Here is a 72089-nt window from a genome sequence, read left to right as displayed (position 1 = left end):
CTAGCTTAAAAGCCTTGTTGAATAAGGATTCTTACGCAGTGCGAGCTTGTGACGACAATACGACTGCATATAGTATGACTACGACATATCAGTACGCGAACGTTACTCTGATTCGATGGCAAGAGACTGCAAGAAACTCCATGCCATCAATTAACGCCTTTGTATCATCATTATATCGGGAGAAAGTATTACTAAGGTTACATAACATCTTTGAAGGCCAAGCTTACTAATAAGTAAGGAAACGCTACAAAAGAGCAAAAGAGTAATGTTTATAACGAACGAGGTCGCCTTTTAAAATGATTTAGCTGAACAACAGAATGACTGTTGGAAGTGCGTGAACGCATCCCATGAATTCGGCCGGCTGCCTCGAGCAGTGTGCACAGCCTTGAAGCGAAAGAGTTGCCTCGAGGCCTTGACCCTCCAAAGGGATATCCCTGAGATTCATCCTGTTTGGCACGAACGAATGTTGCAAAGTCAGTAGCACGATGTGTCTCACTCTGAATTCGTCACCACTCTCTCTGCCTTTTGCCTTGCTCTGAAAAGGACAACGCATAAATGCGCAGCAATACATAAGCTTCAAAGATGAACTTCCTGAAGAGGTTCATTCATGTAGTTGGGAAGCTTCTGAAACGAACGCCAACGTTGTTTGTGTGACGTTGGATGGAAGAAGCATGCAGAGGCACAATGAGTTGAAAGATGTAACAATGTGGGACTAGGTACAGGGGGGCAAAATGCTATGCCGTTCTCATCTTTTCAATACTTTATTATGCAGTAATCACTTCTTAACGCTGAAAACCCTCTGTCCCCTCCAGCGCTACGCTTCCTGTAATCTGAAGTATGTAAGATCCGAAGCAAAACTTAACACAAACCGCTACCCTGTTTCGATTGTTTACTATGTTGTGTCAACGGTGCTGACTGTTGCCCTTTGCATGATAGTTCCTAGCGTTCGTTTCATTACTCGGCGAGTGTTTTATTTTTATCGTCTATGCAGTCGTGATTCTGCGGAAGGTTTACCTTATTGAAAAGTAAGCCAGAATGAATACTACGAAATGCAGGTAATAAGATTTGAAGTAGGTTTTTTAATAACAAGCTGTTTATGGCTGAGAGCTATGTAGTTATTGGTACGAAGTACGTGCAATAGGATAGAATAATTAAGCTGATATATAGTTAGAGATATGAAAATGCTTTCCCAACAAATACAGTCGTCGCTATAAGACGCGCCTGTTTTCATCGGCGAAGCTTTATCGGCAAAAACTATATCGAACTATGTTGGCTTGTTCCGATCGCCTCTAGTTCCACAGCCGGAAGCTAAGCGGTGGCGCAGCTTGTACTGGTCAGATAACAATCATGGCGTATTGGCAAATATATCATTAGGCCTTATTTTTACTAAAGCACTTAGCTTTCAAGTTTTTAATCCATTAAAAATCAGCTGTTAAATTATTTTACGAAGATTCGTAATATTCTAGGTTATCCATATTCTAGATTCGATATTTACTTTTGTTCTCCTGTTTCCCTGACAGTCGAAGAATTCCGCTATCCAAATTGCTTCAAGCCTCCCTTGAAGTTACCCAATTACTAGGCCAAGGCAGGAAGTCTTGTATTGGAAATAATTTTTAGTATACCCATCGAAAGGCCCTGCAGACAGGCACCTGTTGGCATTTTATAGGCTCTTTGAAGCACACCCTTCGCCCCAGCCTATTCAAAAAAAAAAACATCATTGGCATTAAGCTGGTCACGTTTCCGAGTTGACTTTTCAATGGACACGCAATTTCATTTCCAGTACCTGTCTTTTTTACCCTGGCTGCTTCATGGCTGGCCAAGAATTCAGCCAAAGGACCATTTCTATAATTTCCGTTGCTAAATAGTCGAACTAATGCCGATGGATTTTTACCTTGCAATATGATAGATCTGTCTGAAAAATACTTGCTTTGCCTTTTTGTTTTAACAACACTAATAAGATGAGTATATTTCGCTCACTGTATGAGATCCATCTATAGTTGTCATAGAAAGAGTGGGAGACAAGGAAAAACAAAAGTAGGCTCACACTTACCTATACACAAAAAACACATATTTATCACTGATTGTCACGGCAGTGGCATAAATTATGTGAAATGTTTCGTTCTTAATGTGGTATGTGTGTATTTTGTTATTCTCGTCATCGGACGTAGTCTGTGCTCGGATCTGTAGTTAACCTCTGTTGAGATTTATCACCACGAGAGTATATACAGCAGCACCTGAATTTAATTATATAAATTAATTTAACTTTAACTCAGAAAGCTCAGCTCCTAATAACAGATCGCATAGGCGGTATCCGTTGCTTTTTGTAGGACCAATCTACATGCAATAGTTTTTGCTTAAAGATAACCGGAAGCTCTAAGGTGCCTCAAGTTAAAAATCAGCCAGTAAAAATTGATGCAACAAGAAAACTTATACTCCAAATGGAAAAAAAACCGGATAAATACACGTGTTTATAGTTGTTACATAAAAAGGTGGGGCAGAATAGGCCTAACAAAGACGTTTGGGTACAGATTGACCCTACTTGACACTAAGAGGCCACTGAGAGAGTTTATTACGTCATTACTTGTAGTCTGCTGCGTCTCTAAACTTCAGATCGACTTTCATGTATATATATATATATATATATATAATATATATATATAATATATATATATGTATATATATATATGTTTGTATATAAACTCTAGCTATGTGCAAAATATTTAAGAACGTTTGCGATGTAATGCAATCATATTCGGTTGGTGGAAACCTTGCCTATCTCTACTGAATTTTCAGCCTATGACGAAAGCATATATCAATAAACATTTAGAAATACACAGAGTAACGCTATTTCTGATTTAAATCCAATAAGAAGTGAAGGAATCAGCGATTTTTTTTTGTTTTAGAGGGAACGTGTATATACTTAGTTGAACCCTTTTAGCAACGCATTTACCGTGTACTGCTATCAGGCAGCTAACAGCAGTAGGAGTGGTGAAATCTCGTAGATAGGCCAATTATAACAAAGAAATCTATCGCGTTAGGAACCCTTATCTATGTCAATGCGGTTGGGAATAATACGTGCAAGAGGGCCGTTGCTTAGTAATTCTCACCTATCTATATATATTAGAATGATCCACTGTTAGTTGGCCAACTCGACGTTGCCTAAGAAGCTACCGCTAGTCTACTTGTTCAAAACAGAGAGCTAATTTCTACTGATTTTTCAGGTAAAAAGTCTATAATGAGTAACGCTATTGCCTTTATCCTTCTATTGTGCCCACTTTGATACAGTGAAATAAAAGACTGGGTTGCACCGTACCACTTTCGCAGTCCGTTGCCGATTGAAAACTCTGTACAACTGCCAGCGTAACTAACGAGGACAATTTAGCAACCGTCTCATGAAAATAGAGTCGGCCTTTTTTGATTGAAGCGGCATCGATGTGTGTTTCGTGAGCCCATCGGCACTCTACCACTGTGTGCTCGACCGCGCCCAATCACATGGTCCTAACAAGACCTTAAAAAGTCGAATACTGCACTGGGAACGGTTTTTTTTTTTTTTTTAGTAGGCTATAACGTGAACGATTGTTTACGAGAAGATTTACTTCTCGTACAAAAAAAAAAAATTTATATCCATTTTGAGCGTTAGCGAGTAGCGTACTACTTAAGGTTTCGAAACACAAATTTTATCTTGGTGTCTACAATGTTTGTTTCGACTCTTCATGCCTTCGTAGTAATCTTCGACTCGACGTATAATGCCTAGGTATAAGCAAACCATCATTACATGAAAATGTATATTTTTTGATTACATACAATTCTAATCTCGGCTGACCAGAAATCTTCACAATGAATGTGTCACGAAATGAGGATGATTAATTCACTAATAATAAACCTGTGGACGGAATATAAGATCATTCCTTCCAAAAACATTTCAAAGATTGCCAGCACACTTACCCAATACAGTTCTGTGGTCGATTTGTTCAGGACGTACTTTGAAAAACTGCTTACAGAGGAACTTCCATAAAGCCAATAAAATACATGTTTCTTTTTATCTTCACACCCTAGTTGCACCAACCTAGATGGTTCAACTCCTTTTAAACCTACCCATAACATTCTCACAGGTGCAGTGAATTTCTTTCCTTTCAAATCAAATCAATGTAAAGAATGAATGCACCAGTGCATCTTATCAACACGATTGGAAAGAAATGCTTCTGCTCTGCTAAGAAACGAAATACAGTATACAGGACATAGCCTGTCTATACGATAGCGAAATTTCAGCAGGCTCTTTTCGGAAGGGCGACATTTTCCATTTCATTCGTACTGTACAAGCTTTCAGGTACAATGGCGCCTTGCTAGAATGGTATACGGCATCGAGGATCGCAACTACACTAACAGAAAGGTCTAGCCTCCTTAGAAAACTCGTCCATCGTCCTTCGAGGCGCTGCCTCTACAAATGTACTCGAGAACGCAGGCACGCATGATAACGACTTCCGGAAGCGAAGCTTCCGGTAACAGTGCGGAGGCGCTAGCGACACGCACAGAAGAGCTGACTGCAATCGTTACTTGCGCCTTGAGAACAGTCGTTCGTGTTCCGTACGCATTGTTACAATGCTCAGATGCATTGAAGTTTCAACTGGTTCTGTATAGGCTTCTGCAAGGGTTCCACCGTGCCGCCTTGACAGTTCCTATTGCCTTAATTTTTAGATTATGGAAGAAGTGAGACGTAAAAAGTTAAAGTATATAGATGCTTGAAGAACTGAACACTTTGGGTGGTCAGAGAATTGCGTTTCTCTATAAGAGTCTCGTCGACCTTTAGCGTCCGTTTTCAATACCTAAGGTAAAATTACGAAAGGTAGAGGTAAAGATGACCGTACATATCGAACCAATGTTAAGTGTCAGAGCGGTTAGAAAGTGTCGGAGAGACCAACAGGATGGGACGCAGCACGGCGTATCATCTCTGTGAACAACGGCGTGCATGTTCCAGTTTTTTTGTAATCATGACAACCGTATGATTGTTTCTCTGCCCTTCCTTTGCCAACCAGACATACAACGCGGTGATTCACTGTACTGCAAATATAAAAGCATACTTTTAAAAAACCAACCCGTGTTCGTCATGCGTCTGCTGCGGCAACATGGACATGCACGAGCATCTTGGTGGAGTCGCAGTTATTATGATACTAGTAAGCCGCTGACTTCGTTTTTTCTCCCTCTCAATCGTTTGTAGATTGCAGCTACGTGCCTCGTACTTGGCCAGCATTAGCATAAGTCTCTAACCACCTTCATCTGCAGAGATTGCCCTAGCAGCAAAGGCCTCATAACAGCCTTATCGTATTCAAGCTACGCACGAGGGTAACGGCAGTATGGAGCATGGTCTGTTGGCTATAACCTCTTGTTGAAACTGCGAGTCGCACCGGCGCGATTTTTCGAAGGGGCCTACAAAAGGGTTGCCGAATGTAGGAGCAGAAAACGGCAGCAAAGAAGAAACATGTCTAAGGGACGTGCTACTACGTAGAAACCTATGCCTAGGTAGAGATATGAACGGCGTGTTTTCAGCGTTTCAGCACTATGAAGACTACTACGAGCCCATCGTTGTAATTCGCATGCGATAGCGGGAAAAACAGGACAATAACCTCATGTCCTGTTGAGACATTGTTGTAGGCATTCTCAAGAATTTTAAGCGACAATGGATGATGTGACTGCGCTAGCGTCGACGAAAGCGATACTTGTATTTTAAGCTCGCCAGTGTAAATGAACGGGAATAATCGAGTGAACGGCGAGCTATGTACAGCAAGCTGGTAGTTGTCTGTGCCGGGGTTGCGCTTGTAGCTTATAGAAATAGTGACTCGACAATATGGCGTGGACTTGTGTTCTTAGTAAACACAGAATGTATATAAGGTATAGCATTAAAGGAGAGTGTACGTAAACTTCTATCTGCGCGTTGTTTCGAGCAGCATCAAAGACAATACTGACGAAAATAGAATGAAAATTATCTCTCAATGAGATACTACCGCCTTTCGATGTATGTTGGTAGAACGCGACGACGTACATATTATGCACTTGGCCTACCACGCTTCCGAATACAAGCCTCAGATCATCTATGAATAGGAAGTTGTTAATGATTTGTTCGTTCAGATGCAACGAACTTGCTTTCGACACCCGAAGTAAATAGATAATATAAAAAGTGACGATGTGGAGGATCTGCTCTCGATCGATAACCACAATACTGGACGGAAGTCGTCATGTTTTTGAAACAAAAACTCCTTATGACGAAAAACAGTAGATCGTCTTCAGAATCTTTTTGGACGAAGGTCATGTTTCCAATATCTTTGCATTGGCAAAACTCTTTCGATAGTCTACGTGCTATTACTAGTTTCCACGTGTCTTGTCAAAAATAAAGGGGAGGTCAAAAAAGTTTAAAAGTCACTTTGAGCTAGACTTCCTATATTAAAATGACAGCCAATTTAGAGGGGAGAATATCAGCTATCTGGCCTGTTCAGATAAGCTATAATGATTGATCTTTTCGATTTTGACGCCCTCTCATATCTTTTGGATTTGTTAGTTGTTTTGATCCCTGCATGGTTGAGAATTTCAGTCTGATACCAGCGCGAAACTAATTTCCGTTGGAATTTCCTGTATGTAGCGTATTTGAGCGACATCTTAGAAGTTTACAACGACCACTAGGGTCAACGCACAGTTACTGTGAAAGCGTTACTTTCGGATCAAAGAAGGAGTATTTCGAACATAACTAACGGATGATATCGGACCTAAACTGGAGCTTTAATCGGAATAAAGGGCAATTATATCGAACAATCATGACAGTTATCAATGACACTTCTAGCACATGTAAAACTTCATTCATCAAATATCTACTTTCGTTTTGATAGCATTTCAAAAACATGACATATATGTACATATGCTTAAGGCCGAATCATGTTCCAGCAAAGTTAATACTGCAAACAATGCTTATCCTTTACCTCAATGATGATGAAATTGATGATGATGATCAAAATTGGTTTCGACAAGGAAACTTGAATGAAGCAATTTTTGCGTCTGCGCAAAAGTTGCAGGGCTTATGAAAAGACTTATCGTCTATCAACGCTGTTTTTCGAAACCTCTGTCTATCACAAGATACACAATGCGTATACCGCAGAACATCGTCCATTACGCCTTGCTATGAAGCATTGTGTTTATAACATCATTTTCAACCGATTATTAGTGTAGCATACTGCTGGACGCTCAAGGCTGCATAGAAACGCACGAAAAGCACCGGCGTTTCACATGAATATTTGATATCATCTGCAACATAACACAAAATGTTATCATCTGCACCCTGCATCCTTAACAACCAGAGCATTTTACAGGTACTGAAAAAATGCAACTTGTTCAGACTATTTACGCGTCCAGATCTCGGGTGGCCGAGAAACCAAAGGTCTACACGCTACCTTCGCAGAGATGCAATAGTAACGTGTTTTTCTACGTAATTTAAAGATGCGTAGGACGATCTAGGTTCAAAACTAGGCTCAGGCAAACACGTCTCGGCCCGTGCTGGGAAGTACCAGTCGTACGAAGCAATGCTAAGATGGTAGCACCGGATGTAAAACTCCAAAGTAAGTAGCTCCAAGTAAATCTACAGCCTCTGTCGTTTGACAGATGTCGCAAAATACCTAGGCATATGACTGCGAAAGAAGGCTGGCTTGTGAAGTAAAGCTGCGTTCAACAATCTTATAGTGATAAGTTTATTTCGCGATTGGATTTTACTTATTAATGTACTGTCTAAGCATATTTTTTCCTTACAATTGCTTGTCTGATCGCTACTAGTGATAACGCTAAGGCACGATAGGAATTAGTTATATTTCAGATGCATCAATTTACGTTAATGATAGCTCAACCTCCAACCTTTCCAATGCGGTGGTCACGCGTTGAGCATGAACGCTTAGCAACTTCGAAAGGACGCGGCGACACTCGAATTACCCGAGTCATCATCTAACGTAAGTTCGGTCCGCTATGCTTGACCGGGATGCCATCGCGAATCCACGTAGCCCCGATACTGCCAATTCGCAAACAGAAAAAGTGTGTGGCGTTCGGGTTCTCAGGCTGTAGAAAAACCATCCGGACATCGTTGTGTCGGAAAGTTCGCTTGAATTCGCTTAAAAGATTGATGCGAAATGCTCTATGTGTTTGAAACTATATACGAACAATCCTAGATCAACAAACAGTAAAAGCTTAGGTGCCAGCTGAAAAATCATTTGGGCAAACCAAATTTCTGGCATACGTCGTGCTATCGCGGTGAAGAACGATTACTACTTACTTCTGTCTGATTGGCTTTCTATCTTAGTGCTTATGGCACACATCAGCACAAGCGATACAACACCGACAACAAAGAAATAGTTTTAATTAAAATTGCAGATCAGAAAGGACTCGATATATAGCCCGCCCAAAAAAAATTGGGTCATATAAATGAAATTGTCGACCATCGCCTCTGTACTGATGCACCTCGAGTTTTATCTATAATTGTGGATAGATTCCTATTCGAAGACGATCAAAGTGAACATACATAATTATCAACTGGCGTCTTATCAGCTCTGTTTGTTAACTTAATAATGTTAAACGTAATTCATTTACTATGTCATTTTTGTCCACTGTGCGTTTATTTTATCTTATCTGAATCAAAGGACGGTTCGCAGTAGATTGTGCAAGCCACAACTGTGATGATGCAATAATAATTAGGGCGAAATAACATTTATCACATATATACACTTATTTGCGTTCCGATACTTCTCTCCTAAAGTGCCCGTGCCTAAATTAAGCTTGCCCTTACTTTGATATAGTGTACCAAACAATACGACTGATGGCTGAGGATAGTGAAGCAAACTGGCTTCCGTCCTCCTCGTCCTGTTGCTGAACTTTTTCAAATTTGGTCGATTATGTCATACATGCGTCATCTACTTGCATCCTCGTCATATATAAAATAGATCTTTGCTTCCCGCCAGATTTTGCTGCTTAGCGGGTCTTAAGCCAGAACAAATCTAAACGTCTGTTATACATATCCATAGGCTTCGGCTACTCGTTTTTACTGGTTCTTATTTTGTATTGTCGTCTGCTAATGATTAAGTGTTATATACCTTTGCAAGCATCGTTGTCATTGCTTTGATAGACAGTAAAATATTTACCGTGAATATGGACTTATAAGTGCATATACTGTTTCTCAAAATTAGAAAATTTCGATCTTTAAAAAAAATAAAAATCATATTGAAGCTGAAGAGTTGTAATAATATTATATTGGGTAAAGAAAACAAATAGGAAAAAATAGCAAGTCAAAAAACGTTTTCATTCATTTTTAGGTTTTTTTATTTTTTCATTTTTAATATTTATTCATTTATTTTAGAAAAGAAATGGAAGATAAGATAATAAAACGCGTGTGAATCTGAGTGAGAGATCCTTTTTATTGCGTTTTTTTACCTAATGCTATCCGCGGTTTATTTTATAAGCCTTTAGTCGTAATAACTATAGCTTGCGGAACCCGCTAATTGCCGCAGTGATCCACCGAGTCTTTTCCCGTAATGTACTAACATACATGGTACATGTATACACTTTCAAGATGTACATACCTTTAAAGGTGGAACACATGAATCCTATAAAATATACCGCAACTTTTATAAGTTCCATATTGTAATAGGCGCTCAAACACGAGGATTTCTTCTGCCGTTACAAACAGTATTTTTCGACAGGACTAAATGTTAAACGCGGTAAACCTTGTGAAACGAAAAAATGTCCTGTTGTCGACTGGTATCGAAAACTGGCGTTAAAAGTTTTACTTTTAAGTTTAAAAGTCTTGAAACAGATTTATAACAAGCGTATCTAAAATTAAACGTCAAAATGTACCTCTTTAATTTTACTACATCTGGTAGTGGTAAAATCAGACGTTGTCGATATTCTTATGCCACGACGACTAAAAGTAACGTTGGTTTCGTTAAGCTGTTCTTATTGACGGTTAGATAGATGTATATTCGATAAAACTAGACGAAATAAAGTTGCAGAACTTATAAATCGTCGAATATAGGCCGACATTTTCTAGAATGTTATGCTACTTGTAATGCTTATTTACTATGAGATTTTTTCTCGCTCTCTTCGTTTGACAATTGATGCTTAGATCAAATCAATAGAACAATTGTATTTCTCTAGACATGAGCACTAATTTCTAGCATTCTATCCTGTATTAGAGATAACCGTCTGTATACTCCAATCTAGTGTGGTCATGGACAGCAGAAATCTTTTACTCACCTGGGATTGGTGAAAACATCTTAAACGGGTCAGGAGGCATGTTCCGTATGAATTGCATATTTCCAAGTTCCGCTTTTCGATTATCATTTGCGACTCGGTTTTTTGACAATTTTTAACAATTTTCTATTCCTAAGTTCTCTACATCTTTAAATTGCGTACGTCCTATTAATACTAGGAGACTGCACTTCTAGCTTGTTGACGAAGAGCAAGGTCTTTGCGGTAGCAGTAAGGAAACTATCCAAGAAGCTAAATGCTCTCTTCAGCTAACGGAAATCATATTTGAGGAGGGGTCGAGGAGAACTGTCTGTTAAATAGAAGCCTCATTAAATGCTAATGTGTCCGAGTTAAATGACGGCTTCAGATCTAAGTCCTTTCTGCCAGTTCAATTAGATATTAAAAACATGCTTGCACTTATCCGGAGAGTGATTTTAGGTCCCGTTTCAGAATCTGTTTTTAATGTGTTCGTCCGAACGCGAAGTGTTAGAGAAAATGTAAAAACACTAATTGAACAACTAATGTAATTAAGTTGCTGCGGAAGGAAGGTATTTTTTTTTCAAAGTATCATCCCCTTCAAAATACGAATCTTATTTTCAAATAAATTGACGAGATGAATCCCCCGGAGCAAATCCCGAAGCATCGAAGCTCTAGAGTTACTTGTGGACGCGATGACTTGAAAGTCCAACTGGAACGCGGCAGCGATTCAGGTCATATTTGTAGTTAAAAACTGATAGAAACTGTCTCCACTAGTCTCGAATGAACCCCATTATCGGCGAATCCAGATTAATTCGATGATACAAAACCAATCTCTTATAGCGATAAAATTTACAAAAACTGCTATTAATCAATGCTCAGATACGCTGGGATCAACTTCGGTTTTTCATAAGAGAGAGTTATGAGCCATATTCAGCTCGTATTTTGTATGAGTTTGCGCACTATCCACTCTCTTGCTTCATGAACCCAGATACAACTTGTCTATGAACACAAGTGGGTCGTTTTATCGTTTGAAACACCCCTCCGGGTCGACAAAGTAGGGGAACAACGCTTCGGGCGTTTCATGCACGAGATTCTTGTCAGAGTAAAAATATATATTTATAATTTAGAATCATAAGCTTAAAGAAAAAATATATACAAACATTTTAGGTTTTACATCCTATAGATATACAAGTGGTACCGTAGTAGTCAACAAGCTATTTAATAAGTATCGGGCTCGAAAATTGTTGCAGGTATCGCTTGTCCCTGTGATCCTGTTTGTGTGGATATTTTTAAGTCGTTCCCATGGAAATATTTCGCGCCAACAGTTCCAATAGTAATAGCCATTTTTACTGTCGACTCCACGCAACATTTACGGAGGACCAAAAAACTGTGTAGCAATTGCGGCGTTTAGCTGCACCTCTCAAATGGAAAATCTTACCCACTGTCGGAGTACGAAAAACTTGTCGTCGAATTCTGCAGCATAATTTCCATTAGAGTAAACATCACTGCCAGTTAGACGTCTACTATCGTAAGTTAGAAGTAAGTGCTGTGAACCGGCTAGGTCTCAGCGAAAAACAAATCAATGCCAGTTCTAATTATCCGCGGTGTCCTACATGGGCTCCATATGGCATGTACGGCATTTTTGTGTAGTTACAATGCTGCGGATCCAAGACAGTCCGCTTTTATGTAGTTTGTTTAGATTTTTTTGTTCGCGGATGCTGTAGTTACTAATAATATGCTAGTAATATTTTTTGCAGCTAGAGCGATACGACGCTGAGCGTTACTTGAAAGGAACTAGTGAACACGTATAATCCAACTTTAGTTAGGGGCAACTGCGAACGACCGGAAGTTGACAGCTGTACAAGAAAATCATCGAATTATGACATCCATGATGGCGGGACCAAGGCTCGCCACGGTAAGAATAAAAAATAAAACGCAGCCATTCGGCCGAAATTATTAGCATGTTAGTAGGTTAATCATCGAACTGAGTGACTGCTGTGAAGGTAATTCGCATTGGAAATGAGAGAAGTGCGACGAGGCAGCAAATTTTACTTAACGTATCCAATAAGCGCAGTCGCTGATTCTGCTCGTTTGTGCGTTTCGCGGGATTCGAATGAACAAATCTAGATATTTATTAGTTTATTGAGCGATTTTTCTATTGACAAAAGTTTTGTATATGTGCATGCTAAGGTCTTCAAAGTTTTTTCGTAGTCGAATCTCGGAGCTCTTGGGACTTTTAAGACGCTGCTATAAAGGAGGACAAAATTCTATCAATGCAAAGCCAAAGAGACACACGTAGCGATGCGTGTTACAGTTGCGCAATACATTCGAAGCAAAGCCTCACCGGCTGCGTCGCCTAGGTACTAGGTGTCATGCCTAAGTACTTATACTGATACTTGTTATCATTCGAACTGGAACGAGCGTTTATTATCGTGGCGATGCGGAAGTAAAGCTGCAGCATAACAAACACATGTCTTACGTTGCTGAATAAAACGTTGAAGGGCGTTTGTCCGCTGTGTTCAAGCGGGCCCACCGTCGGCAGATCCACGTCACTCCGACAGCGTAGAGTCAACCACCATGAAAAATGTATCGGCTCTTGTTTCCGCCAGCGATCCAGAAGCCAGTCGCAGATCGGCATTTTTGCATGCCTCGATCAGCTTTAACTTTGATTTTTAATGAAAAGCAGCTGTTGGCAGTAGCCAAACAAGAATGCCCTTAGTTGATTAGACTTTATAGGGAACAGTGAAGCGGTACGCAGATCTGGAAGAGGACTTTGTATAAAATAGAGGGCTGGCGGCTTCGAGGAACAGGCTGAAACAGTCGAATACGTATTCTTGCACAGACGTTCATGTCGATGTAGACGATTCTCAGTAATGTTGGCGTGGAGTGCACTTGTTCGGCTACGTAGAGAGGACAATTAAAGCATCGGTACCGCCTTGTATAGCAACATAAACCCGGGCAATGAAGAACACGAAATAGGTTGTCATTAATGAAATCATCTTTCAACTTTTCCTTGATGATACAGCGCCTTTTCGTGACAAGCCGCCATACGCTTCGTCATGGTTACGCCAATTTCACTATGTCACTATGTACAGATAAATAGCAAATCGTTCACTTACTAGGCGATTTAAATGTTTGGTTGGAGAGGGTAAAATGATATGAGAGAGAATGTGCGGGCAGTTCTTAAAGCGTAGCTATTGCTTAGATCAAGCATAGGCAATGAACCTTGTAGGTTTCATTGTTTAGAGAAAATCTTTTAGTAATAAATCTATTTAACACAGTTTCTTACTATGAGTCAGGTATGGTTGCAGGTAAGCAAAGCCGGTTTTGGAGTCGGCGTACCAAATGTACGATAATTTATTTCGCTTAGATAGATTATCAATTTAACTAAACTTACTATTATTATCAATTAACAAAATTAACTACAGTCTGTTTTTGTCCATTCGAATTGGCGTAAGCGACAGATTGACCGATGTCCAATTAAGTACAGTACGAAGTGCTGAAAGTGTTTTTTGATTTTAAAATCAGTACAAGTCGACTCTAAACATGTACATTGCCTGTAGTGAACGTGTCATAAAGCGAATTTCAGTGTAGAAGTTCACTGAACTATCTTCGATAGATCAGTGTGTGATATGTGATGACAATTAGAAGAGATTAATCTTTAAATGAGTAATAAAAAAACCTGACCGAATAAATGCTTAGACGGGGCAATGTATTAAGGCATGATAGCAACTACCCTCTCAGAAAAGTTGTATGAAATTGCATTCGTTCGTTGTTCGATCACGTTTTTATTCACACAGGTCATGCGACACGGTCATACGGCTTGAAACAGGGACCGTTGGGGCTATTATAATTAATTAAAAGCCTGAACAATAGTGTTTCGAAGGCAATAACTTTCTGACTCATTGAGCGGCATGCGAGCTAGTAAGAGCTTTCATTCCGCAGCATCGCTCAACTCTAACTATACTACCAGAAAAAGTTCTCTCACTAGTAAAGTGTGTTTACCTTTAGCAGATACAAAGCATCATTTCAGTAACGTAAGCCAAGCATAGGCAATAACCTAAAAGGTATTTGGTGCATCGGACGAAATTCTTACAGGTCATCCGCCAACTCGATGCCAATAGTCGTCTGCAAACGTCGGACGGTTTCAAACCTTTGGTTACCATGTGGAACCCGTCTGCAAAATGTCATTCGGTATAAAAGAGACTGTTTACGCGCAGGCCATTTGTTATAACAGGTCGTGACAGGTAATCAACAACCTGAGAATGGGCTGATTGACGCATTAAATCTTCCCGAGAATGCATCGTCTCTAGCACAACCCTATGGTACTGCGCTTCCATGTAGACGATAAACAATGATGTTTGGAAAATAATACCTACACCACCATGTAACTACAAATATGGTCTCTCACGTATGATACAATTCTCGAAGTCATTAATAGACTATTTCATGGTGATTAGTAATATCAACCCATCGGTAGAATACACGATGGAGTGAAGCCTCGTTAGTCGTCTGCAGTACGCCATTTGAGCAGTTTGCTACGCCAAGAAATTAAATGGTTAGGCCAAGCGTCGCTGCGGGATAAATCTTACTATAGGCAAACCGAGAAAATTGCGATTCTCAACAATGTCAATCTACGAATAGCCCATGTCATTTAGTGCAGCTTCCCGATGTATGGTTAGTAAGATATTACGAATGCAGCCTGAACCTCAGTTGCCCTTAGATGTAGACAAACCTTTCAGCACAGAAATGCTAGGCGATAACAGCGGTGCTTGTATCTTAACTCTGGGATGCGGTACTGGTCTCAAATCCGAACGTAACGACGTATGAGCTAATGCATCTAGAACTATCCTGGACACGTCCGTTGGGAGCTTTCTTTCGAGCTAAGATGCCCAAATGCGCCATTAATGGTTCGCCACACAGATGAAAACGAAGTCCCTCAGCTGTGACTAACACTTATGTACTATGGACAGATAATGGCCATAGCATATACTATCGTAGTTTTTTTAGGCGACGTAAGGTTTCGAATGCGACCAATCAAAAACAGTTCTGCCGTCTACGCCTCGCGTTAGAAGGCGTCTTTAAGAATTAGTGCGAAAGTTTCCTGTAAGTCAGCAATTCTGTTTCGAACTTCACGTTAGCTAGAAGAGCATGGCCAACGATAATCCTTGGTGTGAAATATTAAATGGTCTATCTATTAAACATAATATTAAGGCGTTAGAGATTAGCCAAAAGACAAAATGTCAAAAGCATGATACATGAGCCTATATTTCATATTGCTGTGTAGATAGATACACGGCAGATATGCATGCGAGTAACAACACTTGTCATCTAAGTATTCGCACAAGGAAAAAGCTACAAAGTATATATACAAAACATATGATTGTCTAATTCAATTAGCCAAAACGTAAAAATATTTCTTAGAATAGAGTCGGCAAGTAAAAGATTTTTGCTTACCGACAATGCTCCATGTCATATATATTTGATTGAAACTGAAAAAATTGCCCCAACCTAACTTATCAATAACAGAATACAATATCTCTTTATTGTCCTTAAGCACGTTAGCAGTACTTTCAAGGTAAAAATGTTAGCTAAACCTGTAAATAGAACGTTTTTCTAGTATCTCATTTACTTAAAGCAAAATTATGTATTGTTCCCAGTTTACGTAGCAGGCATAAATAAAATACATCTTACACACAAGATACTGATAGTAATAATTAACATCTTAAACAATGCCGCTTTAATTGGGTCAACTAAGCTCTCGCCGTCGGACCACTTGGGCTTCACGTAGCTGGGTAAATTCGTGGACGGTCATTATTAAATCGCTCGGTTGAATGTGTTTGAATTTATTTCGCCTTTCATTGTAGATATGTATGCAACTATAATTATGTAGTGAACAAAACGTTGTTGTAAGTTTAGCTGTGCTTCCAACTAACACTCACTGCCCTACGTCTGTGAACAGTAAACATAAAATTAATATAATGAAACGTTCCGATATAAGTAAATGTTTACTTATATCTAAAAGAAGAGCTGTAACAATGAAAAGAGGTAAATTACTAGTTCAAAAAATATTCGCTTGAAAAAAAATTTATGCTAATATTTCGTCGAGACGTGTTCAGGCTGGCAGTCGTAACCCAAAGGCCCAATGAGCGTACTCTCCATGCTTTCTATGAGGCGCATTCTATCGATCTGTGAAACAACGTTAATATTATAAAAGGATCAACGATCTATCCTCAGAATCTGAATTTATAAAACAGGTAATACCAAAACGAGAGATACATTGCGAATATGTTATAACAAGGATGAAAATCCAAGCGAAAATGTCGCGCCATTTATAGCAGTGGTTGACCAGCTAATAGAGCGCTAGCTAAAATCAATAAAATTCTGACCCTTAACACAAAACAATGAAATTGTTTAATACGGCAACTGATTGTTACAGAATGAATTGATCGATGTGTATTCATATATGAAAATCGATTTCATACATGCGGCTTTATTAGATAGAATGTTGGATTTACAGACCGATCATACCTATTAGACGTTTGCGTGCGGGGCTTAATAAATAAGGTAGCTAGACAGAAAGGATAAACCCAATCACGACGAAAAAGCTCTACGTTGACTCAAAATATTGCAATAGCTGGAGCATTTCAACAATACTGTGCATCGATCAAATAGCAAACATAGTCGTACCATCGATTATTTCCACGACTATTACAGTTTTTTTTTCAAAAATAATTCGCTGTAAGTAGTAGAAAGTCGGATACCAACATCATTGGTGTCAATACCAATGAAAAGGAAATTTTTATTACTTTTGAACATTTACATATAGATCCTTCTTAGATCTGACAGGATGTCATGAGGCAGGCTGATCTTTGGGTTTCGAATTTTACGTCCGGTGGTATAGCCGTTAAGCATTACTTCAGACGGCTGGCTCCCGGCAGAAATGGCTACGAAATCACGATACAGATTGACCTAGAATAGTACCGAAGTTAGTATTGTAAGTCACGCTAGAGCAATAAGCACGCAAACGTCAGTGTGAGTGTTAAAAATCGTAAAGTCTCTTTGTTATATTCAAAGGAACCCGTAGCCGAAGCTTCTCCACCGTAGTGGATCGTAGAGTCGTTTGGACGTAAAAAAAATTGTATCATCTTTCTTCATCATTAAATCCGTAACTCTTCAATCAGCCATGAACCGCGATCGGCTAGAGCAAAATATTACACGCAATGTTCAACGGCAGAGCATACACGTAGAGGGACATATATTTAATTCAGCTTCGTAGTATACAAGCATCACCGCGACATTATGATGATCATACAACATGATACAATACAGTATAGGCGATTGTTAATTGTTTAGAAAGTATAACAATTACTTGAAACAATATATTTTCTGGTGAGTTTAGCGTTCTTCATTAAGAACCACTTTGAGAGGAACTTCCTAGGAGACGTTGAATTTTCTAGTGTCAATTATCGATAGACAAAGGTAACCGTACGCGCGTAGATAGCGATAAGTTGTTTAAAGACGTTAACTTGTTCGGCAGCTCTCATCGTTGATGCTTTATGGTGCAGCTCTTCAGTATGCGCTAATGATTTGTGGGTTTCAGTCTGTAGCGCATAATAGCGAAGATTCTAAAGTTTTATCCTGACGACAGTACTGAAACCTTTGCTCGTGTATTACAACGTCCCTCTGTATCAGCGAAAACAGAAACTGTATAGGACGTCATGCAATTATGCGCTGGTTTGCTTGATAATTCAGTTTTAGTTGCCTCAGCAGTAGATGTTAAGCGTTTTGCTCGTATGTTTTACATCTAATCACTCTATAGCACTAAGCTGATAGTTGACGGTAAAGTATCGTATCCTGTAGGCCATAGTAGTGCATCTATGAAATCAAGTCACAAACCTTTTCTTTAAGCGGACTTCGTTTACCAACTGCTCGCTGTGAATGTAACGCCGGTCGCTAAAAATTGATTTTATGATTTTGACGCACAACTCAATATGTAATACACTATAATAATTTTCCTCATAATATATATATATATTATATGAGGGAAAAATGAAATATAAAAAGGACAGGCATAGTTAACGTCGCAAAGGATACCGTAAAATATACGATGTAACATATATAGAATATAAATGGGCCAACATTGTTTCTTACATGAAATAAGCAACTGTGATCTTTTTGACGCAGTCGTAATAAAGATACGCCTTCTCATAAATAATATAATACACTACATGTTATGTCGAGCATTGTTCGTTTGACTAACTTTTTGAAAGGAACTGCTTTTTTTAACAACTTTGCTGTATGGTCTAACTAATAATCTACTATATGGGCAGGTGTTCCAAAACACTTTCTTAATAAACGCAGTAAAGACTTTTCCGACGGGTCTAAACAAGACACATTTTACTGAGTTTCTTTGCTGAGTTTGCATTTTCCTAACGCTGCTATAGAACACTGTCTACTATATGCTATGGTAACCATTTGGTGCGCTGAAGGTTGAATCAGCATAGGCTGTATGTTTATTATCATTATGGCAACACACTCAAAGAGGCACACATCGGCCATCCAGAGCATGCCGTCTCGAGAGGAACTTCCTATAAGACCCTAGCTTCCAACGAATAAAAACATTAATTAATAGATCAAGTTGCATTTTCAAGTGAGGAAATAACGACCTTGGTGGTTGAGGTACTATTTATTGCAAGCGCATAAAAACCCCATTGCTATACGAGTTTGTCACATTACTGGAAATCTGCTTAACTGCCCGTATAACATCCATTACGTTAAATGGTATAGCGTAGTACGACTAATAAAAATTGTACTTACGTTAAAAGTTTAAAGCCAACATCTCTTAATCAATAAACAAGTTACAATGGAAACCACTAATCACATGTTTGTAGTAGGCATTGACTGACTCCACATGCACGGAGGCCATCAAATTTGTTTACAAATACTGCAGACGATTTTTCACTCGATCGGCGTTTTTCAGCAAAGCTTATTAGGTTGCTGATGATATCTGCATGTTATGCATGGAACAACAATAAAACTGTTGACAGGCCTACCATCTCCATAGCGCACATTACAAAATATATTTCCGGGACACATTATATTTGCCATACTGTTATAGTTAATAATGAGAAGGTGACCAAATTTCGTCGTTTGGAAATGCAGCAAAACGCGTGTTCTTCTGACAAGTCAATTACCCGATGCCGTCCCGTTAAAATTTAAGATCCTAAAAGGATATTTGCACATATATGGAATACCTAAGGTGAAGTTATGCGGTTATGAACAACGGATAATCATTTTCTATGTATATTTTTACTTTCGTAACGTTTAACAATTAGATTGTTCCGGTATGCTTTATTCTTGTATGAAAAGCAAGACATTAATTTATTATATAAGGCTGGTATGCTGATTAAACTAACGCCGGGGATACACCACGCGTGTATGACGCGTGCTTTTAGTATCTCAGGTAAAACCTATACAACATATTTTTAATGGAACAATTTGTGCTTATAAAAATCAAGCTAAATACTTGACATTTTTTGAGTCGTATATAACACATGTTCTTGAATTTGCGGCGATTTATCACGGTGATTATATCGGCGTAGGAACCTGTGGTCCCGCCAAGGCAAATCCTCTACAGCTTTCCTTTTACTTCCATGGCGGATAATTCGAATTTCATTTTCATGTAATGCTAAAGCCTTGATATCATAAAATATTAGATTGATATAGATAATCAAAGGAAGCCATCGTATAATAGGTCAGTGTTACTTAGACTCTGGCTGGGACGAATTGATCTGGTCCTTACGTGTCATCGAACAATTGCAGCTTTAGATACTGTATCGTTTCTATCGGCTTCACTTCATTGTTACTGGTTAACAGCTGAATCCATGATCCAAATTATTGCACTAAGAAAAATAAGTATAGCTGCTAATTACACGCAAATCTATGCAAAGCTCATTCGTATTGTCAGCAGTTACAGCCTTTTTCACATAACTTCTCTATAACTAATTACAAAAATAACGTTTATTTTTGTGCTGACAATACTATAGTGCCCGTCTTCAATGAGTGGACAAGGACAAAGGAAAAACTTTTATGTTCAAGATGTCAAGACAAACTCGTTGGGCGTATTTAAAGTTCACTTACACAGGGTCACACGTCGTTTGGCGGCTTTGAAAGAATGTGTAGAGCTTCCTTTCAAATCGCTTCAACGCGCAGCCAATGCAGGAAAGTTGTAGTTAAATTAAATCTTTAATCAACATAACAAAACATAACAAAGTCTTAGCCAAACACAATGTCAGCGTCCCTGGAGACTGCGTATAGATGCACAGCTTACCTCACGCCAATTTTGATCAGAGACTTCGCGTTAACGTAAAAGCATTTCATGCGTCGCGAATGCGTTGAGAATTAAGATTGAGTTTTTTTTTTACTGCTGTGCATAGTGTATTAATAAAAAATACGGTTTCTATAGGAGCCTTTTGATATCACCAATTTCTTCTTTTCATATTTCTATATCGGAAAAGCAGTGAGCTAAGTTACCGGAACAGAGACATCAACTTTTCCATTCAAACTTCAAACGATGTCACCAATCAAAGTAAAGCATTAATGTTTCATTCTCTGCATGTATACCAGTAAGAAACAAGTGTTTCCGAGGAGTAGGAAATTGCTTAACGCAATTTGCTCCGCCTTGAAAGGCCCAGTTAGCTATACGCCTAATCAGTGAAGAACAAGAAGCCGCCTCGGCTCCAGCATCATTTGCAAAGCAACCATTAAAATGGGTCTAAATATATTCGTTCATAACCGATCTTTTCAGGAACGGCGTATAAAGCAGTCCTGGTTTTAGTGGGCGAGACTCTTATACCACCAAGCAAATACCTTAGCCGTGCATCTAAAGTAAATATGGTTCTTGTCTGTAAAAGAAAAAAGTTTCCTCAATGGGACCCAGAGTCTAGTTAATTTAGGTTTCACACCCTCATCAAAACCAAATCTTCTGCTCTTTTACATTTTCAAAAGAACTCGGTCAGCGCTCGTAATCCAATTGCTTTGTATTAACGCGATCTATTTTCTGTGATTAGGTGACTTACTTTATTTCGAACAAGTAAAGTCGAGTAAACGCAGTACACTTGACGAGGCATCAGACACTTGCGTAACGTAGGGTCCACAAAGCGTCGCGTTCTCTTAAAGGGTCCCCGCAAAGAGCCACGTCGGGTCAGGTTATCATGTGCTCTGACGCATCGCTGCCAAGACGCACATCAGAAGCGTGCACAGAGTTTTGCCGTCTAACACGAATCGACAACAACGTTTTCGCTGCATTGAATGAATAGCTCACGCGCAATCGACGCCTCATACCGTTCCGTTCAATTTCTTTTGTCATTCAATTGCAGCTAGTGGTAGTCCACACGAACGAAATTGTCGTGCAGCCATACAAACTGTTTTTACGACTGTAAAAATGCTAAAGGCAATTTATCTGTGATTAGAGTAGGTGGAGAAGATAGCGTGGTGCTTTAGATATGTCAATACTACTTATCGACTAGTTTTTTCGAAAGCATAGATAACACCCGTGTTATATTAGTCAATTCACAAATGGAGGCAGCATGATTTCTAGCGCAATACTCCATATAATGTATAGGTACGTTTACTGTGAATGTCAGTTTAAGAAAAGACGACAAGGGTCGATCAGGCAGTCTAGCTTTTGTCTTCCTTCCTGACCGCAGGCGTAAAATTGGAATAGAAGTAATCTATAAAAGCACAAGTTAAATTGCCATGATCATTATAATATAAAATATGCTTCATAGATTTCAAAAAGTCGGACTCGATGAATGCATTCAAGGCATCACAGGAACAGAACGAATACAATGGCTCAAGCTGATTTCTTTGCTTCTTTACTCCCTAATTAAAATTAATATTACCAATGGGCAAAACGATGAAGCCTTCAACCCTTAATATTTCTATCAATTCACCAATGAAAGCGTCTACGCAGTAGAAGTTTATGCTAGAAGAAAAGCAACAAGTCTACAGGCAAACGTACTTGTTTGTCCCAATCGTAGTGACGTACCGCCACACCATCCAAATTCCAGCCTTCAATAGAGGCTAGATCATCTGCTCTAGGCCATACGTTTAAATCCTTGCTGGGTTCACTTTTACATTCCACCATACACTATTATTTATTTGCCTAGCGTTTTGTCCTATGTTCGCGCCATTCTCCAAGCTTCCAACAGTGAAATATTATGTATTGAGTGTACACCAAGTTGGCAAGATCACTCGCCACAAAGTAGACATCGTATGAGCTACCGTGCCCCTAGCTCAATCCGAGCCAAACCAGGTCCCCAAGGCTTGCAGTATTGTAGCGCAGGTTCCAGTCCTCCGATCCGTGGCCTTCCCTGCCTTCGACGAGCATTCAGAAGGAGCCCTTTACCCCGGGTACCAGTCATTGACAGATGCTCGTAGAAGGTACCCCCTGGTAAGCGGTTTTTGGTTGACGCTCAGTTGGCCAGGCCGCATTGTGCGTGTGCGTGGAGTGTTGATCAAGTCGTGCTTATACCAGGTAACGTTAACGTTGTAGTCTGCCTGTATAGATGAGTACGATATAAGGAGGCGGCTGTTTGGCTGTGTTAAGCTGACTTGGCTACCGATTCGAGATTCGAAAATAACGACTAGTGAAGAGTCTACATATGATATACATATGTACAGTGGGGCATTGTTGGTGGGACGGCTAAAATGTCCGGCCGGTACGATCACCGATAGAGGCCGTCCATTTGGAAATAGGATTGTAACCTACCATAGCACTGACTGCGCAGAGAAGTTCAGTGAAGTCTGGACTCGAAATGAGGCTCGGACGGTCCTTCTTTGCTAATGAATATGGTAACTGTGTTTATTTATCTTATTTAGGCATGAGCTTATTGAAAAATTTGTTCTATGCGTGTATAATTGTAATATTGTTGATGTTATTATTCGTTTCCGCTCACATGGAAGAATGGAAGTGTGTTGTTATTTAAATTTTGGTTTGCGGGGTTGATTTACGATTTAAAACGACTTGTCTCGCATGATTTAAATATACCCTTTTTTTTTTCAAGGACTATGTAGACGAGACTTTACTGGTAAGGTGTGCTATTGTAGGGCCATTAGGCATTCAACACTAGATCCCGTATACTTAGGCCTTGGTTCGGAACTGATTCAAATAGGATTTCACACAAAAGATTACAAACACGGCTAATGGATTTTTCAATTTATTCGTTGCACTCCAGTAATTTTCGTACGGAGTTTCTCATCTCGCTAACCGCCACAGTCTCGCAACGGAGAGGCGGCGTGGTCTGCGTGGTGAATGCGTACCTTTTCGACTGTGTACCCGTGGTAGTCATAACAAACAGACCTGCAGTCATAGGGGTTCAAATATTAGCTGTGGCAGAAATTATTATAATATACTAAGAAAATAACAGGTAAAAGAAAAGTAAAGCATTAAAGAAGATAAGGTATTACTGTTAAGGTTAATAACCGCTTGTATGCCATTTCATAGAAAGCCCACATACGTACAGCAAGACTTATTGTGATTAACCTCTTAATAAGAGCAGGTCTTTAGCGCTATACCTAAATAGCAATTTTGGCATAAAATCAATAACTAGTAGTATTAAAAAACTCTTTGTAAAGAGTCTTATATTTCTCTTTCTAGTATACTTAATTGTGAAGCAATGATCTGCGTATTCTCGTTAGCCATCGGACGTCATCACCTCAGGTTTCTAAAAGGCCATTGTCTACCGTCGTTTCCTTCGTATGGTTGACCAACTTCCCTTCCCTTCCCTTCTTCTTTCTAGAACTGTCTTCCCTACCAGAAAACTTGTGCCCAGTAGCAACCTTTAGTGCCAGCGTTCAGTTGCCTCGCACACGAATCGAGCAAAGCCATAGAAATCGACGCTCGTCGCTTGCGCGGTCTTTCGTTCAGCGGCCTGACCCCGTATCAGTACCAATGCAGAGAACTCACTGGAGTGCACTTATGATCATTTTTGGCACCACCGCTATAACGTACGCATATCGGCAAAGGCGCCCCGACTATTCTGTGCGGGTAACTGCGGTCATTACCATGGTCCGTTAGGAACTACGTCATATAGTATGTCAGTTTCCTTCCAGGCCTGTCGATCTAGTCGGTAATTATTAGAGCTATGTTCCTCATCGCGGCTACTGATTTTCCGCACGGTATCGCCTCCCGCTCCACTTGTCAGACAGTCATGGTTAGATTCCAGCTCCTTCGAATTACGAGTAAAGTTCCTCGTCATTAGTCAACCTTGAGGCCTTAAGGTACTATTGCTCCTAAGATTAGAATTGCAGAAAAGCTTTGTCTTGTACGCTTAATACGGATACTATGAAATGCAAAAATACGCTGGCTTTTTCGTGGTAGCGTTCTGCTACGTGACGCCATCAATGCCAGCGCAAAATAAGTTTGAATCCCGAACGGAGTAATAGATTCGGCAACCAATCTGGAAAGTCTGCATTTGTCTCCCTTCAAAGTGAGCGCGTCCTTGTGGGCGAAATTATATATTAACGGGCCTAAAATAAACTTCTAGAAGACCCAATTTAGTCACCGGAAAACTTAACGTTTCAGTTTGTACAGTTTAATCCTGAGAATACCCACACGTCCACACATGAGGATGAGTTCAACACGACTGTATCCTCCTTTCAAAATATCTCAAAAGGATGTCTTACAAAAGGCTATTGACATCTAGTAAAATAATAATAACCAAGGACAAACTTGTATTTTGTCGCATGGAGACTTAGAAAACATAACTGCAATAATACAATTTATGGCTATGAAAATCGAGGGGTATTGTCGGAAAACATTCTGGAGAGATGACATAAAATTATGCTCTTAAGCAAAGGTTCGAACTCGCCTCCTTAGGATGGATTCCGGCTCTTTTTAAGTCGTCAAAAGATAAATCATTCCGTAAGAATTTCTTTGCTTTGGAACCAATACTACGTCCGGTGTTTTCTGGACTTCGGAGAATCTTTCTTCTGAAACCTGTCACAGCCAGTAATAGGGAAAATTCCGTAAAAAGAAGTTTCATAGCCGTTGCCGGAATACCGCCAGGACCCGATGTCTTATGTGACTCGGTTGTCTATCCAGCCACAACCCAGTACCGATATAGCCGGAACATCCTCAAGCAGTCCTGGTACCCGGACAAATATCGATCTATCGAAGGCTTGGTGACTGAACAACAGTCGCTTTATAATTTTATTTGCTTTTTGATCTGAGAGGACAAGCTTACTTTTGATCTAGATTTTTCAATGAACCATCTTGTACGGCCGAGTTCATGGGCCTCCATTGGCTATCTCTAGAAGCAGTTATCTCCTCACTCCTGATCATCTCAAATCTCAGAATCGCGCAACGTCTTTTGAGTTCTACTACTAAAGTGACCAGCTCTTTGTAACAGTCGCCACGTGCTTTTGCTTGCTTTATACTTCGGTATGTCCTAGTATAATTTTGTCGAGCTAGACTAATCTCTTCGTTCTACGAACATTGTGGCCAGACAGATTATTGTCTTCTGGAATGGATGCAGAGGAGTGCAGTATTTACATGACTCCTTGTCAAAAAGGGTTGAAGATCGTATACGGTGCCTAAAAGAGGAGCCATTTCTCTTAATGCATTCTTGAGAATTTAAGGAATTTGACAAAAATGCATTGTCGGTTGTTACCTTATGTTTCAAGTCGCGGAGGTCGCTCAAGTACCCTCGGCCTAACCCGCCTGTGAACTTTCGTTTCATACTCAATAGGCTAATGATCACTGAGGTTTTTTCCGTGTCGAAAACTCGTAATCCTTTTATCCTGTTTTCGAACGAGAAGCAGCGCACTGTTAACTCTACGTAATATTCATGCTCAGTTTAATGAACAATGTCTCTTCTGTCGGGAATTACAAGCTCATGCTCTGTTCCAGGCGTCACCCGAGAAAATTACTGGCAGTGTCCGGCAATCCCGCACTGAAGTATCTGTGCTAAGCGGCAGCAACACAAGGTCCACAGCCGAGCTATTTAGAAGTGTCTACTAAGATGTACCGTTATCTATAAAAAGTCTACGGCAAATCACGTGTAGCGAAGCATACTTAGCCCTGCTCCGATTGCGATTCAGCTAGATAACCTTAAATAAAACCATTATTATTGCTAGCTTTTCGCATTGGCGGGTACGCAAGGTGAAACGTGTCTTTGCGGCTAAGCATCATCGTATGCATCGTCATCAATTTGAGGTTCGTACGACAACCTCTAATTCCGGTTGTTCTATAGAAGCGGCCTCTGCAATCTTTTTGGATAATGTAGTTGTAGGCTTATTCTTTAGACGACAGAACTGGCAGTCGAGTTTCCGGTGTGGTCGGCCATGCAGCAGTTGTAGCACTTCGTTGTGGCAAAACAGGCCTTTGTCACACGACCGAACTTGCCACACCTGTGGCATCCCTTCTTCTCTGCCACTTCGTTTCAGCAGTTTCTAGTTACGTGTCCAATTTTAGGCAATATAAAGCTGAAACCTATTCTGAGGCTAAGTATAAACCTTAAGGTATGAGTAATCAATCTGCTTTCAATACCAGCTTCGCTCCAGCTAAATACGAAAAGCGTATAAGTACTGACAAGTTACCGCATAGGCGCATTTACTTCAAAGCGACTCGCCCTATCAGGCCACAAATTTAAGGTGTCCCTAACATGTTTTCGAACAGTAACTTTGTTATATCTCAGATCAATTTAACATTCAGCTTCTTCTCCTTTGTAATGACTTTCAGGAGTGAAGCCAAGTCTCTAGTGGTTTGTTCCGCCACGGTCAATCACAGGTCTTCGTTTTTTAGTCCGGATCTTTTTCACCGAGACGTTGCCTAATAGGACTATCTTTTGCTGTAACGTTCCCCATTTATAGCCGTGTTTTTCCCCGTGTATTAGAGTTGTTGTTACATTTGCTAGTCGTAACAGCCAGCTCAAGCTTCCTAACAACGCATTATAAGATTTTCTTTAAAATAATTTCTTTCTTCTTTATTTTCATATAGTGAGGTAAGGTATTCTTCTTCTAACCGATTCTCATGGACCTTCTGGTTGCTTATAAAATTTCTTTAATAAAGGTTCGTTTTATTACCTTTTTCTTTGGCAAGTGAATGGCAGTAGTTCCCGAGATAGCTGGGCTGACCCGATTTTGAACATTCTAGCATCAACAAGGTCGTTTACTCCGCATGCGAATAGCCCAAAAGGCCTTTTTTTGCTATACTAGCCCCTAAAAGGGGTATGTTGATGTAAGTGTACCCCGGCCGGACGTGGTTAACCTATCTAATTTATTCGCGGCACTTCCCGTTCTGATATTTTTTGTAGGCACCTAGATAGTAGTCTCTTTTTCATGCTCTTTTCTTTATAGCCCTCATAGGACGCTCTCTTTCGAGTCGTCTAAGCAATTCGATCTTCTGTTCTAGTTGGGTGATCCCTTTCTGAATCTTTCCATCAACTACGTTTAGCTTTTTTGGCAGTTGGATCTTTTTCCATTATGAAATTTCGCATCAGTTCAACCGGGATAGTAGCTTTACCAATGCAGTATAGCAATGTAACATGTGTTGCCGCATTCGTCACTCCGTTCTTGTTTTATAGGGAAGAGACTATAGCCTGCTATAGCAGGAAGCTCGCAAGCCCCGCTCTGTCCGGGTGCTCCAGGTGCATCCGACACTATCGGACGGCTCCTAAATTCCTTCTCCGTCCGTTTTTTTCCCTGGTCTTGGAGGGCGTCACAAACATAGCACTTCTTTGTCACTGGTCGACCGTCCTGTCCAGACTAGAACATTGTCCACGGCTGCGGTTCTGTCTACCATTTGTGCCCAACAACCGCCCAACGTGGCCCGAAACGACGCATTTCCCCTGCAGTAGACACTCTGACTTAGCAGAAGAAAGGCTGTATATTTGTGGTTTTGACAACCTTTAATCAAAAATCATCCATTAAAGCACTTTTGGTCGAGATACGTCGTGATTTAGATATAACAGACTAGCTAATTTGAGGCTCAACGAGTGGCCGGTCCACTAGACTTAGGACCGCGATGAAGCGTCTGACGCAGACTGTAAAGGGAGTCGTCTATTATTTCTCGACAATTTGAGTCTTGGGCAGTCAATAGGGACATTAGGAACAGCGAAGATTTATGGACATTTGCCAGACCCAGTCCAATATTGATTGGATCTGTTAGAAAAGAGGTAAGAGGAATTCAATGCTCTTTTGTTTCTGCGTCAAGCACTGCCACACTTGAAAAAATGTTTGGCGCGGTACTGAAGATATGACAAAAAATTGCACGCATCACCCGGGAGAAGTGGTTGCAATCGAAGCGCGTCAGGTTGCCGTCTAAAATCGAAGCGTTGCTAGAGGACACCAAGATGCCGTGCCGGTATGACTTCGTGAAGTATCCTACTGTAGCATCGCTACCTGACTTCACAGCTATTGCAAACCTTGCGAGCTCCAACTAAATGCACTAATCTATAGCTGTAGCCAAATCGTTGGTAATATCAGTTAGCGTGCATATCAGGTCAAGCTCCCGCGTCGGATGTAGTCTACAAGCCGTTTCCAACTTAAGCATCCCAGCGCTAACAGCATTCAGGTTGGGTGCATTGTGGTGTCCGCCATTAAGTTGGAAGGCCTTCAGGTGGTTCAGGAAAATGCAACGGGTGGACAATCATCTGAACGAGTTCGTTGTTAGATTTGATACTGGAGCAGATAGTTACTTGTCCACGGATTCCTGCATCGAGTCAGAGTAGACACAGCGCTCTCACGGATCGCGTAAGCACAGCCTAGAACCGCAATCATGTCCTGCCATTACAAGAAGACCGGTGGGTATGCAGGCATTCGAAAAACTGTACAACGGGCACTGAAGCGCTTCTATCTCGGCCACTGTGTGTATATGTCAGATCAGGAAGATGATGGCTTGATGGGAAGGTTGAAGTTTGAAGCCTAGGTGTGCAACGGGTGTTCTAACGTCTGCTTTCATTAGAAGGAACCAGTGATTAGAGAGGCGAGTGGGTGCAGGGAACGCTGAAGTACGCCAATGAGTGTAATTCTGTGAGCCATGAAGAAAGATTCTGTTCGAGCACACAGAGTAGACTTTCAAAGGAGAACTGGCCTAGAACGCGGACAGGCCTAGATTGTACAAATATATCATACCATAAAAACCCACAAAAATTCCAGCCTCTCCCTTCGGACACAAAGATTTTTCCTAGATGGCTTCGTCGCTGAAAAAGTTACTTACGACCTAGGCGAAAAAAAGTCCTTTTGTTAAAAGTGATCAAGTTTTGACAAAACAACTCGATCGTAAATTGAACCAACTTCCATCAGTTCAATATAAATTATTAGTAGATAAGTCTAGTAGAGCGCTTTACTTCCAGCCATGCTCCTTCCTTTTGAGACCCAAACCGTGGAATGAGAGCATCCAACGAAAGCTGAGGGTTGGTTCACCGCCAGAATCATATAGAGGAAAACATTTCGTTCAGTGTGTGAAAAGATTAATACCCATCATACAATTCCGATGGTTACTACCATTCACCAAAACTCGCTCAGTGCTCTACCAGACTGGTTAGTAACAACCAAAAAATCCTTGTTCTTTGCAAGTGCAAGCCTTTGAACCGTGTGTGTCATGAAAAAATGTCAATCAACAGCGAACTTACGCATAATTTTTTTTATCTACTTTTATTGATGAAATTAAACGATAGCTTGGAAACCGTTTATAGCCTTTATTCGTAAACCTCGCGAGAACAAATGGCGTGATCTTTGAACTGGAGCATCAATAAAATGTAATTGCTGGAACAGCAGCAATGAACAACATAGCAGTGACTCCAAACTTCCTATTCTTGTGTAAGCAAAAAAGAGCACAAGAATTTCTTACATCAGAAACCTCACGTTCGACAAAACCTTGTCAAAAGGATGTGCCCGATAGAACGAAAGACCGCTTCAGCTTTATACTGTTGTAAATGCAACAGGGTGTACTTTACGCGCCAAACAGCTGACGAGATAGACGCGTAAGCTAAGTCAGCGAAAAAATGGTGTGTAGGTTGCCTATAGCTAGTTGGTAAACGGAATAATTTATAAAATATATGGATAGTTCATCTCTAGAAAGCGACCTGCTGCACCGTATTAGAGCTTCGAAAAACAAAGTAGGTTCTTAAAAGCAAACTGGTGCGCCGGACAACCACGTTCCAAAAAAAAAAAAAAAAAAAATGATGGACATTCCCAAACGGTAATAAACGATCCATGCTGTGACTTGCCGTAGACAGTGTTGTTTGTGAGTATCGTCATCATTGTTCAGCGGCCTTGCAGGGCTCTTATTTCGGAAAGCACTTCCACGGTACGTACAGCAACGAAAATTGATATAAACAGTGTAATAGCCGAAACGGCGAGTGCAATAGCCCAGAGTATCGATGTTTGCTAAGAAGGGCGTTGAAGAATCCTTGCTGCTCTAGATCTTCCAAAAATACACCCCAAAAACGTGTCCCGCTGCAGACCTCGTTAACACCGACAATTAAGGACATTGCCGAGACTGCGTTAAAAACACAGGCCATGCCTAGGAGCAGCCGCTCCAAATCAGTTGCGATCACGCCTACACAGTAGAGGACAAGACCGGAGTCGTGGAATCAATTAGTGGAACTGCGAGGACGGTTCTACATTAGTGCTACTTGCACCGGAAGTGTAAGAATCAGTCGATATCATTGTACTCACAAAGATCTGGACAACTGCCCCATTGGATTTAGCAGGATTTTACCCCTTCGAGTCACGGCCTCTTGAGTGGCGGAGGGTGGCGTAGTGTTAGAGACATTGTTCGGCGTCACGTAGAGTACAACGTCCTTGTATGATTCCAAATGCAGCTTGTAACAGCATATGTGCGGCCTAATGTCAAAGAGCATATAAATAACTTGGTCACTGGTGGCCTGCATTGCATCCCATTGCTTTTTCAGTGCTCATTGACTACTTCGCTGGAATATTCCTGTCTAGTGACACTTTAGGAAATGAGTGCGATACTCAAAGAGCAACACGGATTCAGGAGGGCATTTGATCGAAACGGCATGTAAGATCTTACTTATCAATATTGAATGAAACTTTGCTAACTCTTTGCCATATACTTACGCAATGTTCGTAGACTTCAAAGTTAATTTCGACTCCGCCCCAAAAAATTTAACCTCAAGCGTCTCACGTCGGAATGCGTAGCTCAATAACAATGATTCTCTAGGGTTCTAATCGATAATGGGGTATCGGAACTACAAGCATTCTTTCAGACTACAGGTGCGGCCCAGAGTGATAACTTGAGCTCTCTACCTTTTTAGCCTTGTTTAAAGGTCTTCCGGATAATATAAACGGGCCTATGAATATGCCGAAGAATCTTCTCTGTGCCGCCGATTTAGTCATTTACGGGAACGGTTGCCTTTATACGCGGCAGACTTTAGGCAGGTTATACTCGGCAATCATGGACTTAGAACTGACGACTAGCTTAAACAAAATTGATGCAATGAAAGTCAGGAGATGTGGCAGACTTGCAATCTGTGGCATATTTGGGAGCGATCGCTGACCTATGTTAATTTATTCATTTATCTAGAGTTGTTAAGCTCGTGTAATGACCAACGTTTCTCCTAGTGTACTACAAAATTATGCAGAAAGGCTTTAATAGCCCCGTCTTCAGTACTTAAGACCCTATCAGTTGTTCTTCTGAATCGCATTATGACTTTTTGGCCTCAATGTTGCGTAAGTTGCCGCTTACGGGGTGAGCTTAATCTAAGGTGGTCTAGCTGTGGAGAATCTCGGGCACAGCTCGTGACAGACTCATGTGCCTCTTGACAGTGACGGCGCTGTTCGCCGAGCACCTCCGTCGCCCTTTCAACCTATGAGCAACTCTAACATTCTAAAAAAGCCTTATAAAATAGGATCGAATATTTATAAAAATCGATCTCCATTTTTGTCAAACGGGAGCCATGACGGACGAAAGCTGAGAAGGACTTGACCGGTCTAATAACAGATACACAGGGACGTGTTCTGCTGTACATGGTTTTCCTCATTACTTAGGAAGAGTACAGAAATTTCATAAACCTAATTATCATTGTGTTTGTACAAAGTGTTGGCAACTCTTCGGCCTGTGCTGTCCTTATTTTTCCCCATAGTTTAATCGCCAAGCAGCCTAACTCAGTAACTAACCAAGAGATGGCAGTATCATGATGTATAATCTATTCTCTCTCTCTCTCTCTCTCTCTTGTACACGTATATACGTACATATGTATATACGGCGAAAAATCTCAATTTAAACGAATCGCCCTATAAATAGCTACCTTTGTGCGCGTACCGATTGTTTTGCATTAAGTGACGGACAAAAGCACCCACGAAACCGAGCTATAATAAAATAATATATACAAAGTTGAAAGTGCTATGGGAAATCCTAGTGGGAATCTGAAGCCAGAACTTCTAATTTAGTTTGACAAAAAATATTTTTCTGATACAGTGGGTTTAGCTTTAACGCAACAGACAAGTGATATATTTTAATGATGAAATTGTTGATATGTAATACACGGTACCGTAAGTAGCCTCGAAGCCAAGATGTGTAAAATTCCGAGATGAACTTGTTCGGAAATGGAAAAGAATGCATAAACCATGGAGTCCCAATGCTTATCAGTCAACTAAACGCAAGTACATCTCGATTGTCATTGGCTGCTTGTGATTGGAGATGTCGTTCAATGTACCAAATAATTCTCTAAGAACGTTTTGTTCTACGTTTGGTGCTGTTTTTAAGTATCGCATCAAGCTTCTTTCGTCTATCTTGCCCAATTTCGAACCCAGACCCTCTTCTGTGTAATGCTTTTGCTATGAGTCACTCATTTCAAAGGAAGATACATTCTGGCGGTATAAAATGTAGTGTGCCTGAATCATAGGGGATTATGTTATGACTGCACTATTTTTCAGCGTAATTAGAAAAATGAAAATTAAGCTCGTCCAATTGTCACGCAGCTTATCAAGAGAACAAAGTTAGTTTTTCATCGTTTCGAAACAAGAACCGTTCTTCGGTTTTGTATGTGTATTATGTTTTTTGAAATTTTAACAGTAATATAATACCAATCCCATTATCCGAATTTTAAAGAAATTGTTATCACTAAGATCGTTTTAGCTCCCTGTGTACGGATAAGTAGAAGGTGTTGAAGTTCGCAATTATCTTCTTTTTTTCTGTAAATACATATTTAGATAGCACACTTTGTTTAGAACTAATGCTTGCGAGAAAAAAGCGCAAAAAATTATCTCCGAAAGCTTGAGCTTAGGAATCAGCATAATGGTATATCGATATTGGTCAATACTTGCCTAGTTGTCTAATACTAATAATATTATAAATATGTTATACTAATTACCTTCAAAGTACTATATAAAGTCCAATGGGTGCGACAGGCCGCTAAGTGTGCAGGAAATAAAAGAAAGCATCGCCATTGTATAAATTAGCTATAAACCCATAAAAGAGGACTGGTGCAATTACAAGCATGGTAGAGAAACTGACTGGACCTTTGGCCAGGCTTTGAATAATTTCTGGGAGTACATAGTAGGTCAAAACGTTACAGAACAAGCATTAGTAAGCAAACACTTAGGCATCAATACGAACGCTAGGAAGACAATCTACACATAATCCAGTTAAATAGTAGCAAGAAAGGATTACGGTTACGCTTTGCCCTCTTATTGAGATGAGAGCATTCAAGAACATTCGTGCGCATAGGAAGGTCTGATATGGGTTTGGTTTTGCAGGAAAATTGTCTGACCAACAGAGCAAAGGGTCCTTAACCCGAACGCGAGGTTTTTGTGTGCTATTTGCAATTAGGCCCACCGATTCCACCCCGCATGTCAGACGTGCTAACCATAGGAAAAGGAACCTAAACAGTTTCTACCATAATTAGGTCTATTCAAAATTGGGTTAGTTATAATGTTGCACTAAGGACATTAAGGTACATTCTACTATTTTACCTTCTTTCGATTTCTAGGAGGCTGCGTTCATGCTAGCGGCTAAGATAGGGCGTGAAATGCTTAATAGTGACCTAGCTCATGACTAATTAGATATTATAATGAATTCAATAAAAAATATTGCTTAAGCTTTTCTGTTTATTGTCTTCTCTGTTAGCTATCTATTTCCATAGATGGTTAGCGTAATACTCGGCCTCCTCAAAATGGGGTTTTCGGTAAAATGCCCGAGACTAGCTTTCTAGTGCAGCTCTCCAAATTTAGAACGGCAAGAAGGCCTGTTGCAAACCTGTTGCTTCGATCAGGGCTCCATTCGTCAGTATTACTGAGGTTCCAGTTACCGAGAGCAATTTTGGATACTCGATTTCTAGCGGCGTTTGCAATGTTTTTTTTGAAGAACAAATATTAATTCACTCGGTAGAACCATAACGGTTTGAAGTGCTAACTGCTTTCGGTTAATCGATATCAAAAAAGCCCAAATACCCAGTATGCTTTCGATGCTTGGTTTAGCTTTTCGGAAGACAGTCATAGGCAACTCGCCAGCAGGTACGAACGCCAAACCTGCAATGAGGAACACAGCAAGGCTAACTACCATAATAACGTTTTGCAGACAGAAATTTGGATAAATCTGTTCGTTAAGTAAATAGTCTCTGGTGGCAATGTTGGCCTTAAGTCTTCATAGCTCTTACTTACCCAATCAGGTTCCTTGTTTTTAAGAGACGCCTTGGGATAGTACGCGTCGATTTTAGGGAAAGTATCTCAAAATTGCGAAATCGAAACGTTGCAAAAACAGGTCCAATCGAAAGAATGCGTTTACCATCACATTTAGACGATATTTCAGTGGCTATAAAGAGTCGGTAGTTTTTAGCAGCGAAAAATCCATATGAGCAAAATGTTTTATGAATACGTACTCCACGTACTTACTAAATGTCCTGCTCTGCTAAATCAGCAACTTCCCGATGCAACGAAATACTGACGTTCGTTAACACCATATCCGCATAGTTACATAAGGCTATGTTATCTTCGAGGCACTTCTGATCATGGCCGAGAAGTACTGCGTACACTTCTGGGTGGCCGAAAATATTATGCTAGGGCAAATAGACTCGTGTTTGGTTCGAGGTGAAAGGATGCAACATCGTGTTTATAATAACTGGCACCAAACCAATGAAGTAAGACTATGGTAAAGATAGATGACAGTGACGTTTTTACGTCAAGGTTTAGGAAGGTAACAGAGTATACAGGGTAAGCCAAAATGTTCGGGAGCGCACATTGATTGGAAAGCAGAAAGACAGGCGGGAATCGAAAAGGTTTTCCCTATCGCGATGTACTTCGTGCGATCGAACTGTATCAGAAGAGCGTCAAAATCATTCTTGAGTCAATTGGAAAAGCTGGGGCATTCCACGACATCTGCCTAGATCTGGCTGCCGATTCATTGTGCATGCATTTCAACATTGAACAAGTTGTCGGATGGCTAGGACAACGACATTTTCTCTCGGAAAATAATTTATGCCATTTGCGTTTATTACTTACAGTTTATAGGTAAAATATGTGCATATGTGCACTTCATACCCGTCTGACTCCAGCTACAGATTTGATTTATGACGGTAATACGGTTCGCACTCGACATCGTTTTCTACGGCGAAGTTGCCTACAAAAGTAGTACAAACGAAAGACCAGTAAGTTGAGTCCAATAAATAGAGTAGTGGTGCTGATTTTGTGCGTAAAAGTTAGATCGGAAGTACGCTAACTGCTGCATTGTCTAGAGTAATGTCCATTAGTAAGACTTTTTTGCATAGGCTGCACCCTGTAAATGGGAATTTGCATTGTAACCATTATGACTATGGTCTGAGGGGCATGGAGGGCGTCAACAGGGATGCTAATCACGATTGTGGTCGATGGAATTGCACAGATTGCAACTGAACAGGGAGTCATGGCCAGTATGCTCACAGGCCTCCCGATAACCAGATCGGCTTGGCTTTGAAAAAACCATAGGCCTTGAGATTCTACCAAGATTAACCATGAACAGTTGTCCTGGAGAGACGCCTCTTTTACTGACGAAATCGCGCACTGTTTTAATGATCATGCTAGATCAATGGCGGGTCCTATAGAAGGATTGCCACGACGACCTTGAAACCTGTGCCGAGCCTTCGACGGCTTAGAGCAGTACGAAAAAGTTCAAGTACGGGCTCACTTAGATCATTCAAGACGTTTTTGGTAGAATAGAAAGCTGAATTCACAAATTTTAACATTGCATAGATTTTGCCTAGTCATTGCTGGCTCAATTATCGTAGCATTAAACGTTTTTGATGCTTTTTTTGGCAACGTTATACAATGTCAGCTATAACGGTAGATCCTGTTCGTCCGTTGCAATGCCTAATAACGGTTTGGGACGCAAAAGTCTCAAACAATTCAGTTTATTTTTTTATTCGCTGAGATGTCTTTGGCTACCTCGAAAATGTTATATAAATATATATATATATACACAATACAAGCAATGCCTACGTCATTGTCAATCACGAGATTCCGTCGCCCAGTCAATGTAGTAAAGGGTACCTTGATTAATTTATTGTCTATTTTATTGATGGTTAAATAATTATTAGCCAATGTAAATTAGGTTTCTGACGGTAACAACTAAATATTGGATGTACAGGCGTTTTCTGCATTGTACTCTTGTGTAAATCTCCTTTGTAACTGAACAACCTGGCTTAAAATAGTTATAATTTCGAATTAACCTTCAGGCGGATTGCTCAAAAACGTTAGCAGTCATTGTGACATCGTCATTAATTAATTCTATTCCACTCTTATACAATATATATATATATATTACAATATATAATAAAACTCACTTTCGTTTCATACATAACAGACATTTCTGTTTAAGAATGATATTCGACGAGATTATGTATTGGCCGAAGGCATACGCGCGGTCCTGAACGTACTGCAGCGTTAAGATTGAACTCATGGTTTAGAGATGTAGAATGCATCATCGTACATTTAACGAAGATACGACCAGTCTGTTTTCAGCGTCAGCCTTCCATGAGCTATACCTCGGTTTTGTTACCTAAAGTAGTAAGCATTAGGGTAACGTGTTTTAGAAAGTTCAAAGAGTACATAGCAGAACACTTCACTGTGGATTTTCATTTGATTTTCTGTATCACTTTTCGCCACTAGTACTTTGCGGGATATTTAAAATACAACACACACACATACTTCATTCACACAAATCATATTAATAATAATCATACGTTTTTCCGTTCTTTTTTATGACACCTGAAGCACTCATCAATGACTTAGAAGTGTTTTATATTCTCAGCGACATTTTAGGCGTACGCTAGTCATGCTCACCCAAAGAATATATGTATTTAAGATTTTCACCGGTTTTTTTTCCTGATAGTGTCTAAAGCATATTGAGTTCGAAAAGCGCGTGCAGCAATAATAGTCTGTCGAACATACGAGGTGAGAAGACAGGACTTATTACCTTTGGCAAAAGCAAAAAAGTATCCGTCCATACTTTTTCGAGTTGTTACAGAAAAACAAACATGACTGAAAGATCTATAGAATAACAGATTGTACGCATACTCGTGCCATAAATTATATCATGCTATAGATCTTACTAAAGCTTCAACTTCTTTTTCATCGTCAGTAAAATAATCAGTCACTGTCAGTAAAATAATCAGTAACTGTTCACAGACGCATTTCAAGTTAACTTATCCTCTTACTCTAACTTTCTTATTCCGAACTATCACACAAAACAGCAAATAAACGGTAGAGATTTTGTATTAATAGTCAGGACAACCAATTGGTTGAAAGCTCTAATCTCAAATTTCGATTACCGGTCTTTTTTTCGTTTGGGGAGCGTTGCATAGTGTCACCAAGAAATCGAACCTGGCCCCTCATGGTTGTCGGGCTGTCGCTATAGCTACCCGCTGCTTTATCATCTGGTGTAATTTCGCATTGTCATGCAATTTTTTTGCACGGTATTAATAACTACTCATATCCTTGGTACAGGTAAGGGAAAGCTATATATATATATATATATATATGTATAAGCTTTGTCTAGTAGTTATCAATATATCTGTAAAGTAAGATCTTACTTACTTTTAATTGTAGAACTCGACTCTATTTTGCCTGACGAACCAGGGCTAGATATGGGGAACATTTTTATCGAACTCTATCACACAGTTCAGGCTAGTTATCCTGGTGCTCATTTATATCTGTTCTCCGATTCACTCTCTATTTCTCGCACTTTTTCCACATCTCCAATTCCTGCATAGCCTCATCATATGCACCGCGTGTATCACATATGCTGCTTGCTCTAATTTCTAAATTAAGTAGAATATGACTTTTTAGGCTTTTTCAGATCCTGATCGATAGATCGTAGCCAGTGCTACCCGTTGCAAGTTGCCTGCGTTAATATCTCCATGTTCACTGATTTTTATGCCTATCAAGGTCCTTTTGAAATTCCCTATTTGACTGTCATTTCATATGATCCACACGTTATTCCTCACCCACTAATTCGAATATTTCACCATGTTCCTTGATGTTTTTGTGCGTATCGTGTCCTGAATACCACTTGTGAGTCCCATACTCCAGCTAGTTGGTCATAGTTATGATTACAACGTTATATGTATTCTAGTAGTTATTAATATACTTTAATTTTGATGCGTAATTGACTAAGTATTGTATGTAGGTAATCTGCATACGTATACAGCGTTTTTAGGTTATTCACACGTGCACCATGTAACTCGTACATAAACAGAGTTATCTATTTGGTGAGTATTAATGCTAACTTAAAGGCACAGATTAGGACCAAAGAACCTAAGTGCAGATGCTTTTCGTCAGAAGCATCGAAAGTTTTCGTTCCGATCCTGACTATGCCTAGTTCACAAGACTGACGCAGAGTGCAACTCAGAAATGGGTTCTATCAGAATAGGGTTAGGTGGGCTTGACGTTGCACGATTACGCTAGCTGCGTGGCCTGGGTTAAGTTCGGCTAAGTTCTCATTAGCGAACAATTAGGGTAAATTTTTAAGTAAGGTAAATTAGCTCTATCGGCAGTATTTGAAATGCGCAAATCGAATCGGTAACGTAAGGTGCTTAGATTTGACAAGATGATCTCGTACTAGTTGAAAGGCAATGCATTGCTTTCGATGTCGTAGCTTATTCCAGCAAAGAAGGTTAACATCTCTCATAAGCCAGTTGATAAATAAGTGTTGAACATTTTAACTAACTGAGAGATTTTGAGGCAAAGTCAATTGTATGTAGGGTCATACGTGTTGTCGAGAGAGACGTCGGGTAAGGGAACAGCGGTAGAAACGATCTCTAGGCACCAAAACGCAAGCAGTGTGCTATCAGCGTTAGAACAGCAGAACAGTAGGTTGTCAGTATTTCACACAAAGCCAGCCAGCATGAGCCGTGTTCCACTGTGTATAGAAAATTTATAGAGATAATGCTATTGGACTACCTGTAAACAGATAACCTTGTTGAGGTTATGTACCTCAAAACATGACTTGTATTTTCTAGCCGTAACCCTGTCCAGCCTGATTGGATTTATATGAGCCCTATCAATTGAAAGAGGTATTAAGCGCTGGACAGTAAGAGGCGTTTTTTGGACGAAATCAATGTAAGAATACTGTCGTCGAGAATGGCCCAAACAAAGGTTTACTTTTTTCTCGATTCGACCTGATTTTGCCGGCATGAAATTCGTTCGAAGATAAGTAGCATTGTCGACACTTGAGCTCGTGAGATATAGGCGTTGATGGTCGCCAGATCAACAACGAGAGTAGTCTTATGACAAATGTTTTACAAAGCCTTTGTAGTCGAGTTGTTTTAGATAGCCCGCCACAGAATCGTGGCTGTCAGAAATATAACGATTTGCGAGAGCACTCGTATCCCATCGAAATCCCAAGTAGCGGTCTGAAGAATCTACCGAAATTTCCGCCAAGACCTACGGAAGGTACGTCCTAGAGATGAAACCCTTTTTTGGTAAGTCATGGTTGATTTTGAGGAGAATATTTTCTAGCTGAATTAAGAGCTCATTAAATGTAGAAAAGCGAAATCGCTCAGACCGCAAATTTTGTTGAGCTCCGTGGCGCTGGGTACTGCTCTTTTTACTGTTATTGTTACACGTTTCAAGTACTCGATTTCTGGGTTAGGAAGCGGGGCAGTCGATTGCTCTCAAATTATTACGACAAATCTGTTCTACACGAAGGACGAACAACGCTCGAATATCGAAACTAAGAAGTTTTCGATAAAATATTAACCATGATTGATAGCATATGAAAGGCAGAGGCAGCTGTAACCATTAGAAACTAGATAAGTCAACTTTAACCGCGACGGGAAACGATGAGAATCTTTAGATTACAGCCTTGTGCAAAAATGATACGATTAATCGTATGGAAAAACCAAAAAAATCATTTTGAACCAACTTCCAAAATTTATTTCTAATTGACGTGTACTAGTTTAAGAAAGGTCTAGATTAGAAGCTAGTCCTGCTACAAGCCCGCTGCCAGAATCTGGTTCTAACAATTATCTCGAGCACATTATAGAACTTATTATAGAAGAAGAACACATTATAGAAATTCAAAAATGGGTTTCTTAATGAACTGGCAGCGAAAACAAGTTATTGTTTCGTGGAAAAATATACCTTCGATAAACTTAGAAAAAAAAAAACAGGAAACGCGGTTGTTTCAGAGGGCCAACACTTTTCAAAAAGTATTCACATGTTTTATTCTTAAGTGTTAAATTGTTGTGAATTGTTAAAAGTAAAAAAGCAGATATTAATTCGAATCTTCAGTATATACTTTTAGTTTAAAGTGTAGCAGGGTTTTGGCAATAACCGCCTTTGGTAGATGTCTTTTGATCATTAAAAATAAATATGCTCTAGCCCCGGTTTTCAGTAATTGACTCGTTATTCTGCCCGCTGTTAGTGTCGTATTTTCTATTTCTCTTCAGAGTCCTGCTTTTATAGCTGCAAGCGATTACACGGTAAATATTCCTGGTATAGTTCCTTTGGTGATGATTTTTAATTAAAATGATTTCGGTACGATTTCTATATCCCTAACACGGTGATACCCTATAGGGCAAACAACATCTTGATCTGTAGAGACTACATAAATAATATTTGAAAGACACTATTTTTACGACTTTGTTGTCAAGCGAACGCTTCGGCTACCACCGAACGTTTCCAAACCAATCTATCGCACATGTTTTTTTATTCTTCGGGATTCACAGCCCTAGTACAAAATACTATCCGGAAAACACGCTCCTTATATTAAAAAAACTAAAAAAAAAAAAAAAAGATATTTTAATAGATGAATAAATATATAGAGAGTCTAAAAAAGTGAAAAGCGATTTTAAGGTAGTTTGCGATGTATTTTTCAAATGCTTAGCACACAAAGTTAATAGCACGACCATTTTTCCAAAAGGCAAATATGTAATTTGGTCAGAAAATGCGTTTTAATTTCTATCAATCCTATAATGTCTCATGAAGGGGAGTCCTTTGTACATCAGTCGATGCTATTTGCCTTAAAATCATGTCGAAGTTTACTACGTAAATTATTAATTACACTGTTTTGTTTACAATTACTACCATTGACGCACATCAGGCCGCATTGAAAGGACCCAAGTAGAAAATAATTCTCAGGTATTTTCACCTGCCCGCTTTTCACCGTTCCTTCAGCACGCTCATCGCTGTTCCGCTGCATTATTATCCACGGTTTTCAACGGTTGACTTGCAGTCAACGGACACTATGACGAAAGTGAATGTCTAATATTTCAACAGTATCCTACAAACATGTTTCAAGATAATGTTTAATACTATTTTAAGTTATTCGATCAGTAGAAATTTTGGTATAATTCGTCATTTAAATAACTTTTCAGATTTACCATGGTGGCGTGTGTATAGATTTGTGAAGCTGTTTACATATGGGGCTATACAGGTTGTTTTGTCTCACAAAAAAGCGTAACTGTAGAGACTTTTACCATTGAAACTAATACGGGTCAGGAATGTAATGCGATTTGATCTTTCTGAGACCATTTGGGCCACTTTTTTGCATCTTATTGAAATAAAATAAAATAACCAGTTTGATGGCTTATATTAACTTCGCTTGTGTCAAACTTACAAAAGTTATTACATTGAGTGCAGGGCCATGTAGTGGTTTTGGATTGGTCTTTAATGGCAACTCTAAGGCCAATCGATATGGGGTTCCACTAATTAAGCCATTATATTTTAAGCATAGATGGACGCTAGACTTACGGAGAGATTGGACAAATGGAATACGATTGAGGTATGTGGGCATATGTCCCATAAATAAAGCTGGCGCCACCTGGCCTCTCAGTAACTATACACCGCATGCAATTGATCCTGAATAAAAAATTAGGACAAACAGATTGCTGTAGTACGCTGTCGAGGCTAACCAATATTACCGACACATTGGAAATTATTTATGATTAATTATAAATAATTCTTTCTGATAGTAGATCTATAAGCTTGCTTTGAAAAAGGATGCGCACATCGGTACAGCTTTCCACCGACTTTTTCTCAGGACTCACAACCTATTCTCGAAGGACTAGCATCTTTCCTCTAGTCAATGATTTTTTCTTTGCTAATTTTTTTTTTTTACTAAATAAATGAGTCATACTTATAAAATCTTCATTGGTTCATATCCCACTTGGAAGGGCTATATCTGCTGAAACCATAGTTGTCTGTGACTGTAACGTCACCAGATACAGAAGCCTCCAGCGAATATACTGGTGACCTTTCCTCATGTGATCATGACAACGTTCGACGATTGCGTTAACTATGTTTGTCTATATGACTTTATTTCCTTTGGACACTCATATGGGAGAATATGGTTCATTTATACCCTCCAAAATCTGTTCGCTGAATTCTAGCCATAGCTAAACTTTTCTACAAAAGCATTTTTTTTTCTCTCTAATAAACTATATGTTTTTAAATACATTGTAGCAGCTTGTCTACTTGAAGCGTTTTGCTCGGTAGGAAGTCTCTTCTATTTCCGCAGAGAGAAATGAGCGTAACCAAAAATATCGCCAGATGGTCCTCAGAACGAATCGCTATAGTTACCAAGCTAAGGCTAACGTGTAACTGGAATATTTCGAGAAAATGCGCTATGGAAAAGCTCAGTTCATTCCATTCGTCAAATAAATAGCTCATCAAAACAATGTGGCCTTGAAATGAATCGATTTACTTCTGGGCCGAAGTCTTTTTTTAGGACAGCTGGTCCCAGTGTACTCTGAAATGGAAATAACCCAATCGTTATAATATCGAATTCTAAAGGTCCCCAGTTTCGAGACCATGATGAGTTTCAATGACGGTGTTGGTTGATTGGGAAGTTCAACGTTTTGTCAAATTGCGCTGTGTTCGACCTCTATCTGCTGTATGACAGTTTTCTACAAACGGTCCTATAGCAGTTAAGAAAAGAAGGTTGTAACTACACGTTTTTTCTACTTGACATGCTGAGTCAAATTCTGACCGGTGTCGATTCTGCTGTTGCTGACAGAAGGCACACTGAGCGTGGGGGTAGCTGCAGCAGGTGAATCTAGGCCCGTGATACACGCCAGTGAAGCGAAGCAGTACGACACACAAAACGACTCTCCGATCGTTTCCATCGGTCCCACCTCTTACACCACTAGAGAATCTAAAGGGAATTTTTAATTGCATTCGTTGATTGGTTGGTTTCGTACGGAATGTCAACGAATAGCATTTGCTACGATAAGGCAGTCAATTCATAAATTGATCTCTACTATAAAAACAACTCCCAAAGAGAAACTGTACCTTATAAAACCTCGAACACGATGAAGGTCGCTTGAAGTGAGAAATAGGCTGAACAGCCATATCTTCAATACTGTAGCAAGTATTAATCACACTGCAAAGAACAGTAGTTGGTAAAATGAACTCATTGTTGCAGATCCCGTCCACGTCTGTTGAACAGGAAACTTTCCATCTAAATCTGACATCGGTACTGGGAGTTTTATCGCTCAAGTCTATCGATTCTTCTTGAGTAAAGAGAATTGCGTGGACCTGGAAGGCGCGCAGGTATTTATCGGTTGTAACGAAGTCAACTAGAAGAATTATTTTATGGTGCATGCTTTGCACCGTTCTCCGTCCAATAGGACCAATGACCATTACTAGAAGTCACCCAGTGGTTGACAGAACTTCCAGCTCCGAATGCTTCCAGTTTGAATCGGTTGCCCTCAAAGGAAGGTTCGATGCCGCTAATAAAAGTCGTTTTTGAGACACAAGCAAGCATTCGAAAACTAGCTTGAGGCAGTGTGAAAAGGACCTATCTTACTGGAGTGACCGCCAAGATCTACAATAAGCAGTTAGTCCCGGCGAACATTTTTCTTTCGCTGATTAACGAACTTGATGATCATTAAGATGATTTAAGTTAGCCCCATGGAAAGCATGCGAATACTATGACCATTTTGCGGCTCGCAATATGATACGGTTCTTCGAGAAACCTACACGGAGCCTATCAAAGGACTGTCCTTTATTGTGCCATCTTGGTCGTTTTGCCTTCGTCGGGGTCGTCCATAAATGTCTATTCGATTCATTTGAACCTCCTGTGTAGTAGGTTCGAAATCGGTTCCTGTCCTTAAAGAGGGCTGCCATTGCCGATGAAGTTTATGCGTATAAATAGCTCCATTCCAATGTTAAGGTTCGACTACAAGCTTCAATTGACATTAGACCACTAAGCACGCTGTAATACAGTTACGAATGAAGATCGTGCTCTTGCTGAGATGATTGCTGTTCCAGCTTGAAGCGTCACTAATTCCGCTTTAGTGAACGTTAACTAAACACTGCATTGTGTTTGTATGAAATCCTCGTAATAAAATACAGCCTTAGATCACCATATATGAAAGAAATATGCTAATGCTATTCACTGGATCTTCGAGGAGAGTTGCCTTTCGACAACAGTGTACTCAAGAAGTTGTCCGTAGAACGAGAAAGGTTCAACGCTAAAGTTACACCGAATTTAGTGTTTTTTGCAACTTATTCGGCGTGGATATTTTTCTCGATTAAACATTTTTTTGGAGATATAAATCTGATCTAGACTTTTACCAAATAATTGTATAATCAAAAGCTGCACTCATATTGCACAGTAATGTACAGGGACAAATCATTACGTATTTGTGTTGTTATAGAAATAATTTCCAATGCTCTTTTTTTCCTTCCATTTTTGAACTTTCCTTAACTACTTGTATTGAATTTGAGTATTTAGAGAAAAGTAGTCGTGTTTTCTTTTTGCTTTTTCTAGATAACTGGACATCTCTGCATAGATTTACAAGTTCTAGGCTTTCTATATGCTTAAACTCAATATGTTTGATATTTTTTTGTATAATACTAGAAGTTGATCACGTGGTTTCAAACTAATTTGGGAAAACTCACTGTTTTTTATATGTCGTTGACGCTTTTCTCGGAATAGGTATATTAGCGAAATCGTTCTACAAATTTTTGTTCGATACCATTTTACCAAAATGAAAACAACTACACTTCGTTCGAATTAATATCGAGATGTAACTTAGCAATTGTTATCGCTGTTTGATAACTTATTGATTTTTCCGCAGCAAATTCTAATAACCATCATACTTCGGGAACGAGTCACAGAGACTTTTTTTTAACATTGTAATTACATTGGCATACGTTCGGAACGGCATCCGCTTTTGAGCAGCCTAACAAGGGAACGTTTTATATTAAAATAGACTCATAATACCTATAGTACATATATATATATAGGTTTATTCGATTGTCGAACGAGCACTGATAAGTTAGCTGCCTTATTAAAGTTACGCGTCTCAGCTAATGATAGTCGCACCAACTCAGCGTTGATTTAAAAAATGTAGATGTGGTACAGCGGTTGGGATGTCCGTATTCAGACTTAGGAAATGATTAAAATTTTCGCGGAAATTTACTGTATTTCACAGTTATATTACGATAAAAGCATGAACCCTGCTCGGCCCATAAAAAAAATGTGATTAGTGGGAGAAAAAAGGCTAGAGATGGTTTTGTGGCTTTCGTCCTAAAAATTTCACTGTAAAGGATACTCCTGCAAGAAACCTTAACGTTTAGGTTTTTTAGCACGAATTGATATAACACGAAATAAATTACCTGGTTTCCATTTGCAAAAATCTACAAAAACAGGACGAAGTCGACCGATTTCTAAACCAGTTGATCACGAGTGATGAGAAGCGGATCGCATACGGCATTAAAAAGTAAATAAAAAAATGTTCTCTACGATCTGCAGCAAAATTCAAACTGATATCAAAGATGGTACTGCCATGTGTTTGGTCGGATTGGCTGCTGCAAGCTGGAAAAGAATTGATTTGAGCCTTTGCTATTACTAATGACATTTCAACAAGCCATTGAAAAAATTCAACCACAACTAGTTAGCAGAAAAAGCATTGTCCTTGCCATGACAATGCCAGACCACATATGTCTTTAGCTACTCAGCAAAAGTTGAGAGGAGCTGAATAGGAAATTATGATACATCCCCTACTTGGTCCGAATCATTCGTTCGGGCCTCAGAAAAACATTCCGTTAATTGTGCCAATTTAATCTTAATAGAAAGATGCAAAAATCACAATTCTCCGTCCAGAAGACAATGATTTTTCACAGTAATAGGATAAGGATGCTACCAAAATGTGCAGAAGCTCACTAATCAAGGTAATGTATATTTAAGTTTAGTAATATTAGTTAAAAAATATATATGCTTTTTATTCAAGATTTAATTATAAGCCAAATCAGCTTGACATCCGAACGTAACTTAATGTTTCACAAAGACACACGAGTTAATTGACGGAAATCAATACAATATCACACCTAAATTTTCAAGGATTTACGCTTGTAAATATCGATGTACAAGCTTTTTAACGCTTTGTTAGTCAGAAGAAGTAAAATCAGTACGTTTGCACACTTTGGTATCAAGAATAGCGTTAATCTATAATAATATAATTGAATAAAAACAAATGACAGAGGTTTGTAAAGGCCATTTCTCGTTCTGTCAGATCCAGATTTACCTACCCTCATCACTAGCGATTACATTGTTCATACCCGTAAATGAGTCGCGACAAACTGTCGCTGAAATCGACTGAAATCTATAACAACTATCTAGTCGACGACCGCAACAGGCTGAAACTTCACGCTGCGTGAACTATTTTCGTTCACATGGAACTTTTCCGCCGCCATTGGGGTTTCATTAACTCTTTTTTTACAAACTTACACAACTTACTAACAACAATTGAAATGTACTTAGCGGTAAGCGTTGAAATACATTGTGATTCTAAGGTCTACTCCCTCTGTTTGCGTTTTCATCAAAGGCTTCTGGGTCGGTTCCACTTTGCTTGCCACCTTAATAGGACCAGGTGGAGCTGTAAACCAGAACACAAAGGCCGTATCGTCATCACGTTGTTCCAGTGTCAGTGAAGTGCGCTTACAAGCTATAGATGCCACAGGCAGTTTAGTGAAGTTTAGTCGGGCATGTTATGATCCCACAGATGCGAAATGTGCGTCTGTGAGAAGTTCATCTGTTTTCTATATGAGACAACCTCTAATCGAGCTATGCTAGGGCGGATCGGGCCCGCGTCATTTTAAAACTACAGGTATGGCAAACCATAACGTGCTATATAATTAGCTAAGTAAGCTGTGTTACAAGAATGGAAGTGTTGAAAGGAAATGTACTTCGTTGCTCGGAGCGAGCTTAGCATTATCTGCAAACTCTAGGTTCATTGGCCCGAATCAATGTTCAAGTCAGATACCTTTTGAATTTGGAGGCTTTTCCTGTTCAGATATTTGTTTCTTGGCAAAAAACACATTATGTTTAAAATAAAATACAGCAGATCGTAGCGTATTTCAAGCGGATTCAAAGTACTATGTTTCTATTTGCAAGAATTTGTTTTGTCTAGCTTGTGAAATTCGCACTCGATAGAGTCACCAATCCGGGACTGCTTTCACAATTTGAGGATATCTCCCTAATGCTTAAACTTATCCTTCAAAAAAACTTCCTGGTTAAACAAGGAAATTTCGGTATATATATATATATATATATATATATATATATATATAAAGTACGACACCTAAATTGTCATAGACTTCGATCGTCTGTTTATTGTTATATATATATAGAGATACCTTTGCAGAGTACATACTGTCATTATATTAATAAACACCTTGCATATCATGATATTAGTAACTTTTAAAAAACGAGGCTCGGGTCGTATCTTAGCGCTAAATTAACTTGAAATGATCACGAAAACAAAAAAAAACGCACTCTCTAATAAGTGCCATTATAAGGACGTTGAGACGTACCAGCTCCATAGATGCATGCCTATTTCACCCGCAGCTCAACGCGTTTTTTCAGTTGCGTTTTTTATTATATATTAGAGACTCTCGTATTAATTTATTTTAATATATTTAATATATTAGAGACTCGGTATTAATATGTCAAGAAAATAACGGTCCTGTTTGGCCATCATTTGGCTGATTAATGGATCACGATTCGCGGTCGTATCAAAACGTAGCTTTGAAATGCCAAGTAGCCCGTACAACCGTAGCGAAGGTTGTCGTACCGGTGTTTCACGTTGCTAAAAGGAAAAGGTGCCCAACGGGAAGAGCAAATACAGATACGGTGGTTTTGCTGAGCTTCAATTTACTAACTCGGTATAGTTTCCGTCACCATCACCAGTGCCAGAAATCGCCTCTCTTCCTCGTATTTCTTTTTTTAATTAGTTAACTAATGAGACAGATAAATTAGACGAATATAAGAGAGCGCTCGAATACCTTACACGTTAGGTAGCAATGAAGGTTAATTAAATGAGTCCGAAACAGCTGTGCCATATTAACGAGTAAGAGTTTCAACAATATGTATATGTAATAGTATGGCCACAGACTTGTATACGCATATATATACAAGTGTGGTAGGTAGTGTGTATTATACCTTCGGCCTTGTTTTATATATGTTATTACTAAATAACACATCCATTTGCTGTAGCCATTTCTGATAAGAAAGGATTCGTGTTCAAGGGTTAATGTTTATTTATTTGTTAGATCCAACGTCGAGATAATGCAGGTATACTTTTGTTTTGATTCATCGTTCTCACATTTGACCAATTTACAGCGGCTACGGTCTGAACGAAAGGAAACCTAAATCTCAGGCTACGAAAGGTAGTGACATATGCGTATACGTATATTCAAAAGTGACAGGCCTAAAAAACCCTGACGGTTTAGCCTACTATTGTTACTACTACTGAGGTGACTGTAAAATGAGGCAAACGCTAAAAAAAATTTTATATAATAGTTTCAACCGGTATCTTTTTATTCGTGCTTCTTTAATGCTGCAAACGAACTTACCTCTTCCATATCGAAATAGGCTTAGGTTGAAAACTTACTAGAAGCAAGTCGTCACCTCTTCCTTTGTTGGACCAACATAACTTCAATTCTCGTACAGTCGCTTGATGTAAAAAAAAAAAGGCTGCAACGGCCTTTGCCTGATTGAAAAGCCCAGACGGTTTGGATCACAAAAAAAATGCTGAGCCCTATCAGGGATATACTCTGAAGTCGTAAATAACCTAGCTACAAGGTAACCCATATGGCAAGCAAGCCAAATCCGCGCGTGATTTGCTGTAGATGAGTTACGTAAAGTGCTCTCAAAAACGTTTTATGCGTGCAGCTAATGTAGAAAAAGTACCGAAGCAAGACCAGGAACGACGGAAGATGCTAACTGAACGGGTGCTGCTGCAATTGGAATACGCCGACTAAGTACCCGTAGAGTTTTTATTTTTTCAACGTTTTCGGCTTTTTTCACTATGTGAACAAGCTTTCAGAATCACCTCTTCAATACAACATCAGGGACTTTCTCTCACTAGAAAATCCAATCGCGGCCGGTCTTGCTGGACTTATGTAGGTGAAATTTCCTCAACACCCCTATGGGCCGGCATTTGTGACAACCATGATTACCATGCAGTAACTGCGTAGAAGAAAGCTTGGTACCTGTAAATGAGGTTTACACATTAAGCTTTTAAACAGGAAATAAAAGTAAGGCAAGACATGCGTAAAAGCTAGAGAAACTAGTAAACCCAGGTAGATGCACTGAACGAAGACAGCGCATTACAGAAGTAATTACTAAGAGCCGACTGAGCAGCCAAATAGAAACCGAGAACACGTATTCTGATCGTGACAATGTTCTTTAAGTGCAAAATCAGTCTCTTCATGGTAGCAATACAGCCAGCTCTCTGTGCGATATAAGCTCTCAAGAAGTTATTATCTTACTAACAAGACTTACACACAAAATGTCTTAATAGAGCCCATGTGGCCGAAGCCTGCATGTTTAACGAAATACTCGTGTCTTTTCAGTATTTCTTATGTTTACGATGTTCTTTTTAAAGGTGAAGAAATAACACCGTTTGATCCATAACATTTTATGACCAAAAGAAAGCCCTCACTGTCCCATCGACTGGCTTCTGTAATTAATAGCAAAGGAGAAAAATAATTTTTGACTTCCTGCAATCAAGCGTTTAAGATAACATAGTTTTCTGTTGCTTCCGCTATTCATTGTCTTCTGTCGGGTAGTTCCGATGTCCTGGTAATGCTCCTAACGTGCCGAAAAGCGCTGGTTTCACTTTTATAGTTCACGTTTATTTGCGACCGCTTCGCTAAGATATAGTTACCTGTCTCGTTGCCCTGGCAACTGGGTTGATCACCGTGGAAAACATCCCCAGTTCATGATCAGGCGCAGGTGAGATCCGATAATAAGACTGCCTTACTGCTTGATATTTCGTCGAGTGCAGCCTCATAATGCCCTCAGCTTAGGCGTGTGATATAATTAGAAAGTAATTAAATTTGTTCTAATCTCTAAAATGCAAGATTAATAATGATTTGAAAAACTGAAAGAAGAGATAGACACGGGCGATGACTGGCAGTGGAGATGAATAATTTAATTAGCTGAAATGTGTGAAAAGGCGACCATACTTTTCTAATAATGAATGAATTTTCTTCCATACTTATGGTAGTATTGCCGGAACGGCTCATTCATGAATTCTAACCCTATTTAGAATGAGCTAGAACAAGTGATGGGGGTTTACATCTTGTTATCACCCAGCTATCGATCTGGTATCAGAGCTTTTTCCGATTACTAATGGAAGTAATAGGGTGCGATAACATAGGCTTCTCGTTTTGTTTTTTAAAAGCTTGCACTTCACTACGGATTTTACCTAGATTACATGGCAAAATTGCAAGAACGATCTCTCTACAAGACCTAATGCTGGCTAACGATTTGCGTGAGTTACTCATTGCCTCAGAGGAGCTGTGACGTTTGAAGGCCGAGAACGTGTGATTTTTTTTGAGTCTGACATCTGATTACATTGAATATAATGAGTAAATCTCTTTACGTCTCTTCTCTTGCCCATTACTATCTGCAACTCCATAATGTGATTTCTATATAAATCAAACGGGTAGACTTTCATGAAAGGCAAGTTATCTATTAATCTTGTAGGAGTATTTGGTGCATTTGAATCGGAATAGACTTGGAGATTTATCTCAATAGAATTTAATACAACGACCGAGAACGACGCTTACCAGCGGCTGAGCCCCTGAGTGGCGACAGCCACTGAAACCTGTGTCCATTTGGTAGGACGTAAGACCGTTAAAGTTTATTGAAAAAATATTTTACGAACATTAAAGAACACGTAGTGCTTATAGCATAGCATTTTCGAACGCGTACTGAAGACGCACTCAGTATACATACATTATGCTTCTATGATAATGACTGTATTTTCCTACCTCTATATCGTATTAGCAGGAAAAATACATTTAGATAACGTATATATATATATATATATACAAATTCTCACTTGCCTTGTTTTATAATGATAATATATGATAGTAACATCAATCCAATGTAATTTACAGGTAGAGACCTTTCTGAAGCGTACAACTTATCCAATATTTGATACCCAGATCATTTGGCCAAGCCGAGAGGGTAAACCGCACAGGACGCTTAGTTCTGTGATTGTATATTGCGATGACCGACTGCACTCACTTTGATCAGCTACAAAACAACCGCGAGCGAAACCTTCCCAGTAGGGCTAAGGCAGTAAGCAAGACATTTTATGGCAGACAAAGGCCTGGTTACAGGAAAAAGGAATTGCATTGGCCTATACGAGGGTCTTGAGCGATTTGCTGACTAGTCTTGAGATTGATTCGTAAATTTTGTGAAAGCCAAATGTATTAGACGTCGAATGGGGTCAGTTGTACGATACGATCCTATTGTACTCGGCCGTTTCAACAACCCCCAGGGGAACCCCTTTGTCTGTAAATAAAATATATCTTCGGTCGACGAGGTATAAAATGCAGGTCAATAGACTGACTTTATTTATAAAACTATAACGTTCAGATGAAATAATTGGAGTCTACCGCCAGCCTCAACTAGCCATAATAACAATGGGAAATTAATTCAGCTGTCGGATAAAACAGCTCACTCGATTTTCAGGCCATCGCGTGCAGTCGATGCGAAGGGGTTCATTTGCATTTGTAGATTAAGTTAACAAAAGAAGTTATAGAAGAAGTGCGGGCTAAAAAATACCCACTTGGTATAAAGTTACTGTCGTGTAAGTTTCGCTGCTATCACTGAAATTGAAACTATAATTGATGATTCCTTAACACGGTGCATGGCTCCAGTGTATAAAATGCGTTACGGTGAAAAAGCTTTGAATATAAACGGCAGTCAATAGTTCGTTCGTGAAAGCAATCAGATCGTATCAATTTTATTTAGCAGGGCAGGGCATGGCTCAGCTGTTAACTAAATGTTTTCCCAGTTAATTACGATAACTACAGCGGTATAATGGTAAACATAATTTATATTTTTTCAACTATTTTTTTTTTATAAAAACTATAGGTTTTTATAAATCCATTCCACTTTAAAATTTAGATGGCGCTACGTGACTTGATCTTCGGGCGAAGTAATAACATAAGACAACTATAACGTTCTAGACCTATATAACGCATATAGATAAGATGCGGTCGAGACTTAATCTTAGTCACGTCTATTGATGATAACAGCGTGTCTGTTATATTTTAATGTACACCTTGTTTGTTCTTAAACAATGACTCCACCTGATCGCACCTTATAAACGCAGGTTCATCGCTATAATAGGAACGAAATTAACCGAAGCCTTCGACATCAGATATATGAAACAGTTGTTCAGTATAATTTGTGGAGACAGAATTGTCGGAACGCCTTGCGAGAAATTTCAACGAAAATTTTTGAGGTTATAGTTCGGATTTACTGAAGCAGAAGATTATACCCCTGCACATCCCTGAGGAGGCTGTAGGCCTGTTTAACTTTGCCTACTCCGCGACTAACGTGCCCACAAAATTAGAAACATGCAGAAAAGGCAAATGTACCTGTTACCAAGGCACGACGTCGGCAAGTTTTGTAGGTATATAGTTTACTATAATACAAGTCGTAGGCTAAATACTCCGAATACTAAACTCTTTCTGTCTTGCCTCTCCGGACTTTTTCGATTGCAACCCGACCCCAGAGAAAAGGTCGCGCGGTAATTTTAGCTTCGGCCTTGTTTTGTGCTGTGATGATTACGTACGTAAAAAAAAGGACATTCATAGGTAACGACAAAGAGCAGCTGAAGACAGGATGCTCTGATAGTTGCGGCTATATTTGGCAGAAAATCGCTTCGTATTTTTTTTCTGTATTCACAGAAAGCGCTAGTTCTACCTGTGCCAGGAAGATCTCATTTGCCGCTAAAATTTCCAACAGTTGAAATAGGCTAAATGCACAATAATAGTAGTAGTAATAATAATAACAATAATCATTAAGGACTTGAACCGTTTGGTCTATAGCAGTAAACGAAAACTGCTACTTGATGCACTTGAGTGCGTAAATGTGGACATAATTATGGTTTCGCAGAATTTCCTAAAGATGGTCTGTGCTTCCTGAAGACGATAAAATTATAGTATTGTTATGGCCTCCTTTTGGCCATAGTTTTTGCCGGTAAGATATGCTCAGCGGCGAAGAAAGTGGATTCACAAGTGTCGCAGCTTCACACCCCTGCAAAACGAGATTTACGATCATGCGCACCCGTTTCTGGACCTTCAAAGAAGTTGGAGAACAGTCTGGCTTCCCTTGTAGGCCTCTTTACGCTTTGCGTTTTAGGCCCGGCACGCTCTCAGGCACTCCATCAGACGATTGGCTCCCACCCAGCACGAAACAAATGTGTCCATGCCCGAATTTGAACCTAGACCACAACGTGTCCCTAAAATTAATACGCTACCATATTACTCAATAAAATATCACAGGGATCCAACTCGAAGGCCTACTCAGGCTCAGGCAAAATAGCCATAGCTGGCTCACTTTGCCTGCTAGTGATGATCAACGTTTCACATTTAATCCTTTTGATGCTTTCCTCCCGTTGATTGCCAGTGCTGTACATGTGCTTTAGTTTTGACTGTTAGTTACCACTTTATTAGATTACGTTAATTATCTACGAATAGATAACTGTACAGAATGTTTCTGATAGATCCACAACGCAAGGCTAGCTACTATTCTAGTTCATTATAGAGTATACTCTGGATAAATTTGCCTATTCACATTGTCAGTTAGTTTCAAAGCAAAAGCGTTTAAATTGCTTTACTTTAGTAAAGCATCGAGCTCTAATATGGTCGAAGACAGTAAATTTGACCGAATAATTTATTCCTCAACAAAATAACCTCAATAAATCTTTTTCATCCGAGTTGAAGGCCAGCAAGCAATGTTTCTTTCCACCTGAATTTTTCGCCGACAGAACGTTCCAACTCGTAGTTTATTACTATATACAGTAATTCAGTTTCGTCTGATTTGCTTGCCATAACATTTTGGTTGGCATCACATCCCAATTAGGTCAATCAAAGACCTACACAATAAGGACGAAGGGATCTGGAAGATGAGAAGATGGATCAGGGTGATTGGGCTCAGTGATGACGTGCGTTGGCAAGTTGTGTTGTTCGTGAATGGCGTCAGCCATCTTTGTAGTTAGAGCAGTAACACTGGCAGTGGGATTCAGAAAGGCCGAGCTTTGGAAACATATATATTAAAACGAACATGGCCAGCAAGTACTGGCTGTTGGTTGGCTGGCTGGCTGGCAGGCAGACAGGCAGGCAGGCAGGCAAACTTTTGCGCCATGCCCGATGTTGGCAGGCGCTGAGATCGGCGCCGCTTGCCTCGAGCGCCTTATAATAAGGTAGAGTCAATGCAGGCGCTGAACTTTGAAGTGTCCCTTTACTCCTTCTACTGCTGCGACTGCTACCAGCCGGTCGGTCGGTGAGTTTCCCGGCGACGCTCCTTTTAATGAAGCCGCCTGATATCATAGAGTACGATCCCTTACCGTTGGTTTGCTTCTTCCCGTTGCCCCAGCTGTTCTAATATAGCCCTCTCACAGTTAGCCAACTACCGGGTTCCTAGCTAAAACTGCGAACCCCAAGCAATGTTAAAGCTTTGCGTCGTCCAGTGACTGTTCGGCTGCTGGGGCATCCGGATGCGACAACAATCCTAACCGCTCTACCCGGTAGATCCACCAGTCATTGATGCCTCAATCCTTCTAGTTTTGTGGATACTCGATTGTCCTCCGTAAGGGGACCCTGTATTAAATACATTGTGAGGTTACAGTAGCAGCAGAAGCAGCACCGGTAGTAATGGTAACAAAAGTGAAAATAGCAAGGGCAAGCAACTCAACCAAAAGCCGAGCAGCAAACGTTTCACTTACGCCAGACCAAGAGCCTAAAGAAAGACTCTCCCCTAACTCTGGCCTATCATCTCGATACTGGGTACGGTTTCTTCATAAGATAGCCCTGTCCTAGTTTTGCGCAGGTCTAGACACCAACACGCTTGCTAGGTACCATTCACATTTTCTGCAAAAATTTGCGTGACGAGATGACTTCGTACCTCTGACAGAGAATACCTCTGACAAAGTTATTATGGCCGATGTTACTTCCGGTTTTTTGGCTTGGCTTCATTTCGCGGAGTAGCGTTTATATTTTGAGCGCTCGCCAAACAGCTTCACACCTGTTACAACTCTATTGATCGATTTTGCATGTTGTAACTGCTATTTTTTGGTCAATGGTACAGAAATGTACTACGAACGCCCATTTGCGTTTATAGCTAGTAATAAATTCAATAAATAGATCAGCTCAATAATATAATATTTATGATGAATAATCAAAATACCATATCCACTTCCGATTAAAGTGAAGAATATAATGAAACCATTGACTATGTCAAACTACGTAGTATACTCAAAAGAATCAAATTGCCGCTGGGGTAACATTTACCGTAAGTATTACCCGTTACATTATATCTAAACATTCAGGGAAATCCCTCTACGAAATCGTATAATTGAATTGGAAAGACGACCTGTAGCGCAAAATTCAAAGCATACCATGTTTTTACATCGTATAAAGTTCCTACCTTCTACCTAGGGTTTCAACTGACTTCCTTGCGACTATGTCTCTCAATGGGTAACAAATAGGTTTTGTGCTTTCTGCCCCACAAAAATCCTATGGATACGCTATTGTTAGGAACGCTTAACGGCCAGAAGACACATCCTAACTACCTCTAGAGGAAGTAGAGTACTTCAGTCGTGCAACTCAACTCGATGCGCCTTGGTGTAACGAGAGGGACCTCGACTCACACCTCCCCAACAGAGCTGTCAAAAAACCTCTGACCGAGTAAAACTTTTCGCATGCGATTATTGATGAAATGTTAACTCTTTTACGGTTATCTGGTTGAAATGTGTGTAGATGCATCTGATATTTCTCATTTTGTAAAGCTTTTATGTCAATTGCTGAAGTGCGCTGGATGACACAAGCGTCTAGGCTGCAGCACACACCAGATGAGTTAACACATCCTTTCCAATTTTTTTTTTCACAAGAATGGCGATGGCACTGTGGACGTCTAAGTTCAGAACTAATCTCTAAGAAAAGGTAGACAACTTGAATTAATATTTTTCAAATTATTGTTCAGTAAGGTGCGTCTGCCTTGAGACATCACCATCTGTTTCTTGCACCAGCTTTGGACACATATTCAGAAACTCTATATTTCGAGGTAAACATGAGGCGTAATCACTGATTTTTAATCAGCATTTCGCATCATCGTAATTATTCAGCGATGGCAGTTGTTGTACCGGTAACAATAATGATAAATATGAAAAAAAAAAAAAAAGCAAAGTTGCTACATCAAAATGTCTTGGAGAGTTCAGCCAGAATTAATCAAATGTATTTATTGTTCAGCTAATCTAGCTCACTCGTAAACACGATATGTTTCTTCTTTTTTGTCAAAAGTGATTGTTTTCTACCTCCGATAAAATATGGCATATCTAATCATCTAGAAAGTCTGGTTTGCCAGAAAAATCGAATTTCTATAATTCTAAAAGACAGTTAGCCGGACGAATGTTTGTTGAATTCTATTAATTACGTAATATTTCAATACTTTTCCTAAAACTTATCGCATTATTGTGTACTCTGTAGTAAATTATCACATCTTAGTGAAACAAACAGGAAAACTCACGGGACATCCTATTCTGATAAAGGCAATTGCCTTGCTAGCAATAATTCTAGCAACAATGACAACATGTACATAATGGGTGATGCATATAGAATTGCGTTCAACGATGACCCGAAGATCAAGACGCCATCATTTGCCTAGACACCTGAAAGTTGTTAAAGGATAGGGGAAATGTCTACAGCTTGTTCCTATATCAGCTCATTTCTTTAAACTCACAATTAAGTTTTTTTACGCGACCGTCCACGTTGGCTCAACCACGGTTATCGATAGGTAACTACGTATACTAAAGTTGTAGGTTGGCGACACAGCCCTTCCGGTTAGCTCTAGCACCTAACCCTTCTAGATTCACGTTTTGCTCATCCTTTTCTTTTTTCTCAATAAAGTATTTTAGTATTTTTAGAACGCTATATGGAAATTATGGTTATGATACCCAATCTGAAGCTTAGAGTCCATGTAAATGAAAATTAACTAGTGGTGATCTTGGTTGATTTATAAATGAACTTTTTTTTAAGGTTCTGGTTGTTGTTACTACAGGTCGAATCGAACAACGGCACCGTCGTTTAGGACTACACTGTTTATACCTATTTGTTTCTTCAGTGCAATCCATTACAAGGTTGTCCTGTAATTACTTCCGACAATAGCTAAAGGACTCAGAATTTAGTTGAATGACAAAAAACCTTTAATAGTTGAATTTTCTAATTGGTCAATAGGTTATGCATTCGTTTAACACCTTAGGCCTTATCACCCCTTTATGTGGTAACGGTTTACCGTGTGGAATAGTGTATATAGGATATACTTGTTTAGCGTAGAATGATTGAAAGCAACATATGCTGTTTCAGATTTCTAATTTTTCTCGGAGCGTCCAGCAGACAAGAACAAATGCTAAGTAATCAGTAAACTCTTACTCCTGAAACGAGGCACTTTTTGTCAACCACGGTTACACTGATTGTTTAGGTTTAGGCAATCCGTTTCAGGCAAAATGAAATTTAGATAAAACCAAGCGCAATCTGATCATATCGTTGATATTGGTAGATCCATTGTAGCTATACCCATACCGGTAAAGCATACTCTATATTCTAGATTGCTGGGGGAATTACACTCAGCGCTTGTATTGAGATACGTTAACATTAAATATTATTGATTCTATTCCATAAAAAGTCAAACTACTCTTTAAGGATCTTCGTGACCTTACGAGTAAAACTAAAAGTCGAAGGGAAAAGGGCCACCCCATCCTATAGGACTCGCAGAATGTATTGGAATATTTATTAAAATAGAGAATTACGGTAAATGTTACACACATAGCTCGCAGCTACAGTTATATCAACTAGAAGAGACAAAACGACCTCCCTCTAATCGACATTGTCTACCCTTGTAACATTATTATTAGTGTGTGCTAATTGAAATTTATAATATATCGAGCCTTAAATAAATCTGTGGCCAATAATAGCTACTGCATTTTACAACAGATAGCCGTACTTCGTACGAACCACAAGCAGGTAACCTCCTCGAATAACATACAAGTAAAATCCTCTTCCGAATCTATGGACAACTCACTGGCCTATCCAGTAAGCCATACACCCGAGACCTTTGTAGAAAGTAGAAACAAATGTGAGGCAAAGCAATGAGATCACAGAGAGCCTTGCGACTTCGAGCCACTTTTGAAGTAGGCAAAGCATACAGAAAGCACATGCTGCTTTATTATTGCAACGTTTTCTGCGACGTCTTGTGACGCTATGCTCCCTTCCGGGCCCCTCCCGTCGTACTCATTCGCTTAGATCGTGCATCACGTCGGGTGATGGCTGAATACTGGCAAACGTTACGGAATGTCGGGGTGACGACGATCGAAAATGGTCACTGTCAGAATGCTATGCAGCAATTCTCGTAAATAGGAATGATATAAGATGAGTCGATTTCAGACATGATTGACCGTGAGGGTCGCCATTTCTTGCTTAACGTGCATTTTATTTTCGGAGATTGGACGATGGTGCCGTTGACGTAACCAAAGTTCGCGAGCTATGGTTTTGAGACTTCAGGGAGCATCTGGAAAATTCAAAATATATATGTAATTAAAAATTGTAACAGAGTTTTGTTTTCATAGTTCTTCTTCCATAGACGAAATGGGCCCTTTCGTCTTTAGCTCTTTTTTATTTAGACGACTTCTTGCAGCACTTACAACACGAAACAACCGGCATAATATATATATATATATATATAACATAAAAGCTCTAAATCTTTTGGGAGAACCTTTATTCCTTCATATGAAGTCCCTGTGACGCGAACGGCTTCCGGGGTCCTGGCCCATAATACCTTTAGCGTTCCCTTAATTGGAACGACGAATCAATGGTTGTGGAAGGATACTTATAGCTTTTAATGTTCTTGTTTAACGTCATTACTTTTGTCTAGGTTTTGCTTTATAAAAACAATTATGGACTGAAAAGTTTTACTTAAAAATAATATAGAAACATAGTAATAGTTACAAGCTAGATGAGCAGAATATTTTCTATCACAAAGATTATATCGTTTGTGAGGTCCCTCGAACATGCTCGTACTCGTCTAGATCTGCAACAGCGCTCACTTGACACTCGCTTTTTTTTAGGAACGTATAGTAAAACGTTACCTTAACACATCTTCGGTTGGACGGACGAAATAGTTCCGTCGCATCTGTTCGAATTTATCAGGTGAGAAACCTTCACTCAGCCTAAACTGGCTCGGGTTGTTTTTTACCGCCTCAATTGCTATAAATCACACTTAATTAAACTCGTAGCACTAGAAGCATGGTCGCTTCGTTACCATACTGTGCCAACTACATGGATATTTCTACGTTAAAAGAATAACCAGCGTCGATTGAAAGCGTTCATGCTAAAGTAATACACTGTAACATTACGTTGTTCATTATCACATTGGGAAGGTAAAACCTATAACAAATGAAAAAATGTCCATCTCGTTAATGCGAGTTCGAATCCACATAATAGAATATTCTGTATAATGAATAATCTCGTGTGATTTTAAACCCCGCTTCAATGCTATTCGAATATACGGATAATTATAAACGATGTGAAAGAAATCAGTCTAAATGTATTGCCGTCGTACGTCTCTTATTATTAGACGTCTGAGTGCACCTACACTGGCAAGCCTACTCTAAGCAACTGTAGTGACATACTTACATTATCTATTGCAACTCCGCCTTTGCGTCTTTTGTTACGCTTATCCGAATATCCAGTAGATCTAGTCCAGAGGATCTATGCAGATCGTGTTAGACGCATCTAAGCTAGAGTTTCTATTTGTATCAAGACCCCGTCCCCAGATCGACCTCTTTCCTTGTTCGTATGTCTAGTTGTTTTCTTCCCACTGCGTTCGGACACGACGCTTCCTTGACTGTTATGTGTTGCTTATTGAAGGATCGCCTTATGTCCTTTCTATTATTTCTAGGCCACGCCAAGACACGTACTAACCAAGCCTGTTGAGGACGGCGGCGTGCCTATCGTTTTCTATTCGTGACTCTTCGATAGCTGTAATGGTCGATTAGGAATTATCGATAGGTTAACGAGGCCTTGATGATGAGGGATGTCTTTTACCCTGATAAGCAGACCTAACTCCCGTTCTCTTCTTGCCATGGGTGACAATCACTCCAATCGGAAAATGCGCCAACGCCGCCAGTCCCGACTGCCTGCTATACCGGTGTTGTCAAAACCTTAGCTGGTGGTGCTCCTTTTTCATGCCTGCCAGTGTGTCTAAATGATACATACGCACTCTGCTTTCACCAAGTACGCAATAATTGCTTGTCAACTAAAATGCCTCAGCATATCCGCAGACGTCGTCTCCAATCGCTGCGGTACCACACCGTTAGTCGAACAGTCAGTTCCTTATATAGCCATTCATATCAGACGCGTTCGCGCGCGGCCTTGAAGATTTCATCGATGGTAGGACGGCCGTTGGCCGTTACAATCACGATCGTTTCTATTGATTGAACCACGCCGTGGGATCTTTACGAATTCAATCGACATCGGCCCAAATTGGTACACCTTAGTCCGAGTTAGCGTGTGCAGGATCGCCAGAAAACCTGTTCTGTCTATATACTGACGTACACGGCAGGTCTATAAGTGTCAGCTGGCAGAGATACGTTACACACCCATAAGCACAAAGATGACAACGACTCCTACGAGGTTAGGAGCAGCGACCCTGCTTTATTTTGGATCACATTGGTATAGGGGAAGAAGTAATCATGCATATTTGTCTGTTAGTGTTCTGGTAAGCACTTTTCATGAGAATAGACAGAAGCGTTCTGAGCAAATGACAAACAAAGCTTAAGCCAATATAGTAGCATGTCACAAGAGTGTTTCTTGGACAGCGGAACCCACAGCTGAGAAAAGACCAGCAGTTGTTGCCGTTTCAAGTCCCGCCAGCGACATGCACTAAACTATAGGCGTCATTAAGTAAACAGACAATATATATACATGGGTACATCTATAATAATGATCTACTAAAGCTATATATTTACAATATAGTCTACCTCTATAAGTGGTCGTATACATTCTCCAACTATAGATTCTTTTTTTTTATTCCTCTCGCGCGTTCTTTTTCTCCACTTCCGGACATAATTAGTCCTACGTACCTCCTCTAGATTTTCTAGCCAAAAACATTTTGGCATTTGACGGCTCCTGCCATGGACTTTCACATATCTAAGCATTCTCATACGAAATATAAAACTTAAATATGCACACTTTTCTTGTTCTATTTCTGCTAATATAGGTAAAGCACACTTACGGACGCACAGACACACAAATGCAAACGCGTACCGCCAATAGTCTGGTATCTGCTTAAAGATTAGCAGCGGTTTCGACGTTCAACGTCAAAAGATATATTTTTGACACCGAGAGTAAAGCGTGACGGACACGCAAGGAAAAGCTGCAGCATGTTGCGCATTTTCTGCGTAGAGTGGCGACCCAACCAATTCTCACTTGTTTCATTCGTCCAAGTTGGGTTGATTTACCCCTATAGCGTGTCGTCGTGGGAGACCCGGTGCTACTAAAGTCACGCTTGAAGCTGCGATAAAACTTACCCAAGTCAAGCTTCCTGGCGGGACAGCAGAATCGAATCCACAAACTCTAAAAAGGCTTTCAGATGCGACTTTCAGCCCCTTGCCTAGGTTTAAGTAAGCGACGTTATCCCCCCAATTATGAGGTAAGCCCAAAAGAGGGAGCAGTGAACATGCTAAGTAAAATTCCCAATTGTGCGATGAGCGCCAACTAAAACAAAAGGCCCTGCGACGGAACAAGCACGAGATTACCACGCATAGACAAAAAGCATTTTAACCGCCGCTAAGGAACTTTTCAACCACTCTTTAGTTTAAGACATTGCCGGGCTTGATACTGAAATTTGCATCCGTGTTCCATAACATGTCGTACATCATCGTGCCGTAAAGGGCCTTGTTGCTACGCAGCGTTAAAAAAAATTACGCAAACTTCTCAATAATATAGATGTATACTGTTAGATATATATATATATTTTATGAAGTTTATTCCACCGATTATGGCGCACGTGCATTCATCAGAGGCGTACTCGAGGGTGTGTTTTATTCTGAATATGAAAATTAAAATCGAAATCAAGACACTTAAACACGAAGCAAATAAGCACTTAAGGCAGTTTCTCTTTGTGCCCTCAAGCCCGCCCCCCTGCGCCCCCGTCGAACCGTATGGTGAAGGATGCGACACTGCTGCATATATTCACACATCATAATTAATCCTTGCTTGACTTAATAGTCCCTGAACGCGGACGCACTTCTAAACGAAGGAATCCATGGAGAACAGGCAATATAATAACGAATAGAACATTATCCTTCTAATACTTCGGTAGGAAAAGAAGTTGCTCAGAGCATGCCACTATTCTGATATAATGCGCATTTTTTTCGATCCCCCGAACACTCTATCTCTCTTTATTGCTGTCTCAACCTTTCTGCTTTAACAGACAGCGACGATTCAGAGAGCCGGCAACTCCACTACAACTGAGATGGCCCCGGGATTTGGAGACACAGATAGGGCTCTGAACAGGCACAAGAAGGCCAAACATGGTGGGCCCGTCCCCATCAAACCATAGAAGAAAGATAAACATTTCTGAGGGGATCACAGTTTAGTGAAAAAGAGTGGACAACAAACAACAACGACATCACCGTTAAGCAACCCACCAGATGGCTGGCGCCCAACACAAATCGAACTGTGTCCATGCTTGGACCCGAATGGCGTCTCTGTGGGTCATTGCGAGTGTGTAGCATGTTGGTATGTACAAAAATGTAGGCGTTTAGCATTGAAGAAATAGGGCTTAGCAAGTTCACTTCGCAAAACAAAAATATGAGAAGTTCCGACCTTCATGAAAAACGTTGTCAACCAACAAATGCGTTTTTACCATTTATTTAGCAGTGTATGTACAAAAAAAATACTATATTAGAGATAAATGCGAAAAGTCTAAAACTAGGATATTTAACTAATGTTTGTCAAATCTTTTAACTCGTTTCCAAAACAACCGTCCTACCCGATCGGTCCGAACGGTATTAGAAAGCCTCTAATTGCAAAACCCCCATTGTGGCGTTTATATTGCGACACACTCCTTGCGTATTGTTTATCTACAGCATATCAAATGGATTTAGTAAATTGTATTATTGTGTGAGCATCAAACATAAATAACTCTAAAGGATGGCTTTTGTTCAAGTAGGACTCTAGATTGAGTTTTCTGTAACAAATGTAAAATTAAACTTTTAAATGAGCTTTTAGTTCTTGGCTCCCCATTACTACGCTTGTCGGTCCCTTGAGAACGTCGAAGTTTTTGGACAAAACAATCTCATCTGTCGAAAAGCGGAATCACGGCAGGACATCATCTACATTTGTAAGCGTAGTCTCCCTGCCGACGAGTCAGTCAGCTAAGAGTCTCTGTTTTGACTTCTGTTTGTTTGGAACGCGACTTCATTCGAAGTACGGTTTTTATCCAGGGCTATGCGGTGTGGAAAATAGTAAATGTATCAGGCTTTGCTCGCTAAGGATCCAGCGTCATATATTTCAACGACCATCTGTTCTAAAGAAAAACCTAAACTAAAACTGCTCAATATCTATTGTAAGTTGTTTGTAAAGACTACACGATGTGCAACCGTTTTTGGTATAGGCCTATTCAAGGATTCTTTATCACTTGACTGTTTTTCGAACAAGGAGCTGGCTATTGCTTTTAAAGAAAGCTGTATTCATAAAGCTTATAATCAATAACAGGAGCAACGATTTTACACATGCCTATTAAAAAAAAAGTCGAAAATAAAATGCCTATAATTTCTAAACCGAACGTGTCTATATGGCCTACGTTAAACGCTACCGGGGATTATTGCCACTTTGACATGCTATTTTGAACCATAAATATCAGCAAATTTCGTTAATACTGCGTAATAGCAATATCGGCCTTCCCGTTCAAACATCTACTTATTTATGTCCTAGTAAAACTATCCGGCATGATTTTGTTTACAAACAACTTTGCAAGTTCTTTATGATAATTGTGCTACATTACTTTAGTTAATTATGTCTACTTGCGTTGACCAGCTTGTCGCAGTACTAGGTTCTATTTGAAAACATTTTCAAATCGTATTTGGGTGCTTATACTCTGCAAGGTCACCTCTATCGGGCACTCGCCCTATGTATAATACATTTTATACAAAATTTTTTAATTCTCCCGATGTATTCGGCTTCACATACGCAGAAAGTATTATCCACACTTCTTTTCATTACGTTTGTTGTCTTAGCTTTTTGTCACCTTTTTTGCAAAAAGCTTCATGGTCTTGTCATAGTAACAAATCATCATACTTCTCCTTTGCACTCATGAAAAATTGTTTCATCGACATCCCTTAGCGCTTGCGGTTTCATATGGGACGCCATGTATTTGACGGAGCTATCTGTATACAGATCGGAATAGCGTGGCTTCTACATCCTCGCTGTTATCATAATGAATAGAATTTCGTCGTCTGCATCAAATTGCGACTGAACTACCCTGAACCGAACGTCGGCTGCTACCACCAGCGGCAGCGAAGTCACCCTCTCCCCAACCGTGTGCACGAATAGCGGCGAATTCAACTACAACTTCGGTCGACCTCGAAATGCGATGCTGGCTTACCACGAAAGAGCGATCGGGTATTTTCATCAGCGCCCGATAAAGTATCGGTATTAGTTTGCCACGCGGCAACGATACGCTAGCTGTGTAAGGGAAGCGAAGGAACGATGGAGCTAAAAATCGGTAACATCCAGAAACGGCCGCCATGGCAGTAACAGCAGCACACAGGGGACATTTGGCCAAAACACAGTACGACTCCTCGAAGAAGAGAAAGAAATCTGAAACTGATTCCTTTTTCTTCGGAAATTTCTCGCTCACTTTTCATGTTTATCACGCTTTCTAAGTCTTGCAGTCAACCTCAATTGCCTCGGCCTACAGCGTGTTTTCTGCCGTCGATTCTCTCAAATTGCGAGTGGGTCGGCTGCAATTTCGAGAAGTGCTATGTATTCGAATTCCGACTGAAAGATATCGGGTACCAGGCTGGAAAATATCAACCAAAAAAACATAGTTAAATTTGTTTTATATACAAAAGAGTTCATGAGTAATGAATGACATTCGATGGCAAGTGTATTACTATAAAAAAAGAAGTGGAACACATTTTTTAAACCTTTACATGTCTTACCTAATGGGTACAATGTGACCTTTGTTGTTGATCTAAACCATAGCTGTAGGAACTCTACGAGAAGTGACAAATGTGCCTAGCTCAATTACTTGCTAAGCCTATGCTATTTGAAACGTGGAGTGGGAACGATAGGGCGATGCAAAACAATGAAGACACAAAATGATTTTTAGATCACTTTAAATATTCCATGTGGCAGTACCCAGTGTCGCAAACGGACAAGACTCCGCTTAATATACCCGGTATTCTCAAACAAAGCAGACCGGTTTAGCTTTGTCGTCGGCTGGCAGGAACGAGTGCTTTACGGCCTTTGCTTTGCACTCATATATAGACGTACACGTGTATTTATTTATGTCTTCAATTCACCCTTCCAACACACTGAGGCTTCCCGTGGCCATGCGGACCGCCGTTCTGTTAAACCGCAATAATAGGAGGTCCCTTGCATGAGTAAGAAGCCATACACTGTGCAACCTTTTCATAGTACGCTGATTAACTGAAGGCCTGCAGGTTGATGCGTCGCGAGGTCGACGTCATTGCAGAGGTCTATGGTAATCGAACTCGGGCGCTGACTAGTGGTCCGAGTTGTAGTCCTGTGTTCAAGCCAGATGGTGTTTACCTAAAGCGGAGCCAACACAGGTCGCTCAGAATGCTTTGGATATTAAAGGCCAGATCCCTTCACAACATAGTCTCGCATTACCCAGACTAACTCAGCATACCATTTTACCATATTGGAAGGTAAAGAGACGCCGTGAGGGAATTACGGAAAGGTGCTGATCTTGCCATCCTTTGAATGCCTTTCAAGAAGACGTAAAATTCGAATTTTATATAATTCATTTGGTGGACAGCGATCGCTTCAGAAGCTCACGGAGCGTCGCGCTAGCCTCTCTGTAGTAACCCAGAGCCAGAGAAGCGTTCGTATCATCGTAAGACTTTAAAACATTCCTCCGTTTGGCCTGCGTCCATCCTGAGATCGAACTAGGCCCGAGCCGTTCTCTGCAAATATCTAAGTGCCCGCCTTACGGCTAGGTACATTTCCATTTCTTTTCACGCCGCTCGACCTATCGTTTCGGCTTCTCTTGCCAAACTCCAAACCAGTCATCGATTCGAGCAATTTTTTACATATCATATCAAGATTTCAGTCATATAGCCAACCATCCCATCACTACTACTAGAAATAGAGCAGATTCATTTATCTTTCTCGTTATCTGGCCCGAAAGTGGGCCGCCACTCTGTACTTTTATACACGTAGAATTATATTTATTCACATATTTATATAACAATAATTAATCGATAATATTTCATGTGGTGATAGGTTTGGCAATCTTCAAAATCTCCTTTCAGCTTCAACTTCATCTGTGTCTCTACATTGATTCAACTCTGTTATAAAGAGTCAGGCACTAGTTTTACAATTAATGTTACAATGAATAGCCCAAGCTGTATTCAAACTACTTTTTTTTGGAAGCCCCTTGGCAGAGTTGGCGTATGGCGCCTCCGCAATAGACCTACGAGGCATTAACGGGTGTTTCAACATCAACTTGATGTACGATCTATTATAATTTATTCATCAATATAAATTATTAAGGTATTGCGTTTAGTGCTTTTAGCAAAAACTGCGTTTACAACTGATAGCATTTTTATTGGACCTTTCCTGCGTACTCATTTATTTTTTCCCGTCGTTTTCAGGCTCAATGTAAAAAGGTAGGTCCTATTAGACTCTAGGACCGAGATTTATGACCTGCTTATCTCGTCGTGCAGTTCACCTTTGTTAGAATCTTTACTGAACGAGTTTTACGACTCACGCTATGCTGACAAGCTAGTTGTTTTGGCCGTCGCTAAGGTTCACCGAGAGGCATCATGAAGGTTGCCCACCCTTCAAAGTAGTCAGAGTAACACTTTTTTAACAAACGCGGAATACTGGACTAGCAAGATGAGATTGTCCTACACTAAAAAGCAAAATATTTAAACATGTCGCGACAGACGTACTTGTACGATTAATCTATGGGCCAGTAATATTTTTATTATTATTATTATTATGTGGGGGCAGATATTGGGTTTCGGAATTCAAGCTCAGTACAGTGATTCTATAAACTCTTTTTTTAGTTCAAGGACAATTATTAATACTTAAGCATCCATAAACCGATTTAGATATGTCTAATAGGATGGAAAAAGTTACCATCATGCCCTGTAAATTAAAAATACATTTCTTCCACTTATGGCTAATGATAGAGAATACAATTAGGGAGTTGTGAAAATCCTTATTTAAAATGATTATTCAGTGTTTAGATATTGATTTTTAATATTTAGAAATCGATGTCCACTACAATGGCCGGCGCACAACGAGCTGGGCATAGGATGGAATCAAATAAAAGAAATTTGTGCCCCAACGTCGAAAGAGAGTTTGCGTACTTCGTATAGCATCTAAAGAAGGTCGTCGCTTGCCTTCCCTGGACGTGTTCCTCGGGCTGGATTCAGTAATCGTTGACAACTGAAAAAGAGTTTTACCGAACAACAAGTGAAGGTGCATTAAAGAATATAATAATGATACAAGTGTGCTTCCGTCCACTCATGCTGCGAACTGATTACGCTATCGTAACGTTAACATTGAAAACTCAACAGATTTATCATAAGTATAACGGAAGCTAGGGGCCTACTTGTCGAAAGAAAGGGCTTATCTGGTTTATGGAAAATCATATTTATGCTGGTATCAATTTTAATTGACTCCGCCTCTCAACTAGTTATTCCAGTGGTTATCTTACGTCGGACGTTTACTCATTTCAACGTTCGAACCATATTGGAAGCAGCAATAATTACTGGAAAAAAAAACTAGTAGCTATAAAGTGTGTAGATTGTATAATAATATAAATAAAAAAGGCAGGAATATAAAAATGACGTTAACTACATTGATTGTTTTCAGCCAGTATAGGCAGTTTTCTCAGTTGTACCGATAACGTAGGAAAAAGCACAGTTTCTAAAATGAGCAGAGCTCCCAAAAATAAGTATTTAGCATTTGCTGATTTTAGTCACATTACCCTTTACATTGTGCTCACTTCTTATTGGACGACTGCTACTGTTTTTGCTTCACGATCACATTGTTCACTGTCTAGTTGTTCCCTGCATAGCTCGTTTGCGTAGCTAAGACTCTTAGTCCAACAAGCAAGGAACAGTGCTCGTCAAGCTGCCGTAGACAAAAGGATTCCCTAGTGGGTATAATTTACCCCCGGCGTAGGAATCTTCCTCTGTTACCGCTTAGTGTTCGTCTTGCAAGAAAGCGGCGCAAAACGTACCTTCGTCGCCTTTACGCTGGTCCAATTCTGCTCGACCACTTAGCCTCTTCCTTTTCACAGTGCGGTGCCTGCGATAAGCAGACGATCCGCCTGTGTTCGTTCATGTTCTTCGTACGTAACTGGTTTACTCGAGGTTACGACAAGTCCCCGGGCGACTCTCAGTAGGCCCAATCGGAATGCACTGCGTAGCCGGCATGGCTATTTGTGTTAGAGCTGCGAGTTGGGGAACCGACAAGCTTGTGCTGTGGGGATTTTCGTTAGCGCTGACGGCACATCGACAAAAGGGAACGCGAGTTGGGTGCGGGGGCGTACTAGAACTCGAGTTGTAACGTGACCACGTGCGAGAATGTCGTTGCTTTCGCTGATGCCATTTACGACGCGCCGAACTAACTGTCTAAGTGTTCTTGTTTCCGTCGTTGCTTAGTCACCAGTAATATGGTGGAACGGTCTGAGCGTTTGGAACGTCCAGCAGCATACGCATCCTGCTAAGAGCGTTTTCGTGTTAGCGGTTTTTCTCCGACATCGCTAAGGCATTCGACACCTACCACCTGTAGACCCTGTTGGCCTGCGCCGTGTTGAGTCCTTTTTAGGCACCGCACGAGAGATAAGAAGTGGAGGACCCGTGGACGAATACGGGCCATATACACGCATGTTCCCAGTGATTTGATATAGTGTAAATGTTGTACACGAAAGATGGCGACATGAAATTACTTCGTGTCGTGTAACCTCCCCCGGTTTACAGCATGTACTCTGGGCAAGTGCGCATGCAGGACGTTATGTATTACTCTGCTGATGATCGTCGCATACTAACGTTGCAAATCATCATTGTAGGTATCTTTTGGTATAGCTTCGCTTCAGTCCCTTCTACAAATCTTGTTCTACAATCTGTATGGTCCCGCCATCGTTATATCGCCCGTCTGGCCTGCATACTGTCTCCGATAATAACGCCTCATCGTAGCTCTTCTCAGTAACTCAGTATAAAATAGTTAAGGCGGTGAAATAAAACGTCGTATCAGGCTCAGAAAATTGCAACGGCTATCGAAGTTCGGCTAGCTGAATCAGTAGCTAACAACGTGCTATTGACCGAATAGAGACTGAGTCGCCCTTTGCATACATAACGACAGAGACCTCTCATAATGTATGCATAATGCACGCTTTTATCGTTGTTCGTCAATTACCTTTTAAAAGATATTATATATAATAATACGTATTTGTAAATCTGTAACATAGTTTAGCTAGAATTCAGTTGATATTTTTCTGCTTTAGCTCTGTCTTGGACGACTTTCTATTTCCTATTAAAATGGTAACTTAATTCTGAATTTCGTCTAAATAAAAAAGATACAAATACGACTTCAAGTCAACGTACAGCTCTATAGTTTTAAAGGCCTACAGAGGTCGATCGGCTTTATACAAGCGAGAAGCTCGGCCAACTGCGACTGACAGCCCGAAGCTAAGGCTGCAAATCCTATTTTAGCTTTTTCGGACAATTTGCATCTGATTACAGGCTAAATGAAGTGAATATTATATTTAGTCTCTTTGATCTTCGAAGAAATTTTTACTTGCTGCCCTATTTTAAATAGACTTCTGAAGATTTCTTCGATTGTACGAACTACAAATAGGTTTTTCGTAGCGAAGCTTATTCAGTGTAGGACCAGCTTGGCACCCTAATATCTACGGTGGGTATTCGCGAAAAAACGGTCAGGCCCTCAGACTTGACGGCGAGAGTTCGTAGTATCAACTATAGTAAAATAAGGCAATTGTGTTATTTTGATTAGCAAAAAAGATTGAGTTCTATCCTTAAAAAGGTCTACATAGATGGCTTTTGAAAGAGGCATAACTCAATTTGAATATTTCCTTACAAGACACCACTTAATCAAGGTAAACTCTGGCTAAACTCTACTTTTATATAGCTCTTTTGATCGTAGTAGTGCTCAAATCAAGTTAGCGGGTCCTGTCGTCGAGCATAAGAAAATGCTTCAGACGGTCGAAAATTATTGCAAGAGAGAATTGCAACCAATTAGTTATAGGAGGCACACATATGGATCGCTATACAAGAGCGATTAATTCCATATACACAGACATATCTCTTTACAATAAAAGGTACCCTTGACTGATTGACCTCTGCGACGACCGCAATTGCCATCAGAATTCGTAATACTAGTTTATACTTGGAAAACGTTCAAAGTAGTGCCATAAACAATGGCTTATTTCTTTAAAAAAACGCACCAGTTTCGTCATATGAAACGTCAGCTTCCCTTTAAGGCATTTCTCTGATCCAATTAACATAGCTAGTGAATTGAAATGAGATGCTTTTCCACTAGCACTGGATGCCTCTTCATAGAAATCCACCAACATGTCC

At 40.0% G+C, this 72089-nt stretch overlaps 3 long non-coding RNA genes across 4 annotated transcripts; 1 reads left to right on the top strand and 2 right to left on the bottom strand.

Moving 5' to 3' along the window:
- Positions 1-12207: 12207 nt before the first annotated feature.
- Positions 12208-15111, bottom strand: LOC147758177 (uncharacterized). The gene is made up of 3 exons (XR_015316498.1): positions 14981-15111; positions 14251-14422; positions 12208-13330 (listed from the first exon to the last, which is right to left on the bottom strand). It is a non-coding gene; the product is annotated as an uncharacterized LOC147758177 (long non-coding RNA).
- A 1589-nt stretch (positions 15112-16700) lies between these two features.
- On the bottom strand, positions 16701-39475 carry LOC147758176 (uncharacterized). The gene is made up of 5 exons (XR_015316496.1): positions 38287-39475; positions 37035-37249; positions 35719-35836; positions 21327-23611; positions 16701-17217 (listed from the first exon to the last, which is right to left on the bottom strand). It is a non-coding gene; the product is annotated as an uncharacterized LOC147758176 (long non-coding RNA).
- LOC147758175 (uncharacterized) lies at positions 30081-68287 on the top strand. Of its 2 annotated transcripts, XR_015316506.1 has the most exons (4): positions 30081-30562; positions 62501-62932; positions 63716-64023; positions 68130-68287. It is a non-coding gene; the product is annotated as an uncharacterized LOC147758175 (long non-coding RNA). The 2 variants fall into 2 exon arrangements; XR_015316501.1 differs by lacking the exon at positions 68130-68287 and having other exon boundaries at positions 63716-65066.
- Positions 68288-72089: the final 3802 nt, after the last annotated feature.

This window comes from Varroa destructor, unplaced genomic scaffold, assembly GCF_002443255.2.
Source record: "Varroa destructor unplaced genomic scaffold, Vdes_3.0 BEIS01000001.1, whole genome shotgun sequence".
Taxonomy (NCBI): Eukaryota; Metazoa; Arthropoda; class Arachnida; order Mesostigmata; family Varroidae; genus Varroa; species Varroa destructor.
The sequence above is the reverse complement of the archived record's forward strand: the minus strand, read 5'-3'. Positions and strand labels throughout refer to the sequence as shown.